Consider the following 72,089-nt stretch of genomic DNA (forward strand, 5'->3'; position numbering starts at 1 on the left):
ACTAAAATAAGTGAAAATAAAGCAAGGTATTTAGTGATTTATATTGAGCAAATTTAACCGATGATACTAGCCTTATATATGTTGAGTAATTAGCTAGTTAATTTTTTATTGAAGAATAATTAGTTAATTAGCTATTTAATCGATCATTTACACATATGTAGTGTAATTGTTTAAATTGATTTTATACCAATCAAGAAAGAGATTACTTATATGAATTGAAAGTTTCAAGCTAATTTCTATAAAAGAAGGTACATTATGGATTGGTCGTATCATTTTAATTTTGCAATATAATAAGTTAATGAAATAAAATTTTATAATCATACTTATAACAATGGTGTTAATTTTTAAGATATAAATGTATTTTGTGATATAATATCTTTATATTTCATCCTATGTCTTAGGGTCTGTTCTTTTCAGCTTATTTTCAAATCAATTCACTTCACCTTCAATAAGTTTAGTTCTTAATTTCCTTCAGTTATGTTAAAGAAGAATTATAATAGAAAATCAGTAAAAATAATTTCAGTTCAGCAACAATAATTTCAATTCAGTAAAATTAATTTAAGTTCAGTAAAAATAATTTAAATTCAGCAAATATAATTTTGTTTCAATAAAAATAATTTCAGTTCAGCAAAAATAAGATGAAGTGAACGACACCTATGCATAGAAATTCTATTTTAAAATGGTCAAACATCTACTGTAATAGATTTCAACAAGCTAAAATCTTTCTAAAAATCTCTTTACCATACAAAACTGTGGACAAAAAGTTAATTTTAGGCACCGTTCACTTCTTCTTATTTTAGCGGAACTTAAATTATTTTTGTTGAACTGAAATTAATTTTACTGAACTGAAATTATTTTTACTGACGTTCTATTATATTTCTTCTTTTAAGTTTATTGATTTTTACTAAATTCAAATTATTTTTACTGAATTTAAATTATTTTTGCTGAATTGAACTATTTTTACTGAATTGAAATTAATTAAAATGAAGAATTCATAGTGTTAATTAGAATTTTTATAAGTAGGGGTGAACATGGTCTGGTTTGGTGCGGTTTGAGTCTAAACCAAACCAAACTGCAAAATACGATTTGGTCAATTTTCCAAACCAAACCAAACCATATTAGTATTGAAACCAAACCGTAATAATGCGGTTTGGTGCGGTTTGGTTTGCGGTTTATGATGAGATGATATTTTTTCCTAAAAATTGTCAAATATTAATAAATTTATAATAAAGTTCAAATAATTAGCCCAAAGGGATTAAATTATACTACAAAGTTTTAATAAAAATAACAACCAACTAATCAAGTGCTAAGTGCTAACACATAATAAAAATAATACATAACAAATTAACAGTGGAAAAAAACATAATACATTTGTCCAAAAAAATAAAAAATTCATACTACATTATAGTTTTTAATAATTGGCAGCAACATGTGACAAGTTGACAATATCAGGGGCTACATTATGCGATAGTTTACTGACCGTATAGTCTTCTAATGATATTTGAGAATGAGTATAGTAGTATATTAACCGTATAGTCTTCTAATGATTTTTCATTTTTTTTATAATATATAATAACTATTTTAATTTATTAAAAAATATAAAAATATTAAAATGCGGTTTACTGGTTTACGATTTGGTTTGGTTTATAATTTTTGAAAAACCAAACCAAACCGCAAACCGTATTTCCCAAAAAATCGAAACCAAATCGTATTTTTCCAAATTGTAAACCAAACCAAACCGCTAAAATACAGTTTGGTCTGGTTTGGTTACGATCCAGACCAAACTGTGTACATCCCTATTTATAAGTATGTTAAAAGGGGAAATTAGTCGTAAAAGAAACGGGGAATTTTAGGTCATAAAAGCAAAACCACGTGAAATTAGCAAATACGGATCTAACAACGTTACGAACTGTTGAGAAAAAGCGTAAACACACAACTCTTCTCAACCAAAAAAAAAAGCGTAAATAAACTAAACACATAAAAAAAAAAGAAAAAAAAAAAGGAAAAAAGCACAAAAAAGTGGGAGCCGCAAATAGTATCCACGTGTAAGAAATATTATGGCAAGTATACTTGTCTATCTCACGCGCGCGAGTATAACTTCACACCCCACCAATTTTCTTCATAAAGAGCAAACTAAAAATATTAAATTAATTATTATTAAAATAAAAAATCTTATCCGTTAAAAAAAAAAAAAAAAAAAAAACGAAGGGAGTAGAAAAAAAGACAAAGGATTGCCACGTGTTAGAGACGAACTTTGAACGTGAGCCACAAGAATCCACAAAGTTCTGGAGAATTCTACCAAAATCTACCCTTAACAAATATCATAATTCCCATTTTATCCTCCAAAAAAATCCTCCCACATAAACCCCCCTTTCTTCCTCATTTTTCTTTCTCTTAACAATAAACTGTCTTCTCTTCTTCTTCTACTACTTTCTCTCTCTTACGTGGCAATCTCTCTCAAAAATTTATCTGCTGTTTCTCTTGTTAATCTCTTACTGTTAATTTGTTATTCAGTTGAATTTAGCTGAGTATTTCAAGTTCCTAGAAAAAATTAAGATCGAAGAAGATTGGATTTTGATTCGATGCTTTCGTCTTCCTCTAATATGGCTGCTCAAGTAAGTTTTCGTTTAGATTTGGAAATTGTTATGTGATTTTTTCTGGTGAGAAGATTTATGTTTTTGGATATTTTTGTAATTGAATTGATTAGATGTTGTATGACTTTCGATTGATGAATTAATGTATACTGTAGTTTGGAAAAAATAATCAATTTTAATTCAGGAGGATAAGATTAATTAGGTGAGTTTTATTAATTTGTTTGAAATTGTTAATTTGATGATAATTGATTGATTTCATATGATTACTTAGAATCTAAGAATTTTGTTTAGTTGATAGGAAGATGAATTACTAGGAAGATGAATTACTCAAGAGTTAATTAGCTTAGGAAAATGAAGTATGATTTTGGTGGATTAATTTTTGTTATTTTTTGTTAGATAATTTCGTTAATTTGAACAGTTATTTAGGTGTTGCTTGTGATATTTAGTGGTTAACCTACTTTTGTTGTGCATAATTATTAATTTAATTATAAATTCAATAGCTAATTTTGGTATTTTGTGAGTTGTTTTTGGATTTGATGCTGTATAAGTGTATAAATGTGTTTAATTATGTTGTGTATGGTTATTTTTGGTAAATTAGTCCAAAATATTCGATTTCGGTATGTTTGTGTTGTGTTTCTGTTTATATGATTGAGAATTTGATTAATTCTGAATCATATATACAGATTGACAAGTCTATCAACTGCAATTATGACCGGAGTTATTGTTGGATTGGGTAATTCAATGTTGCATTTTCAACTACATGATTCCGATTTCGTTTGTTTTGGTTCGATACGATTGTGACCGGAGTTGTTAGAGTTGGATACTGATATTGAACTTTGTTTAACTATATCAGGAGGAGACTAGTGCTGCTCAATCTAGTTCAGGCAATAAGAATTCGCCGGCTGCCGGAGGGCAGTCAGCAGTGGGAGAAGGCCAAGTTCCTAAGGTGTTGATCATTTCTTTGCCTATTAAGTGGCTCATCAATTGGAAATCATTGATTTCAAAACTGCGTTGTTCAGTGTACCTTACTCTTCTTCTGTCCTCTTTCTCCTTAATTAAAAACAGATTCGAAAGCCATATACTATAACAAAGCAAAGGGAAAGATGGACGGAAGAAGAGCATAATAGATTTCTTGAAGCTCTAAAACTGTATGGCCGAGCATGGCGAAAGATTGAGGGTAAGTTTTGAGAATTAACTTTGGTGATTTGGTGATTATACAAGGAATTAGAAAATTTAATCTGTCTGTGAAGATGCTAAATTACTTGTTATTGTGTTCAGAGCACGTTGGGTCTAAGACGGCTGTCCAAATCCGCAGTCATGCACAGAAATTCTTTTCAAAGGTCCTTTGCACACTTTTTACCTTTGTTTGATGCAAGTTGTACTGACCGTGACCTTGAAGGCGTTGTGAACGTTCTTTGAAAGGTCAAATTTAATTGCCTCGTGTTTCTGATCTGTGTCTGTGTTTTTATGTTCAGGTTGTTAGGGAAACAAGTAACAGCAATGCCAGCTCGGTTGAGCCAATTGAGATACCACCACCCCGTCCTAAGAGAAAGCCGTCACACCCATACCCTCGCAAACTTGTGCTTCCATCTAGAAAAGATATGCCTATGGAACAGGGAGCAAGATCTGTGTCTCCAAACTCCTCGCTCTCTGAGCAAGATAATCAGTCTCCTACTTCAGTTTTGTCTGCTGTGGCCTCAGATATGTTAGCATCTGCGGATTCCGCTGCCACCAAAAGCAACAGCCCATCCCCGGTATCTTCAGGCAATTTTGGCAATGAAGTTGCAAGGTTGCGGTCTGAAGTTAACGCTTCTCAAGGGGAAGTGCATGAGTCAAAATCAGGATCAGTTGCTCCAGCTTCAGTGGTACTTAATTAACTACTTTTTTGTATCGAAAACTTTGTTTTACTACTGTTTTGAAGTGTGCCATATTAACATAATTTATTTGGATGTGCAGAAATTGGAGCTTTTTTCAGATAAGGAGTCATCTGAAAAGGAAGAATCAGGTTCTACGAAGGTCCTTAAATTATTCGGAAAAGATGTAGTAGTCCCAGGAAACTCTGAATCATTTACTTGCTTGAGCAAGTCACCCTCATCAGATATGGGGGAAGGAGTCGTCCAGGCATATCAAGAAGATTGTAAGCCTGGTAATTCTATTAGAATCGTTGGAGAAGCACAGGACTGTGTGAATTTTAATTGTGAGAATAGTAATGCATACCAGGTAGAGAAACCGATTCCTCTTCCATGGTGGGTTTTCTTCAAAGGGATGTCGGTACCTCCCTTTAAAGATCCCCAAGAGAAGGAAAATCAGCGAGATGGATCTTCTGCAGATTCAGATAGCGGTTCAGTGAATGAAGGAGAGAATCCAGATAAGAATTGGGAAATGGAGACGGAGTCTGGCCAATGCGGTCCACAATCTGACAAAGAAAGCAAGTTTGAGGGTTCATGTACTCCGAAAGAACTCACTTTGATTGAGAAGAGATGTGTTGACAAGGGTAGAAAGGGCTTTGTTCCGTACAAAAGATGTCTCTCGGAGAGAGACATGCAATCATCGACGATACCTAATGAAGAAAGAGAGAGTCAAAGAATCCGACTTTGCTTGTAGTAATATATCCTAGTGAGGTTTCCTTATTTAGATAGCACATCATTTATAACTATCCAGACTGAAATATCCAGTTCAGTATTCACAAGATATCAGTACAGTCATACAAGTAGCAATTTTGGTCGCGATATGACTATATGTCTATATGTCTATATGTCTATATGTGAAGTCTGATCGTATTACTGCCCTCCAAGTTTAGAGGCAATATATGGTGGATGGGAGTTGATGGCGCGGCAAAATAAAGGCTCCTCAGAAAGTGATTGAGGGGGTGTTCTGCATCTGTCCTTTATATAGAAAAAATTTCAAACTTGCTGGATCTTTGACCTTTGTACTGTTTCTTCTAGCTTTCAGGTTTCCCTCAGTTTCTGATTTTTAATTTTTTTTTTCTTTGGGAGATTTGGTCTCTAGGTCTTGTATACTGGGGTCTCAGTACATTTTTTTTTTCTTTTTCCTTCCCCTTGTTTGGGGTTTATAATTTGTGAATTATTATGATTAGATGTTCAGATTTTTTTGTATGGAATTATGAATGTTACATAAGAGTTATGGTGGACGGATTTGTTGTATTGGGCCGTGCCTCATTTTGGCAAGAGTTTTTGTTAGTGCAAGGGAATCACAAAAAAGAGCTAATTAGTGAGTTATACAAGATTCTATACAAGGTTTGGGGAACTGCAAGTATACAACTTCTAATGCTGGATATGATATAGGCCTACGTGCTAGCATGCCTCGTGTTCAAGTAGACCGTGCTTGAAACAAGTTAAGCAATATCCGTTAGGAGTTGTGTCATGTCGGTCAACTTTTAAAAATGATATCAATAACCTACGAACTCTGAAAATTGTGGTGAGGTTTGTGGCAGATTCTCGCTATGTCAAACAATTTTTATGTCATACTTGATTGACCCTCAAGTCAGCCTGATTCGTGCCTAACTCTAACAAGTACCCCTCATTGTATATTGTTTGGTGTTACAGTTATAGGATGTGCCTCATTTAGGCACAGTGATTATGTGGATACGAAAGAGAGACAGAAAATCAGTTACCAGTAAAGGTCTGACAGAATGATCTGTCTACTTGTGACCTCCAGAAGCAGCAATCTATGGAATTTGACATTGGGTCATATTTGTGGCTCTAGTTTCTTAAACAACGCACAACCATGTGCTTATGCGTCTATATTTTGTTGGTGGGATTTCTTGCATTCCACTTTGTCACTTTGTGGGCCATACTGTTCATATATACAAGCTTGGCTAATTAACATTGCATTATTACCAATTTAGCATTGCCATCAAGTTTATTGCTACATGATTATGTTTCTCATTTTACAAATATATTACGTTGATGGGTAGATAAGTAGATTTGCTCTTTATAGGGTGCTCCTTTAGGACTTGTTCCCAATTATTTATGGCTTATTTTCTCATTTAGAGTTACCCAATGAGCAATTTAACATAAAGTTACTCTTAGTTGTAACATACAACCAGTTACATGTACAACTAAATTTATGCTACAATAAATTGTATAATAAAAACTATTTTCAATGGATCATACTAAAAAATTAGGGTTGATTTTAGTTGATTCTAGCTAGGATGGATAACAGATCAAGTTGAATCGGGTTTGTGTTTGAGTCGATAATAAAAATCTATAAATATAACTAAAGTAATTACCGCTGATGTCATTACTTTCCACGTGTCAACCTCTTATAAAAAAATTTTCCGCCAAAACTAATAATGATATCATTATTTTTTTTTCAACATAAATAAAAATTTGAAAATGATAAATTATTTATACATTTCTCTAACAGATTTTATATTTAAATTGACTAATTATGCAATTTCGATTGGAAATAAACATTATCTTTTTCTCCACTCCGTATATTTTATACAGATTATATGAATTGGGGCTTCCACTCTTTATTAATTTCTCGATTTATTAGATGTTGATTAAACTATTTGTACTACATACATTACACACAAATAAGCTAAATAATATTGTTAAAATCACAAAATAATATTTAAATCGTGCATCGCACGAGCCTAATCTAGTGTTGAAATTATTTTTGTAACCAAATCTAACAACCCATTTGTTAAAAGTGTTTTAAAATTCAATCCTAATCCAACCTATTTATTAAATTGAGCTATCATTTAACCTTTTTTTAATACTACAACGTTGATATTAACACTAATAATAATTTTTTTTGACAAATTAGATAAATAAATTTACCGCATATGTGTTTTTTTGATGCAATTCACCACACGTGTGTTATGCATGATTTAATTTTTTTTTTTAAGTAATTGTGTTTAGCCCTTAGACACATTTTTTCAATATCATTTTCTTGATATAAGTTTATGTTAATAATCTTATCAAGCTAAAAGGATAACTTTGAGTTGCAAATTCGTTATTTTCGGGTTAGATTATGCTAGGGTTATTGTTATTAAATTGAGTCAAGTATTCCAATATTTAGCACTAGCACATTGTTGTCCTTTTGTAGCTTTTATATGCTCTATCTGTATCAAATTGATTGCAACACTAGTTATTGCGCATATTTTAAGAAAAAAAAGATTGTGTACCGAATTGAGATTTTATAAGGACGCTAATATTGTCAAGACAGAAAAGTCTGGCTACTTCCAAGGCAAATTATCTACTGATGCCTGTAACATTTGAAAATCTAAATATGTCCAATTTATCAATTTAATAAAATACTTTATAATATTTTGTTGCCTATAATATTAGTATCCCTATATTCCAATTATTCTGGTCAAAATAAGAAATTAATTAAATTATTCACCATCATAAAAGAGATCCATCACAATTTGAAATAGTAGAAACACATTGAAATGTTCTAAGTATCAAGTGCCTATAAGTAGACCTAGCAATCCTGACCAGATCCGAATGACCCAATTCGTGACCCGAAAACTTAACCCTAAATTGACCTGAACACGAAACTGACCCGACCCGAAGTGGAGTTGACCCGATACTCAAATTGACCTGACCCGAAGTAGACCCGATACCCGAAATTGACTCGACTCGAAATTGACCCAATACCCGAAGTGACCCGACCCGAACTATACCCGAGATGACCTGACCCAAAATTAACAAATACTCAAAATGACTTAACTAATTTAGGGCTTCATTACTTTACTCGAATAAACGCATACTTATAGAAAATTAACACATACTGTTGAAATGTGCGTGTAATTTAGTACTCGTAATTCATAAAGAGTTTCACTTGATTAGGAACACTTGTTATAGTGATCATACATATGAAACAATATATTCTTGTGTATATAATAATGTTGGAATTGTCTAATGAATATATTATTAATATTCAATTGTTTACTTTATACTTATTGATGATTATAATATATTATTGGTCAAATTTCTACATCGACATAGACGAAGATTGACCCGACCCGAACTTGACCCGACAATTGGAACCGAAGACTTATTCGATCCGAATTGACCCGACCCGAACTCGATTCAAAGTGTTGACCCTAACCCGACCCGAATTACCATAAACCCGAAACCCGAGTTGACTCGACTCGATCCGAATATTGATTGACCCGACTCGTTCCCAACCTGACCAACCCATTTGCCAGGTCTAAGTGAAAGTGCAGTAAATTTGATTGATCTTAAATTCTTAATGCACCTGCTGTTTGGCTAGATTGATAGTTCTTCATTCCTCATCATGTAGGTGGTTTTAAAATTCTTTTTAGTTATTAAATTTAATAATATATATATATGGGATCACATGAGACCACATCCCTTATGTGAGAACCCTATTATATGTGAGGACTCATTATAACCGTTGGATCAATTACATCCAACGGCCACAATTAAATCTAGGTCAAACAAAACTTCTGCGTTTTTTCTCTCTCCTCCTTCCTCTTTCACGCGCTATTTTCTCTCTCCTCACTCAATTTCTCTGTTTTCTACTCTCTTTCTCTCTGCTATTCTCTCTGATTTTTCATCACTGCTTCTTCAATCTTCATCAATTCTTTGTCAAGGTGAGTTTATTGTTTACATTTTCGTGTTTTTCAATTAATTTTAGGTCACATTCAGTTACATTCATCGTTGATTTTCGTTTGATTTTCACTGATTTCAGCTCACATTGTTTATCAATTTGTGTCGATAATGTTTTACTTTGTTTTTTTCATTGATTTTAGTTTTATTTTCGTTTTTTTGAGTAGTTATCAAGTTGATTTTGCCTTATTTTCGTTATTGTCCAGTTTTTTCGTTTTTTTGAAACCTAGAAATCACTGATAATTTGTGCTGTTATGTTGATTTTAGCTTGATTTTAGGTATTTTAATTTGATTTTAGGTATTTTAATTTGATTTTCGGTTTACTTTAGTTCTCAATTATGTTTTATTTTCTGGTTTTATCTTATTTTTTGTTTGATTATAGCTTTATTTGAGTAATTATTAGTTGATTTTAGTTTTAATTTTGCTTCATTTGATTAATTATCTTACATTTTCTTTGTTTTTTTTTGGAAACCTAGAAGTAATTGCTATGGATTCTGCAAATGCAAATGTTCCTCAAGATAATACAGTGTATGTGTTTCTGCTCATTTTATTTTTATTATTTGAGTTATTATTATTTTTGTTGTTGTTGTAGATTAGTTGATGAGTTGTATTACTTGTATGGGAGTTCTTGTAGATTAGTTGATAACTTGTTCATTTTATGTTTTGTTGTTCATTTATGAAATATTAGCTTTTTAATTGACAGTTTACTATGTGCTTTAATGGTGATGGATCACATCATCTATTTTCATTGTGTATACATTGAAGGCGCATTTATATAGAGATAATATAAGATTCCTTTTCTTGATAAGATGTTTGTAGATGTTGGTTAATTGATTGCTGTTAATGCTGGTGTTTGCAGACATTTCTCAAAAGAGCACATTCACTTAGTTTATAACATGATAAGTGTGACAAAATACTTCTTATTTGGTGTATAGTGTGTTTATTAATTGATGTTTACCAGAAGGCATGGTCATTAGTTTATAACATAATAATTTAAAGTGTACCACTGTAAAGAATAACAATTTTATATAAGAGAAATTTCCATTAGCACAAGAATTCTTTGAAGTTTTGGCTCAAGAGAGTATTGGGAGAAGGTGCTACGACACTGTTTCAGGAAAATAGATTATTGAGTCTAATTTGTAAGAGTACCTCCGAAATTTCCACAACTTAGAAGCAATAAAAAGTTGTAGATTATGTTGGGAAGTAATTTTCAATACATCTAAAACTGCCATAGGTTAATACTTGTATGTGAAAGCAAATAGGAAAAAAACTGTTTAAGATGGGAGTACAGGGCTCTCATCTCTTTTGTTTGTCTTAGAAATTCTCACAATCAAAATTCCCTGTGCAATGTTATTACTATCGTCACCACAAAGCTACCAACTTCGCTGTGTACTTAGTTCGGCTTTTCACATCAGAAGCCAAGAAGCTGATAGTTTGAAGGCGTTTTACTGTTCGGCTTTTCACATCAGAAGCCTAGAAGTTAGTTCATCATGTTGCACATCAGGTCTTAAAGTAGATATCAGTGAGAAAGAATTTGAGTTTAAAAACAAGTTCTCTAATTTCTTCACAGCTTTGAAAGTAGTTGATAACTTGTTCATTTTATGTTTTGTTGTTCATTTTAACACTAAGTATTTGCTCATTTGACAAATGAGCATTTAACTATTTGCTCATTTGAGAAATGAGCATTTAAGTTTTTGTTCATTTTGTTTAAGTATTTGCTCATTTGACATCAAGGATATCTATTTTGTTGAGCAGGACATCTGTTGAGACAGATTCTGCTGTTAATGTTGGTGAGCAAGATGCAGCAGGGGCAGGACAGTTAGGAGTTATTGGTGGTGACCAAGATGCAGCAGGGGCAACACATTTAAAAGTTGGTGGTGACCAAGATAAAGCAGGGGCATCACAGTTAGGAGTTGTTGGTGGTGACGAAGATGCAGCAAGGGCAACCGTTGTTGGTGGTGACCAAGATGCAGCAGGGCCAGCACAATTAGGAGTTATTGGTGGTTCTACACAGCCACAATATAAAGGAAGGAGTTTCAAGACAGGATCTTCTAATGACAAAGGAAAAATGGTTTTAAAGGACACATTAAAGAAAGAAAAACAGATGATTAAGGTAGTGGAGATGAAATCCAGCAATGAATTGCAAGGTTTGAAGTCAGGCAATGAAGTGGAAGGTTTGAAGTCTCACATTCATGGGACATTGCATAGTCGGATGTCACCCTCATCCATTGTTCAAGTTATGGAATCAGTTTTACTTTCACAAAATCAGTTGAAAGCAGTTAGAGATATAGGATTTGGGTCGATGGAGTTTTTGAAGGTGACCCAACTGCCTTTGCAGTTGGGTTTATGGTTGGTGCAGCATTTTGATGCTAAGACGTGCTCATTAAATATTCCTGATTCTGATCCTTTCCGTATTACTGAAGACCATGTGCATGAAGTTCTTGGGTTGCCAATAGGGGGCATAGAGATTGATAAAAATAATTTTTCCAGAAATAAAAAAGTCATTCAGCAATGGAAAAAGCAATTCCAAAGCAACTCACTCTCTATTAAAATAAGGGAGCTTAAAGAGTTTTTGAAGGAGCATAAGTCAGCTGGTGCTATGTTCAAACGGAACTTTGTAGTTCTTTGTGTGTCTACACTGATGGATGGTAGTCTTCTTATTTTTATTATGCTCATATTACTTTCAATTTGCTCATTTTCAATTTAGTTTGCTCATTTCTATTTTATTTTGGTCATTTAAATTTCTATTTGCTCATTTCTCTTTTGTTTTGCTCATTTTTTTGTCAGGGAAACAAAACATGAATATTAATTCTGATATTCTTACATTTCTTTCTGATGTTGATAAAATCAAGGACTTGAATTGGTCAAAGTATATCCTTGATTCTCTTGTGAAGGGCAAGCTTTTCTGGGAAGAACGTCCAACTCGTTCTTTTCCTGGTTCTTTATTGTTTCTTATGGTATTACTATAATTTTTGTTTATTTTTAATGTAGTATTTCTTACTTATTTGTTGATTTTTAATTTACTAATTTTTCTTTTCTTACTTGTTTGTAGTTATTATATGTTGATCAATTTATACTTGAGGAAGTTCGAGCTGCACGTGAAATTCCAATCTTGAAAGGGTGGACAACAGCTATGTTGTCAACACGTGAGAAATTAGAACTCTTTAAAGGGAGGCTTGGAAATATTCGAGCTAAAAAGCTTGATGCTGGTTCTTCTAGCATGACACAGCCTAAAATGGTGTTTAACTATAATTTTCTGTTTTATTCTTTTCCTTTTTATCCTACATTTTTAACTTTTTTAATTTTTATTTAGGAAAAATTCATTCCTTCTGAAGTGGAAACTCAAGTAGTTGCCAATAAAGTAATCATATATACTGTAATATTCTTTGTTCTTTTTGGAAATGACCAACTAATTATTGCTCATTTGTCTAATGAGCAAGCAATTACTTGCTCATTTTTGAAATGAGCAAATAATTTTTTACTCATTTGACAGATGAGCAAATTATGCAATTGGTTATGTGTTATAAGTAAGCTTGGTTTATATTTGTTAGGATATTTGCTTTCAACTTGTTCTAACTTTCTTTTTCTTTTTTTTTGTTTTGTTTTTGTTTGATTTTAGGAACAATCTGATCCAATTCGTACAAAAAATGAAGAAAGTGAACAAGATCCAAAGAAGGTATTTATATGAGTTTTCTGGAAACCAATATTAATTCTTTGTTCATATGTGTGCTCTTGCATTACTCATATGCATCTCATGAATATAGAAAAAGTATATTATGTAAATGTTGGTCTTTGGTTACTGCAATCTTGTGAAACTCATTTATGATAAATATGTGGATATTTCTTGTGAGAAGGAGCATTATAGTTCTTAATTTTTTTGCTCATTTGTCAAATGAGCAATTAATTTTTTGCTCATTTGTCAAATGAGCAAAAACTTCAATGCTCATATAAAGTTCAATTTGCTCATTTTTATATGACTTTGCTCATTCCATATCCACTTTGCTCATTTCATATCCACTTTGCTCATTTCATATTTACTTTTCTCATTTATATTTATCTTATTTATGTATTTTTTTTTACAGAAATGCCTTATGGAGCTTGCAACAGCATCTACAAATCTAGTCTTGGCATACATGGATTTCAGTCAAAAACATGAAGCTGCCATCAAGTATTTTCCAAACAACGAGAAGATACAAAAGTTGAAGGAAGATGCCATGGGCATTTGTGATGAGCATAAGATGAGTTCCAAAACTTTAACTGAAGACAATACTCTTTCATTTAGCCAAGATGAAGAGTATTGGCAAGATCCGGCAGTAATTGAAGCTTGGGATAGGTTTTTCTGAGATTTCAAGCAACAAAAAACATGCTGAATCTTCAATCAATGCAATGGTTGTTCATCCATATGAATCGGAACCCATTGATGTTACTAAGATTGCTTCTGAAAGTGTTCAGATAGCAAGTTGTATTCCTGATGTTGGATGTTCAGATAGGGCTGCTAAAAATGTGTTCAAAAAACTTGGAGATTCAAGTTTCAAATCTGCTTCAGGACGTTCACTTGCCAAAGGATCTGGAACTCCTACATTCAGTTTAGGAGTCTTTTCTCAAGAAACTGATTCTCCCCCTAGCAATGCGCCTACTGAACCTGTAGTTGCTTCTGTCAGTGCACAAGTTGGTGCTTCTGTTGCTGATGCTTCTCAAGCTGTTGGTGATGCTCTGAATGCTAATCCTGAAGATCTCATTTCTGATGCTCAAGAAACTGTAATTGTGCATAAGAGAAAAGGTGATACTGAAAAGAAGAGTTCTATTCCAAAGAAACGCAAACCTCAGCCATCAGTGCTTCTTAGATCACCTTTTAAGTCCCGCATTATGATAATTTACAATCCATTATCACCAGTTCAGATGAGTGTCTTGAGAGCAATGTTTGCTGATGATAAAAATCGTTTGTAAGTATTTTTTTTTATCTATAGAATTTATTATCTTGTACATTAACTTCCATTTGTTTTAGTCATACTAACTTTATTTATTGTTTTTATGCAGTGAACCAGTATTTAATGGAGAGAATGGTCTTGAAATTTTGAAATTACATCTTGAGAAGCTTTATAATAAAAATAAAGTTGATACAGAGATCATTAATGCTTGGTGTAGCATTCTGAATTATAATGAGCAGTTTAGAGATCCAAATTCTCCTGCTCGTTTCTTTTTTGACCTTAGTGCTACCGTAAGTTCAAATTCTTTCATTTATTTTGTTTATTGAATTATTTTGTTTTTTTGTTGTAATTAATTTTTTTTTCTTTAACATGTAGGACTGTCTTATTCACTATGAGATATATTCTGTTTCCCATCGGAATAAGATGTTTTTTGAGGTTACTGAGAATTTGTACATGAAATCAGTTGTACCACACAAGGATATTCAGCTTTTTTTCTTCCCAGTTTATGAAGAAGATCATTACTATTTGGTATGTTTTAACACTACCACACTGAATGGTAATATCGAGCTTTTTGATTATAACGAAGATGCTGGAGATCATAAACAACTTTTAAAACATTTGGTATGGCTTAAAAGTTAATCTCTATTCACATTATGTTTGTTTCTTTTACTTGAATGATCAGATTTTATTATATTTGCTTATTTAACGTTTTTATTTTCAGAGAACTGTTTTTTCAAACTTTATTCAATGTGCAGGAAATGTACAAAGTTCTATTTTGGCAAATGATATCAAGCGGATGGAAATTTCTGTGATTAATGGTTCATGGAAGTCTTCGGATAAAAATCATTTGCATTGTGGAGTTGCGGTGATGAGACTCATGGAAACATACATGGGTTTTGCAAAGTGGGATCCTGGTTTGAAGAAAAATAATGTAAGTCTTTCAGATTAGTCTCATTAATAATAAGATGTTTTGGTCTATTTCCTTACTTGTTCATTTCATAAATAAACAAAGAAATGTTTGCTCATTTCACAAATGAGCAACTAATTCTTTGCTCATTTAAGAAATGAGCAATTAACTTTTTGATTATTTGCTAAATGAGCAAGAAATTACTTGCTCATTTATCAAATGAGCAAAGAAATGTTTGCTCATTTGACAAATGAGCAAGGATTTACTTATTTATTTCATAAATGAGCAAGGATTCCTATCAAATGTTTACTTTAATTTTGAGGTCTATGGTCCATTAATCTAGCAATACCTTAGGCCATTGCCTTACAAGTTACAACTGCAACTTGTGGTGTTACTTTTACTGGTCACTGAGAAACTTTTGATTAGGTTGTTGAACCTTACGCAATTACGCAACTTGATTGATTTTAAATACTTAACGGGTTCATATTTCTGCTACTGTATATGGTTTGGCTCATTAGAGAATGATGATTTACATCTGAATTATGGAAAACTTGATGCTTTATTGCTCGAGGGTGTTGTTTGTTAGTGACACTAATGGTTTGGGCATGCACTTTTGTAGAAAAACTTGAACTCCTTTGCACTGTATTTTCTGGAGAAGTTTTTCTTGCCCAGAAAACAGTTTTGCAATAGATTGCAAAACAGAACCTATTTTCATAGTTTTTGACTTCAGTGCCTTCAAATAACCAACAAAATCTTTGTACTCCGACTCATTAAGTTTCTGTTGGACCTGCAAGGTCAAGAGAAAGCATTTTTAGTGAGCATTTATTCCAATTTAGATCATAAACCAAATTGCTCTGAGCCCATTTGTTGTGTAGAGAAAACATGAGAATTCCTGGATATTACCAATGGTTAGCTTGGCCTGCAATAAAGCATGATAAACGATACAAAGCAAACAGGAAATCATCCTTTTCATTGCTGAACTTTCAAAATGCAAGCCTAAAAAAATACACTATTGCTCATTGTTGTGGGTTAATTGAAATTAGTTTGAGCTCTTAATCCTTTCAGTTACTGTCTTATAAAAGTTAATTGAAATAAATGTTTGCTCATGTTATTGAAATCTTCTTAATTGTTTAGGGTTTGATTATGTTATTTGTTTTGCAGCTGATAATCTTGGCTAAACTTCGTGAAAAGTACACCCTGGGAATAATTACAAGTGAAGTGAACACTATTCAATCTGTTAAAGAAATTCCTCAGAAGAAGAAAAAGCAAAGTAAAGTTTATGTTGCTGACAAAGAAGAAAATGCTGAAAAAGAAGAGCCTGAAGAAGAAAAAGTTCAAGGAAGAAAGAGCAAAAGACTGAAGAAAGCTGAATGTTAGGGAATTAAATAGTTAGTAGTGATGATTTGTTTTTTTTTGGTTTAGGGAATTGGGTAAATTAAGATTTTATCTACTTTTAAGTAGTCTTTGAATGATGTAAAACTCATTTATAAACAGATTTTACAAACAGAAGCCTACCCTTTTTTTATTATAGTGATGATTATATTTGAATTATAATTCAATCTTTTATTTGTTTTTACTTCACATACCTTGTTATATACAACCAGTGTTCATTTGAAATATTCGTTCATTTGTTAAATGAGCAAACAGATGTATGCTCATTAAATGATAGATCAATGAATTCTTTCTCATTTGATAAATGTTCAAAGAAATCTTTGCTCATTTCACAAATGAGCAACTATTTTTGCTCATTTAAGAAATGAGCATTTACCTTTTTGATTATTTGCTAAATGAGCAAGGAATTACTTGCTCATTTGATGATTGAGAAAAGATATGTTTGCTCATTTGACCTGAGTAGAGCTGATTTTGGACTGGGAGATGAAACAGGAGTGCAATTGTTCCAAGTTCATATAATAGCTAATTTGCTCACTTGCCAAATGAGCAAATAATTATTTGCTCATTTGACAAAATGAGTAGTTAAATATTTGCTCATTTGATAAATGAGCAAGGAATTATTGCTCATTTGAGAAATGAACAAATATTTAGTCACTCATTTGAATATGTTCTATTTTCAATTCAACAATATTTGCAAAGCATTAAACTATGATTAGTACAAAATTAATAATATATTATTAAATATAAAAATTCATCAAAATCTTATATGTATATAAAAGTACCATTACACTTTTTTTGGACAATTTCTGATATCATGATGACTCAATTCACCACAACCTCTACATAATCTCTTCTTTTTTTGGTTTTGTTCTACAACCTTTTCTTTTTCTCCCTCAAGCCTTTTTGCACTTCTACCTCTTGTTTCAACATTTGACACATCAATCTCAGTCGCTTTCTTTTTTGAAGTCTCTTCATTTGATACATGAACTCCAGTCCCTTTATTCTTTGAAACTTTTGGAGGTTTGACAATTATTTCAGTTGGCACACTAGCTCCAATCAATAGCTCAATGTCTTGCTCTTTGTTTTTTGCACTTCCAGCTATTGTTTCCTTATTTCTTGCAATCCTCTTTGCTTCCAAATCCTTTCTTATTCCTTGAAGATTTATCACAAGGTCTTGAATATCTTCATCTTTGCCTTCTGCCAAACTTACACAAGTGTGTATCTCTGACCATAAATCATTTAACAATTTTTTCTTGTCTATTATATTAGCACATTGCTCCAACAGGTTTCCTCCCAAGTCAAAAATTGGTTTCTTTAATGCCATAGTAGTCCACCTTTGTAGCATATACTGCTCAGGAATGGTTTCAAACCTTTTTGCTTTCCAAACCCAAATCACATGTCTACATGGAATTCCTTGCCTATAAAATAGCTTGCAAGAACATGTGGTGTCATAGTTAGTTGGATTAAACACAACATCAAATGTTCTAGTCCGATTTCCTTCACTTACTGTTGCAACTTCCAATTCATTTTCTTTCTTCAATTCATCAACACCACAAGAAAAACAAGCAATTTCAACCTCGTATTGAAATTCATAAAAGACAGAGTTAGTATATAAATGTGAGGCATGCTTTTCTATCCCTAGGGGTGTTTTGCACTCATGATATTTGTGCTTTGAATCATTATCATTCTAACCTTGAGTGTGTCTTTGGGCATCAATTGCAGCTTCATATCTCAAGTAAAACTCAACAAGTGACACATGAGGATTGAAAAAAGGAGCAGAAAAAGTTGTTTTCACTTTCGGATCTTGATGTTGTACGCATTATTCCTCCAAGGAACACATCTCTGAAATAGGCCGGAATCACTTGTCTCTTATCTTGTACATATAACCTAACCACTCATGTTGTTCCAAGTGGTATTCAATCATCACTTGTTCCACCTTTCTTCAAACTCAGCGGGTTCAATTTCAAGGTGCCAAACGTAAGCACATAATTTTTTTTAGGAAACCAGTTTCTTCTTGCATGATTGATTTCTCCACCTTATCTGGTAACTTTTTCATTATGTGCCACATTCAGAACCGATGTTCAGTCTTCTTAAACACACTTCTAACAACAATTTTCATTGCTGGATCCTGATCTGTGATCATACAACTTGGTTCATTCCCATCCATTGCCTTGAGGAATGATCTGAACAGCCATTCAAATGACACGATATCTTCCTTTGCTATGAAACCAGCAGCAAAATTAATGCAATTCTTATGATGGTCAACCCCTGTAAATGGAGTAAACACCATGTTGTACCTGTTTACACATACACAATAAAGTTTAAATGGGTAAATAATTTAATACTCATTTGAAAAATTATCAAATAATCGATTGCTCATTTGTCAAATGAGCAAATAACTCAATGCTTATTTGTGAAATAAGCAAACAATTCTTTGCTCTTTTGTCAAATGTGCAAATAATTGAATGCTCATTTGTCATATGAGCAAATAACTCAATGCTCATTTGTGAAATGAGCAAACAATTCAATGCTCATTTGTCAAATGAGCAAATAATTCAAAGCTCATTTGTCAAATGAACATGCAATTCAATGCCCATATATATACTCTTATCAAAGAATATTAGACTTATGGGGATATTCAATTTTCACATAGAAGTAATGAGCAATTAAACTAATTTTATTCAAAACAAAGTCATTAATTTAAGCCATAGCTAGTAATAACACATAAATGAATTACCTATTGGTTTGGTATGTGGTATCAAAGGATACCATATCACCAAATAGAGCATAACTCTTTTTACAAAGGGGGTCTGCCCACAATGCTCTACAAAGGCAATAATCTTCATCCATCTCAAAATCAAAGAAAAAAGCGCTCCACATTAGCTTTTTGTTGGTAAAGTTATCCACGAACATTTGAGCATCGCTTCCTTGAATGTATGCTTTTAAATCTCTATGAAAATTTTTGAAATCTTCCTTAGATGCACCAATGTTTTCATATCCTCCAACAATTTCCTTCATCATTCGAAAAGTTGTGACGGGACCAATATTCACCTATTTAAAGAACAAAACAGTTTGTCACGTGAGCAATTAATTCAATGCTCATTTTTAAAATGAGCAAACAATTCAATGCTCATTTGTGAAATGAGAAAAAAATTATTTGCCCATTTGTCAAATGAGCAAACAGCTTTTATTAGAACATACAGAGAATTCATGAGACTTAAGAGAATTTGAAACATAAGAGAATTCATGAAACAATTTAATGTTCATTTGGCAAATGAGCAAAAAATTATTTGCTCATTTGTCAAATGAGCAAACAACTTTTATTAGAATATACATAGAATTCATGAAACATAAGAGAATTTGAAAGTGTTACCTTAGAATTATTCACAATTATTTTTTTGTGTAAAATGTTCATTTTCCTTCCTTCTTTTTGGAATAGATTGCAGCTAGGTGTATAAAGTGCATGAGTATGTCCCTCATGAAATTGTGTCACTATGAATGTGTTATCATCACAATGCTTTAGGACAATATGTGCCTTGCACCCAATACGAGTAACGAGTCTCTTCCTTTTGATTGAAGCTTTTTCTTCATTGTTTTCCCCTTCCTTGTTATTTAAATCTTTTTCTACAGTAGTCTTTCTTTTCTCTTTGTATCCTTCCTTATTGCACAAGATATACTGATATTTCAATTCTTTGCTTCTTCTTTGTCTTTTAGTTGTAGACTTCCTTGTATTGAAACCAGAAGCAAATGCATATCCTTTATAAAATTCAAGGCCCTCTTCGAGATTATTAAACTTCATCCCTATAGCTGGTTTCAACTCATTGGGGCATATTGGATGCCATTCTTTTGTTCCTCCAGGTGTGATCAAAGGTGCTACTTTAGGAGAAACTACTATTGTAGGAGTAGTTGGCACATTTGTGATGGTACTTGATTGACTCTCAACTTGTTCGTTGTTGCTCATCATTTGTGAATATGCACCTCCTTAAACACACTTAAACACACACACACACACATACACTCTCAATAATTAGAAGTGAAATCAGATTCTTAAACAAACTGACACACACACAGACATAGATACACACTTACACACACACACAAACACACACACACACATACACACACACACACAATAATTTCAGAATCTATAATTAGAACTGAAATCAGAATTGCAAGCAGAAAGAGGAGGGGGCAGGGGGGATAAGTTTGCTCATTTGTCAAATGAACATGCAATTCAATGCCCACATACATAAACTCTTACACTCACTCACACTCACACTCACACACAGACACACTGTTACACTCACTCACACTCACACACACACTCACACACACACACACACACACACACACACACACATACATACACAATTCTGTATACTGAGTGTTTTTACCCGAAACACTGAGTACTTATAGATCCTTGAATTACTTATGAATGTCATTAATATTTGCTCATATTAATTGTAGTTACCTCATTTTAAATGTTCTATTATACATATTTAGGTTTGCTCATTTTAATTGTAGTTACCTCATTTTAAATGTTCTATTATACATATTTAGGTTTGCTCATTTTAATTGTAGTTACCTCATTTTAAATGTTCTATTATACATATTTAGGTTTGCTCATTTTAATTTATTTGCTCATTTTAAATTTGATTGAAAATAAGAACATAATAACAGCATTCAATTGAAAATAAAAACCTACTAACAACATAATAAGAGCATTTAATTGGAAATTTCAAAACATCTTTTATCATAAGTTTAATATGACGTCATTACAATCACTATCAAGTTTAATCTGATATTATTAAAATCTCTATCAAATTAATCAAACCTAAATAATTGATTCAATTCAATCAAATAATTGATGCAATTAAACATTCAATTCGATTGATGTAATTCGAAAATTAACATGTAATTCAATTCGAAAATTAATATGCAATTCCAAAATTTTCAGAGATGTAAAATCAAATTTTTTTTAACATTCAGATTAACATGCAATTCAAAATTAAAAGTACGAACAAACCTCAATGATGGATGAAATTGCAACCGTTGAAATTTGCAAAAAGAAACCGTTGAAATTTGCAGAAAGAAACCGTTGAAATTTGCCGAAAGAAGAGCATACTCAGTGAATCGCCATTGATAAGTAAATCGCCATTGATGAGCTTTGATTTGCAGACAGAATAGAGGAGAGAGATAAAGTAGAGGCTGAAGGTTAGTTTGTTAGGCAGGCTTATAATCTCAGCGGTTAGATTTCATCTAATCTAGCGGCTGAGATTTTTCCTCACATAAGGTGTGCGTTCTCACCGGATCCCGACCCTATATATATATATATATATATATATATCAAAAATAATAATATTATAAGCAGGCCGCAGGGGTTATACATATGAATCGTATGATGTAGAGCTCCCCGAACATACGCTATTGGAATATTGCATATCTTTACAAAAATATACTTCGTATACATATATTAACAAACCTAATAAGTATGAATACCCAAAAAAAAAAAAAATTGGGATACTATTAATATGGGCAATAAAATGTTGTAAAGTATGTTATTAAATTAATTAAGTTTGACATATTTAGATTCTCAAAAATTACAGGTATTGGGTAGATAATTTGTCTTAAAAGTTGCTTTTTTGCCTTGACAATATCAGCACCCAAATGTGTGTTACTAGAACAATACGAAGTATATATTTGCCTGAAAAGTAGGAGGGAGATTTTATAAAAGAGATGTAAATAATGTTATACATATCCCTTAGGGCTACCAATAAACATTTAATATCTTTCCTTTTTTGCTATAAGTTTAGGAATGCATGACAAAATCACGTGCAAATAGTTGTAATTAATGAATATATTTCATTAATACTATTCTCTTTTACCTTCTTATACATATCCCTTAGAACAACCTATAACATTTTTCATTAATTATATACGGAGTACAAAATAAAAACTAAAACTTCCTCGTACATATGCACGCATTTAGTAAAATACTCTGTAATTTCATTTCAACGAAAAAAGTTTTACTCCCTCTGTTTTTTTTATTTGCATCACTTTGACCGACACATTTACCGAGACGCAACTTTGACCATTAATATCTTTAACCGTCTATTTGTAAAAGGCCAATTAGCCAAATTGATATAAAAGTTAGCACCCTTGTGACATATTGGTATAAAAATTATCACTGACGACATATAGGTATAAAAGTTAGCAAGTTGTGACAGATTGGTATAAAAGTTAGTCACTGGCGACATATTAGTATAAAAGTTAACAAATTGTGACAAATTGGTATAAAAATTAACAAGTTGTGACATTTCACCCTACTTTTCTTGCCAAATGTGGTTTTTTTATTTAATTTTTTTTTTGTTGTTAATTCTCATTTTATGCTAAATATTTCTCTCCTCCATGCTCATTCACCTAAGATAATCGACAAATAATAACAAAAAAAAAAAAAAAAATTGTGAGTTCAAAAAAAATCTCAAAAAATGAATAATGGAAAGAGAAATTTTTATAAATTAATGTCTCAAAAGCAAAAACTGGCATGTAATAAGTTGTAATATTTTTAAGAAGTTGGGAGCATATATATTTATATAAAATTGAATATTGGAAAAAAAAAGCTCGATATAATCTTGAAAATATTTAATCAAAGAGTTTGATCTTGTAATTTTTCTTGATTAATTCTTCTGCATACTCTAACATATTTCTCTATATTTTCCTATTTTTCCCTTTTTTTTTTATTCTTTAACTATTTTTGGGGCTTTTAATAGTGTCCAAAAAATTTACAATAAATATTTGAAGAAAAAAAAAAAAATAGATTTAAGCTAAAAGAATAAGAATAATCAATTGTACAATATACACTTATTATTCTAACAAGAAAGAGGGTTAAATGTCATCACTAATAAACTTTTATACCAATATGTCATCACATGGTAACTTTTATACCAATATGTTGTCGGTGACTAACTTTTATACCAATTTGTCACAACTTGCTAACTTTTATACCAATATGTCGCTGGCGATTTTATACCAACATGTCACAAGGTTGCTAACTTTTATACCAATTTGGCTGACTATTTGTAAAAATTATAACAAAATTATATTATGAAACTAGATATTATGACTAATCTAATGACATATGTAGTATTATATAATAATATTTATTTATTTATTTTATAGAAGTGAAAAAATTAAGTCAATTATATAATATGTAAATAGTGCAAAATTCAAAGTAATGCATTAAAAAAAAAAAAACGAAGGGAGTGTGAATTGGATAATGTTAAGCGGGTTACACCATCAGCAACTTCCACAATCCACAGATGCCGGCGACCACCACTATCACCACCACCTTACATCCACTTTCTTAATCTCTCTCTTCTCTTACGCCATGAGAGCAATACTCTTCAAATATTTTCGAAAAAACCCAGTTTATTTACACCAATTACCTGAATCACCAATCCAATTTGGCCCATTTAATCACTTCATTCAAAAAAGATAGAAAAAACCCGCGAATACTGCTCAAACCTGGTTGGAAAATCGAACCCGGGACCTTAAACTTGATATACTGACATCCCAAACCAGGAAACTCAATATGGCACTCCACCTGTTCGACTTAATGTCTCAGAGAAGATGCCATTATGTTTCTGTTCAAATTATGTCTCGTTGGAATAATGTAGTTGGTCTTAATGTTAGTATGGGTGATTTTCTTGGAAACTACCCGCATGTTTTTGATGTTTTTACGCACCCTGTTAGGAAGAATGTGTGTTGTAGTGTTACAAGAAAGATGATGGCTTTGATTGAGGAAGAGAGGGTTGTGATGGAGGAGTGTGAATTGGATAATGTTAAGCGGGTTAAGAAGCTTTTGATGATGTCGAAAGAGGGTATGCTTCATTTACATGCCTTACGATTGGTGAGGCGAGAGTTGGGGTTGCCAGTGGATTTTAGAGAGTCGATACTAGGAAAGTATACCGATGATTTTAAGTTGGTTGATCTTGAGGTTGTGGCTTTAGTTGAGAGGGATGAAAGTTTGGGAGTTGGGGGTGTCGAAAAGTGGAGGGAAAAGGAGTTCAAGGAGAAATGGTTGAGTGAATTTGAGACTAAGTATGGATTCCCTATAAATTTTCCTACAGGTTATGTTATAGAGAAAGGTTTTAAAGACAAGCTAAAGAATTGGCAAAGATTGTCTTATGTGAAACCTTATGAAAAAGAGGTTAAACGGAGTCGTACTAAAGCTGGGATTGAGCATTTTGAGAAAAGAGTTGTGGGAATTTTACATGAGTTTCTGAGCTTGACTGTTGAGAAAATGATGGATGTTGAAAGATTTGTACATTTCCGGAAGGATTTGGGGATTGAAGTTAATTTTCGCAAACTCTTGTTAAAGCACCCTGGGATATTCTATATCTCTACTAAAGGTGACACTCAGACAGTTTATCTCAGAGAGGCATATAGCAAAGGTGATTTGATTGAATCTAACCCGTTCTATAATGTCCGAAGAAAAATGATGAACCTCATGTTGCTTGGTAGGCGCAATACTAATGAGTTAAAGGCTGACAAAGCAACTTATGAAGAGAAAAGATGTGCAGAAACTGATAAGATTGTAGAAGGAACAAAAGATGGAGACTATGTTATTCCGCTGTTAGAGAGAACTGATGATTGAAGCTGCTGAGAATGCTGGTGAGGATATGTGTGCATCTAGTGCATTTATATCATCTTATTGCTTAAGGTTACAACTTGAGATTTATTTATTCAAGAGTCATATTGTCAAGTTTCTGAGCAAAATCTTCATACTATCGTTTTGTGCAGAACTATTGAAAAGTTTAATTTAAAGCACAGTTTGCTTTGTAGTTGAATATAACACATTATTGAATGAAAATGTTACTAGAACTCAAGTGAAGAGTCATTATTTCTAAAGAATGAAGATCCCATTGATGTTTGTTGGTAAACTTGAGTGTCATCTTTACATTTCAGCTGTAGGTTTGAAGTTCTGATTTTTGCTGGTCATCCTTTCATTATATTACTATTCATATCAGAATGGTTTTGGAATAATCTGGAGCAATAATGTAGACAAGCTTTATTTAAGTCTATTGGTCAGTATATATCTATGGCTTGTGCAGAAAGAATATGTCAACTAAGTAGAACTATCTGAATGTGGGCAGATTGCAGGAGCTCAATCGGAGTTTGACCTTATCTTCAATAATGCATGTTAAAAGAAATACTAATATGGTAGTACTAATCTAAAATAATGTATGGCTCTTAAAGTTTTAATACCACTTGGTGAGGAATTTCTTTTATAATGTGGTAAGTAGAGCTTCTTTGTGTTACTGTAGGCACTATATGGGAGGCTGTAGTCCAGATGAGGCAACTATTGATGTTATCCTTTGCTTGGAAACCATTTCTGATCTTAATGTAAGAGAAACACATTGTTGCTTGTGGTTGCTAGATGACACACTTCTTTGATGACCTGAATTTTTTTGTTATGTGCATGCAGGAAGATGCAAAGGTTCATGGATGGATTTCTAACTTTGGTATTGGTACAATCTCTGAAGATTTTAGTAGCCTGCTTGGCTAGGTAACCTAACTGGCACAACAACTTTCATATTTAGAATGTAATTAATTTCCATATTTCTGTTTCCATGTTGTCTGATGCTGCCTGCTTTAATACTTTGTATTAGTTTAATGGGTGCTCAAATACCAATAGTCCGAATGTAACTTTGTAGAATCTTCAAATGATCATTTATCTTGTTACAAATATTTATCAATGAAATTTTGGCTTCAAGTTTGGGAATATGATGACAAGTATGAATATAAATGTTCTATGGTGGATATTTGACAAGAGCAAACATGCAATATAATGCTACAAAGTCTAGGATCATGATAACCAAAGTATCCCGGGGTTTCAAAAAGCTAATATTTCTCATGATGAAACATTTGGTAGTCAATGATGGTAAATAGTTCGTGTAGTATTGGAAGGAAAGTCACATGCCAAAGTTCATGTTAATGTAACTCCGTCTCAAATTGGTTTTGAAGATTTATAAAGAATATCACGTATTTTGGGGTGGAGTTGCATGTTGACAATGGTATGGGACCTTCCTCGCAAAATTTCACACAAATCCATTAGCTAATTCACTATTTGTCACTGTCCACCGATTTGTTGAAACAAGTTCCTATTAATCATTTATTGTGCCCAAAGTAAATACAAGGCTGTGCCTAGAATATCTATAAAGCTTTGATTAAGATAAAATATTTTACTACTGTTGGCTGCAAGTTTTATTTCCATGTATAATAGAGGAGTTAATTTCAAATAGATTTTCATCTTCAAGCAGTTATTGTTAAGTGTTTAATTTTCATAATTATGTCAAAATATTCAAGAACATAATCCAGCTGGTGTGAAAACTCTTCAACCTTGTAACTCAGTTTATATAAAATTTAATTCTGATTATAGCAATGTTTACAGCCTGAAGGTGAGTGGAAATGCTATGCTATGAAGTCTATCCCAAATTATTAAATTAAATTTTCCTAAATATTGATTAGCTTGTTAAGATCTCTTAAGAGTGGAGAATAGTTAGAAATTCTTTAACTTGCTTTAAAAGCTTACCAAATGCTTGCAGATCTAATTGTCAATTTACGAACAAGGTTGGTAGGAATAACTTAAACCAAGGCGATCCTGTATATGAATCATGCATTTAATTGGTGTTGACTTAATTAGTGCATAAGAGATTTGGGACGGAAATACCTCTTGTATGAGATTGCGTTTTAGTTCTCACGTTTCATTAATTATTCTACTCTTTATTAATGACAATTGTTGCATTTTAGAGTAGTTGTGATCTAACTTCCTTTATGCTCTAGACCATCCCACTCCTTCAAGCTATGAGTATGCTACTTTTAAATTTTTTTTTGGAAGTAACTGTGTACTTATCAATTTATCAAGAGGGGGGGGGGGGGGGGGTATTGATTTATTCACTCGTCTGTTTAAATGACAGGTGATTGTTTTCTATATTTTTATTTGTCTAGTTATATAAAACTATCGTATCTTCATGGTATTGGCATGAGGGTTCTTGTTCTGTGGATATATAGGATCAGGTTGATAAAGTAGCCTTTGGTATTTCTCCCTTAGACTTCAGTTTTCTTTGTGATAGTCATTTTAGCCACCTTACTTCTACCATAACTCCCCACCCTGCGAAATTTTCTTTCTTTTCCCTTTTTTGGCTTTGGGATGGGAGGGGAGTGGCCGAAAAGAAAATTAGATACAAAATAAAAGATGTACAGATTTTTCTAACATAAATATGAAGATAAAAGAGTATTTCATATTCCAATTTGTAGTTGAAGTATATCTCTATGATGTTTACATTTAGTTTCTTTAGTATACAACATGTATGCTTGATTCTGTAGTCGGGAAACATCCAATTCTTGAATATATGTTAAGATTAATTACAATAGCATTGAGGTAGCTTTATTCAGAAGGGCAATGCCTTTTGACTTTGGTAAGTTGAGAAATGAGTCCAACAAATTAGAAAGAGGAGCAGTAGGACAATGATAAAGAGCAGCTTCGAAATGACTTTGTATACAGCTGCATATGTGTTTCTTGGGGAAGTTTCAAACTGTGCCATGCACTGAGTTAAGCTCCGAACCACCTGAAAGTCATAAATAACACTGCATTATGTCAAGTATAAAATTGGAAAAACAGTATTTCAAGTCATTGATTTCTATGCCCCTGTTTACCTCTGTATCCGAGTTGTCGGCCGCCTGGTGCAGGAAATGAGAGATTGTGTTAGTCAATGGTAATTTTATTGGAAATAGAAATAGAAGAATTAGGACACACATTCCTGCTATCCTGTTTTGCTCTGAACGAGCCAAACACATTAAGTCTGGTTATATCTAGATTATTGGGAGGTTCTATGTCCGTAAGTTACAAATTTGGAATAATTTCAAGTTAGTTTTATGATAGCTTTTGTTAAGGAAAAACAGAGGGAAAAGTATAGTAATTACAGTAAAAACATGAGGTTTGTAAAAAATAGCATTCCATACTTAGTTTGATGAGAAAATTACTTTATTTCTAAAATTAGGCTTCCCATCATTATAATATAGGAACAATAAAGTTTTATTGCATGAAGGAAAGACTATATATGGAGAGAATAACAGCATGCCTTTTGGGTGGCTGCGGCCTTACTATTGGCTTTGGTGCTGGCTTTGGAACTTCATAGCTTGGGATAGGCACAGTTTTCACCTGCAACAGGTTTTTATTAGTAAAATAACCTTAATGAAGTGTATCTTATATGGAGCTGATATGACCTATTTTTAATGGAAATGAAACATACCAGATTCCTGTATTCAAGATTGTAGAACATTTGAATGTATCTTTGCTTGGCTTGCTTCTCTTGATTGTTCAGCATTCTCCAGAAGGTATACATGCATCCCATGTTTAGCAGTTTGTTCGCATATATCTTCCATGTGTAGCTGCACAAGAGTACAAGAAAAGGAAACAACAATAAATGCCCTGTCTCAAAGGATTACGGTGACCAACGACATACAAGTATGATTCATTTGACTAATAGCTCTGTTGGTTGGATTAAATTTTCTTTGAGATATTTATATTGCTATTACCATTCATATATTCTCTGTAAACTGGCTGCTGAGACCTTATTCCAGTATTCATCATCATGCATACATTTCTGGAAAAAGTCAGCAATTTTGTTGCTTGTCACATCTCCATTGTGGGGATCAATATGAAAGCCAGAGACACCATCAACGATAATCTCTGCTGGCCCCCCTTGATTTGTAGCAAAAGTGGGCAATCCACAATTCATTGCTTCAATGACTGTGAGACCAAAAGCTTCATATAAAGCAGGTTGCACAAAAGCACCTCGTGTATCAGCAATGAAACGGTACAGCTCCCCGTTTCTGTACTTATCAGTCTGGGCAGCAATCCATCTAAATTGGCCATTCAATTTGTAATTCACTATCAATGAGTGCATCTTCTTAATTTCAGCCATTTCTTCTCTATCTTTGGATTTTGAGGGATCAAAGAAACCTGCCACAACAACAAGGTTGACCAGACTCCTGAGTCTGTCATTCCTCGCATACCACTCAACCAGTCCAGTGATATTTTTCACTGTATCCAGCCTTGCCATGGAGAAAATGATGGGTTTCTTCTTGTCTTCTAGGAATCCCCTGTTCGAAAAAATATACTTAGTTGCTGAAAATTGGAAGAACGTTATCTTACTAGTATGATACTTTGATACAGGTTTTGTATCCTTTTGTACTTACATGTGTTCATCATTATCCTTATTATTGTACAGTAATTCTTGAATCGCTGGATGGAAGTGTGTGAATCGTCTCTGTGCTTCTGTGGAGGGAAAGTAGACAGTTTGGTCTGCTCCAGGTGCAGCAATATTGAATTTGGGGTCAAAGACATTGATGCCCGAAGCCACCCTGTATAGTCCTGGGAGAGTGTATGCTGCATGGCTTTCATACTGGCCAGGTCTTTCTTTGCTGCAAAAGATCAACTCCATATAGTATTTCTTGGTCAGAAAATTTTCAAATTTATTGTCCTAGGGCTAACAGTGTGATTAAATCTTATAAACAAAGCTTTAACTAGGATTGAAGATAGATTACTATCTATGTATAGATCTTATAAACTTGCTTTATGCTCCCGAAAATGCAAATAAATTCGTATTTTGGGAATTTCAAAACTTAAAGTAAGAAGTATAAAGTCTCCGTGTCTGACCTTCCTGCAATTTCTTGAAATGTGCTCGTGATGATGAAATCTGCTGAATTCATTGCTATTATATCTGCTGTGAATTGACATGAAAAGTGGTACTTGGAATCCTTTTTTCTCCAGCCAACATCTGAATCTTCATATTTCGTCTTTTCTAAGGCGTGTGCTATGGTGGCCTATTTTCAAGATAAATGATGAATAACAAAACAGAGATGATTCTTACTATGTATTATTTGATGCTATTTACCAGTGTTACTCCAAGCTTGTTTGCCATGAGAGACGCAACCAGGTTTCCATCAGTGTAATTTCCAATTATAAGGTCAGGCTTTCCTTCCATAAGCTCAAGGATTTTGGTTGTGGCATCCTGGTGTCATATGAAAGAGAAGTACTTAACAATCAGAGTGATTTATAATGATCTCAAGTGGTAAGTCAATATATAATTTAATGGCTACATGCCTGTGTAAACTTCTCTAGGTATGGATATATGTCAAAACGAGAAACCCATTGGCGGAGGATTCCATTCTCTGTCCTAAATGGGACGCGAAGAATGTTAGAGTACTTGGTGCCCTCAATTGATTCGAGTTCCTGATTGCACTTGGTTCCTTGAGAATCTGGTATTAGTCTGGTGACCTGTGTGACACATCACCAATCAGCTGTACTTTCGAGTTTCGTAATTTTCAATGAAATTATGATTTCATTTGAGATTGTACTCACCACTAGAATTTGAGGCTTCACAGTAAGCCCTTGATTCTTGATTCTGATGAGTAATTCCTCTTCTAGTGCTCTGACTTGATCCAAAATATAAACCACCTGCAAAGGCATTAACAATAATCTTAGTCATGTACTTTGTGCTTCTTTTGCAGGCTGTTTTAGCTACCAGACACATACCTGGCCCCCAGTATCTGGCAAGCCAAGAACATTTGCTTGACCAAAGTAACCATGTATTGAGAATATCACAACATTGAAAGTTGTTGGAAGCCTGCCGAAGAAATTCTCCACGTTCACTGGGTCTGGTGCCTGGAGCACCTCGGAGAGAAAACGCATAGTCTCTTTGACTCTTGCTGCAGTATCACCCCATCCTTTCTCAAAACCCCACTCCTTCAGTCTGTTAAAAATATTGGTATTAAGTCTTTTCTATTTTATTTTTGGAAAAACTGAAGTAATTCCTTTTCTGATGTGTAAAGTCATAATGGTGTACCTCAACTCGAAGGTCTGAAATGGTGTATCAGCAGGAAATGATGAAAGGAACACCTCAGCCACAACCAGTGCGGCCTGCAGCTTTGCTGGTGTGTTCAGTGTCTCATTGATCATTAGGTTCTGCCAAGATTAAATTCAATACATGAGCAATAATGTCTAAATATTTGCACGCAATTATGTTAGTTAGGGTTCTTACATCATCGTGGTGCTTCATTGACAGCAGGTGTTCCACAAGAGGCTTTGCAGCCTCCTTCTCTCCCCAGAGCTTTGAACTCAAGAACTTTGATATAAAATTCATTCCTTTTCCTATAGAAGAAGACAAAGCAAGGCGTGGGGTAGAATATTCGAGTGCCCCAAAGTCCACCTCTAGTGCATTATCATCCTTGGCCCTGTAATGTTCACACAAAACATTCTGTTGTAAGCACCATTTTTGAAGAAATGGAATTCTGTAAATATATCAATGATAAAACTACCATCTCTCATCATATATGGTCTCTTTGAATTTCAGATACTCAGTTGCATTGATGCCTTCGACTGTGAGATCATTGGCATTTACTTTAACGTATTCCCAATAGCCAGGATTTGGTCTAACTGCGAAGGCAACATGGGGAGGAACAACAGCCGCCTCCTGTGGATTTTCAAACAAAGAGAAACTTTTAGATAACAGTAAGTCACCTTTCACCCTCTTAAAAGGAAGAGAAAAATGAAGGGAAAAGATGTGTTTGGTTTGGTCATCGTATCATGTGTTTTTCCATTGTAATATACCTGAGTTGAGCACAAAATGTAGCCTAGTGTGCCTTCTAGTACTTGAGTTCTGTCAGCAGGGTCATCAATGGATTTCTCAAGCTCGTCCATAAGATGATGAAGCTTCATCAACCGTTTCCCCTGTTGTAAATACCTAGAAAAACACTTTTTCATTAGGTATCTTCTCTCCCTCAATGCTTCCGGCATGTTATCAGCTATTGAGTCGGATTTCATCAATGCTGGTGAAGCAGCCATAATGTCCAACTTCTGTAAACTATATTACTCGATTTTTTTCGAGTATCTTAGGGGATGGGGGAAATGAGTTTATTTATCTTTGGCTATGATTTATGAAGTTGTTGCCCGATGCCCGAGTATATATAGTATTACAAGGTGTTCGAAGACGAATACACAGTTGGACGAGAAACACAAATCCTTACAAATACGTCAAAGGTATTGGATAGGGCAAGAACATTATTCCTTAGTAAGAATCTACTGAAAAGATTGCATTGGAGAAGGGAGATACCTTGTTTATATGATATTTAGAATAACATTTTTTGCTTTACTTTTTCTACTTTCTTTCCTTCTTTTAGTCGTATTCTTTGCCTGTCCAAGCCATGCAAGTAATTTAATACTTTCGTAAGCAATTTATGAAGTTTTGATGAGTACTAAAGTACTATGATTCGAATGGGAAAATGTAAAGCATACGAAGTTATTATCTGTCTTTTTGACAAAAGATGGGAGAGCTGAAAAAAATACAATATAATTTGCTTGATAAACAAATTATATTTATCAAATGACAAAAATGTAAATAAATCAATAACTTTGTGTCAAATATGAGATCTATAGTTGTTGATTTAAAATTTTCATGCTCACCAGACAAAATTGTTAATTTATTTACGATTTAGCCATTCAATAAACAAAATTTGAAAAGATAAACTAGGCTTCTTCAGGAGAAGATGTAGATTTTGCATTTTACTGGGTTATTCATCAATTGCTACAAAAATATTGTAGCCAATACAATGAGGGAGCCCAAATTTATATCCAAGATAAACGGATTCATTTATCTTGGTGGAAAAATTATAAATTTTTTTTACATTTTAAATAATAAATAAAAAAAGGAAAAGAAGAATCATCATCTTCTTGCTCACTACTCACCTCCAAGGTCTCTTCCACCTTTGTTTATTTTCCACCCAGCTAATCACCTTCATCTTCTTCGTCTTCTTCTTAATGCTACTTCAACGGAGACCAACAAACCTTGACATCACTATTTTCGGCGGCAAAAGCCGCCAAATCTAATGAAAACCCTAAATAAAAAATATAGAATTTAGGGAATGGTTAACCCTAAAGTGAAGGTGATTGTTGTTTGGTTGTGTAATTTTCCTTCTCTATTGGAGTTTACCATTGACTGAGCTCGTGAAAAACACAAGCTGTCCGACTTTCATGGAAGCTGTTTTGGAGCTTTTCCATTTTCAACTTCTCACTAACGGAGTAAATTGTCCTAAGATACCAAAAAGACCCTTACTTATAATCTTAAATGACGTTTTTGCCCTTAGATAAATTTACCATGTTTTTCATAGATAGAAATTTGGATTTTCTCCAATATAATTGTTTGAAAAATTTGTCATAATTCACTTTTTAAAACGGGTTTTCCTGCTTCTAATTTGTTTTTGCAAAGTAGCACCTTATATGAGGCTTGGCTTGTATGGAGGTATTAAAATGAGGATAGAAAAAAATAAACAAATTATTATTTTACTTTTTTTTAAAAAAATAGATATACAAAAACAGTGAGATATATACACCATCCATTCCTAAATCATTTTTTTCTTTATCTTTGTTTTATCCTTAAAACAACTACCACTATTTTTAAATTTTCATTAGCCAATTTTTGATTTTTTTGTTGGTAAAACTTTCTATAAAATATTTTTCCCTTCCGAAAATATTTAGGAACTTTAAAAACATAAATTTTGAAAGAACAAATTATTTTTGAAAAAAAAAAAATTTTAAAAAAAGAAAAATCATTATTAAGAAGTTTGACTAACAAAATTAAATAAAAAGTCTACCAATGAAACTTAAGTGTAGTGGTAGTCATTTTAAGGACGATTAGTGTAGAATTGGGACTTTATACCCATCTTTCTTACTTTATTCTTCTTATATGCACTCATTTATTTTTCCATTATTAAAACTAAGAATCTACAACAAAGCCAGTAGAACTTTCAGGGATTGAATGAGTATATGGTTTGAAAGATTAATTAGACACATAAAGCAATGAAGAAGAAATAGTTTACTTAAATATCATTATTTGCGGATCAAACACTCCCTCGCAAGAAAGGGTTCCACTCCTTTAAAGAAAGACCGACCTCTGTTTTTCAACGCTGATCTCCGGTTCTATGGCCGATGATATCATATCCCAGTGCTCTTCGCTTAGTTTGGATGATGATGATGACGGAGTGGTGGATTTGTGAGGATCAGAAATTCCTAATTCGCAAGAAAACCTAGAACTATTACTAATTGGGCGTTTATGCACAGAACGCAATTACAATGTCGATGCTTTTAAAAGGACGATGCTGAAAGTCTGGGCATCGGCGCGTGATCTGATAATAAGAACTATTGGAACAAATCTTTATGCTTTCCAATTTTTCCATTGGAGGGATAAGGAGAAAGCTTTGAACAGACGACCGTGGTGTTGGGAGAATCATCTCCTGATCCTTAAGGAAATATTTGGGGATGAACAGCCGGAAAACATTACCCTCAATCACTCGCCATTCTAGATTAGGGTCTACAATTTACCGTTCAATTGCAAGTCCGATGTAAAAACCCTTACTGCTGGATTAGGAGAATTTATGGATATTGAAGTGAATAAATTTGGGCTCGATCGTTACCGGCGCATTCGAATAATGATTGATGTGCGCAAACCTTTGCGTAGGCATCAATTGATCAGGGATAAACAGGGGAAGGAAGTGAAGGTTGAATTTAAATACAAGAGACTACCTTATTTCTGTTTCGCGTGTGGTGTTATAGGCCACTCTGAGAAGGGCTGCACCACTGTGGCAGAGGAAGACAAAATGAAGAAGATGGGTTGGGGATTATATCTGAGAGCTTCTCCAAGGAAAGGGCTTGCTAAGGCCCTCAAGGAAGAGGAAAAGATCATATCAGGAAGGAAGCAACTATTTGTCACAAAAGAGTTTGAAAAGGATCAAGAGAGTAGTGTCCCAGTTATGAAAAAGCTTATAGGGGCCATTCTCGATTCACTTTCGACGGGGAGAAAGAAGCAGCTTGATATGGTGATAGTGGAGAATTTGCAGCAAAGAGGATCCTGGTGAGAACCAGATGTTGATTGATGATACTGGTGGTTTTGTGTTCACTTCTACTACTGAACAGGAAACTTCACTGGAGTTGGGAGTACCTGATGGGAAAGGGGGATGCAAGAAGAGCTAGAAGAAAATAGCAAGAGCCATTCCATAGGGCTCTAGCAGCAGCAGTGCCTATATTGGTTGCGAAAGGGGAGGGGATAGGGCTGAATTAGATGACGTGGGAGGTGGGGTTCCAGTGAAGTGTAGTAAATTGGAGGGAGGTAGTATGATGTCTTTGAATAATGAAGTAGCGGGAGTTGGCTAAGACCAACCCCGCGAACAACAATGAGTCTTCTATGCTGGAACTGTCGAGGGATGGGCAACCCTCGAGGAGTTAAAGCACTACGTCGGTGTTGTTCAAACTTTGCCCCTGATTTGGTTTTCCTGTCAGAAACCAAAATTAATAAATCTGAATTTGAAAAACTAAAAAATAAAATTGGCTTTGATTGTGCTTTTGGTGTTAGTAGTATTAGCCTTTCAGGGGCCTCTGCTTATTGTGGAAGGAGAATAATTTCTCTCTTTTTTTTGATCTCTTTCTCTAATAATCACATTTGTGGTGACTTGGTGATGAAGGATGGCGTTACTTGGCGTTTCGTGGGTGTGTATGGTTGGCTCGAAACAGGGAATAAAATTAAAACTTGGCAGCTAGTGAGAAATTTATGTAGCTCATATGATGGTCCCTTGCTTTTAGGTGGAGATTTTAATGAAATATTGTGCTATGAAGAAAAAGGGGGGGGGGGGGGGGGGGGGGGGGGGGGGGGCAGATTGTGAGAGAAGAGCTATTGCCGGTTTTCAAGAGGTTTTGGAGGAGTGCAACCTACAAGATCTTGGTTTCGAATAACCAAGGTTCACATGGGAAAGAGGATTGTCTGAAGCTATAATAGTAAGGGAGAGACTTGATAGATACTGCTGCAATGTTACATGGAAGAACTTGTTCCCTGCTGCTATGGTAGAAAATCTGGTAAGATATAAATCTGACCATGCTCCAATTTTGGTCAGGCTTGAGCGTCCAAGGAAGAAGGGAAAGAAGGGTAAACGACCTCTACGTTTTGAAACCGCATGGTTACTTGATGCTGAGTGTGAGAAGACTGTGAAAGAAACTTGGGAAGGTACCGAAGGCACTCGATCTTAGCTAGACTAAAGTCTACGCTATATGATTTGAAAGGGTGGAGTGGTAGGAAGTTCCACGACCTTGACAATCAGGTTGAAGATGCGGTAAAAGAACTCAAAGAGGCTCAAGGTCAGAGTATCTCACGGGATAGTTTGGAATTATGCTCGGCTCTTGAAAAGAAAATTGATGAGCTAAGTGAGAAGCAAGAAGCGTACTGGTATCTTCATTCGAGATCCTCGGAAATAAAAGATGGTGATCGAAATACGAAGTACTTCCACCACAAGGCCTTGTAGAGAAGAAGTAAGAATGAGATAAAGGGTTTGTTTGATAAAATGGGAATGACGTGTGGATGTTGAAGAGTTCGAAGGCATAGCACATGATTTTTATAATGATTTATTGCTTCTAGTGAGCTATCACTTGAGGATTGCAATGCAGTATTGGAGGATGTCACTCCGGCCATTTCAAGTAATGATAATAAATTTTTGTTGAGACCATTCGATAAAGCTGAGATTTAAGCGGCTATTTGTGACATACATCCCTGTAAAGCTCCAAGCTCGGATGGGTTACATGCCATTTTCTATCAAAAGTATTTGCATATCATAGGAGATGTAGTCTTTGCTTATGTTAGCAGTATTCTCCATGGAGACACTTCACCGACGCCGGTAAATTGTACTAACATTGCTCTCATTCCGAAAGTTCAATCCCCTACCACTTTGTCTCTATTTCGTCCAATTTCACTATGTAATGTACTTTATAATATTACATCGAAAGCTTTATTCATGAGACTCAAAACTATACTCCCTGATGTTATTTCCAAAAATCAGAATGCATTTGTTCCTGGTAGGCTGATTACAGATAATGCGCTCATTGCTATGGAAATTTTCCATACAATGAAAAAGAGGAGTAAGGGAAAAAAGGGGACTATTGCAATGAAATTGGAATGAGCAAAACGTATGACAGAGTCGAGCAATTTTTCTTGGAAAAATTATTGTTAAAAATGGGGTTTGCAGAACAATGGTTGAGGATTGTAATGGCTTGTGTGTCAACGGTCTCCTATTCCTTTATCATAAATCGTAGGGTTTGTGGTCTGGTGAAGCCGACTAGAGATCTTCGTCAAGGAGACCCCTTCTCCCCGTACCTTTTTATCATTATAGCTGATGCTTTCTCTGCCATGATTAAAAAGGCTACTAATCATAGACTTGCACTATAAGAAATCAGCTGATTTCCGACCGATACGTTCCGACATACACATAATTCCGTCGGAAAATATTTTTCGATGGATTTACATTCCGTTGGATATTTCCGACAAATTCATTAAATCCGTCGGAAATTTCCGACGGAACTTAAATCCGTCGGAAAATAGGTAATTTACGACGGATTTAAGTTCCGTCGTAAAATTTCGACGGATAAAATTAGCCGGAATTAATTAAATTTCGACGGAATTGAAATCTGTCGGAAAATTGGTGCTTTTCGACGGATTTTTCCTTCAGAACCATTAAAATATTATTAAAAAAAAAGAAACCTTAACCCTAGATGAGGCGCCGCTTTCTTTCTTTCTCTTTCCTCCTTTCTCACGTTGTTCTCTTTCTCTTTTTCTCTTTCCTCATTCTCCTTCGTCCTTCTCTTCCCTCATTCTCCTCTGTTCTTTCCCTCTTCTCCTTTGTCCTTCTCTTTCCTCCTTCTCCTTCGTCTTTCTATCTCCTCTTCTCCTTCCTTATCTTCTTTCTTTCTCGCGGTTTTCCCTCATCTCCTCTTTCAAAATTAACACCACACAAGAATATTGGTGGTTTTCATGGCCGAGTTAGTGGTTTTTGTCACAATATTCGCGAAATTTGGCTAAAACGAAGGTTTCAACCATGAAAACTCTAGATCTAGAGTTTTCATGGTTGAATTTGGCCGTTTTAAACCGAATTCGAGTTGAAAATCAAGGCCATTTTCAGTTTATAAGGTATGTTTTCTTGTTTTTATTTTTCTTTATTTTTTCTGGATTTTTTGTTAAGTTAATTGTTGTGTTGTGATTTTCGGGTGGTTGTGGTTTTTGGCTGGTTTTAGGTGGGTGGGCTCGGGTGGTTGTTAGGCCGGATTGTTTGGTTAAGGTTGCAGATCTAGGTTAGGTTGGATGGGTTAAGGTGGTCGTGGGTTTAGGGTTAGGATTGTAGATCTGGGGAATGGGGTCAAATCGTGGGTTAACGTGGGTTAAGGTGGTGGTGGGGGCTGGTAGCGGTGGTGGGGGTTGTGGGGAGTAACTAGTGGGTTTTTTTGTTGTGGTGGTGGCGATACTGGTGGTGAGGCGGCTTTTTTTTTTTTTTTTTATAATTTTATTTTATTGGTAGCGGTTTCCGTCGAGAAAGGCTGTTTTTCCTACCAACGCTTTTCCGACGAAATTTCTGATGGAATTCCGTCGGAACCACGATATCCAACGGAATTTTTTCTTCGGAAATCGCTTGTTTTCTAGTACTGTTGTCCGTTGTGCGTGGGCAAGCAGGAATGGTTCGAAGATATCTCACCTCGTTTTTGCAGATGACAGTTTTCTTTTTGCTAGAGCCAACCATGAGGAATGCTCAAAGATATTGAAATTCTCAAAGTATACGAAGGAACTTTCGGTTAGAAAATTAACTATGTGAAGTCGGAGGTCTCTTTTAGCAAAGGCGTTTGTTTGGCAAAGCAAGGGGAGTTAGTGGAGCTGTTGCAGATGCACACGATAAATATCTTGGTGTCCCAACGATGTTTGGGAGATCAAAGAGGATGATTTTTGCAGCTCTGAAGGATAGAATTTGGAAAAATCTACAGGGGTGGAAGGAAAAGCTTCTCTCTAGGGCTGGGAAAGAAATTCTTGTGAAATCGGTGATTTAAGCTATACCCACATACATTATGGGAGTTTACAAATTGTCGATGTCTGTGATTAATGAGATTAAATCTTTGACAGCTTGGTTCTTGTGGAACCACAAGGACAATGCTAGGAGGGTTCATTGGCGGAGTTGGGAATCAATGTGTGAACCTAAGTGCCTTGGTGGTTTGGGTTTTCGTGATATGGTCGTTTTTAATGAAGCTCTTTTAGGGAAGAAGGCATGGAGACTCATCACCCAATCGGATTCTCTGCTTAGCTGAGTGATGAAAGAGAAGTACTATCCTAATAGGGATTTACTTGAAGCGTCTTTGGGCTTAAATAAGAGCTATTCATGGCGAGGGATTTGGGGTGCGAAGGCTTTGGTTAAAGAAGGACTCATAGTAGGTAACGATGCCAAAATAGATGCATTCTTGGAACCTTGGGTAGCTGATGAACATGGGAAATTCTTGCAGACCCCACGAGTAGAGGGCATAAATTGGGTTAGTGACATGATAGACCCCGAGAAGAATGAGTGAAATTTTGATCTCATCAGCACGCACTTGAATGAAAAATTTGTTAACTGCATAATGGCAATCTCTCTTAGTTTCCGAGCTCCAAATGATTTTTTAACATGGGCATTCACAAAGGATGGGAATTGCTCGGTAAGAACAGCTTATATGCTAGGGAAATCCTGCAATTTTGAAGCCTTTCATCAAGCGTGGGTGGATATTTAGGGACTCGAGACTATCCCAAAGGTAAAGCACTTCCTGTGGTGTGCGTGTGCCAGCTCTCTCCCTACCTGTGAGCTGCTCTACAAAAGACATATGCTGACGTTCGATTGCTGCCCTTGGTGTCCTTTGACCACTAAATTGGTGAGTCACACGTTCTTTTCCTGTCTTGCAGTCTACGACTTATGGAGGGAATGTGATTGCACCGAGTTAATGCATAATGATCCTATCTCTGATTTTAAGGATGTGTTACTTAGCTGGAAGTCACATAGCCCCAAAAAATTGCTGAACGGGGTTGCACTGCTATGGTTTATATGGAGTCGTCGCAACGATAAATTTTTTAAGAACAATAAAGTTCTCCATTTAGTAGTTTGAGACAGAGTGATGAGGCTTGTTGAGGACTGTGGCCAGTATACTACAAGGATCTATGGTATAGCAAGCAAGAAGCACCCCAGAAGCCTGAATGTTTGGCATCCCTCTCTGGCTGATTTCGTCAAGGTAAATTGTGATGCAAGCTTAAATGTTGATGTCTGGGTGGGTTTAGGTGCTGTGATTAGAGACTCGAAGGGTGATGTACTGTGGGCGGGAACGAAAAGAATACGAGGAAGATGCCCCTTGAAATTGCAGAATGCAGAGCAATCCTCTTTAGGGTTAAACTGGCTGCTAGGCATGGCTTCGAAAGGATAATTGTTGAATCGGATAGCCAGATTGTCATAAATTGTCTCTCAAAGTGTGCTACGTACTTCACTGACTTAGATTCTATTCTCGATGATCTTTTATTTGTTAGTAAGAATTTTGAGTTTGTTTTTTGGTCCCATGTAAAAAAAGATGGTAATACTGTGGCTCATCATCTCTCTAGGATAGTGCCCTTTGGTGACGAACATGTGTGGGGAAATCATTGTCCCTCCGATGTATCCTCATAAGTTCTAATGGAAAAGTTGTCCATTGATTAATAGTATGCACTAGTTCAGTTTTCCACAAAAAAAAAATCATTATTTGCTTTTTAAATTTTGATGTGGATGTTGTTTTTACGATAGTGCTTATGTTTATCTAATTGAAAAGTATTGTGTAGAACAAACTCACCATAAATCCGTTCACACAATGGGTCGCGCGCGGATTCATTTAAAAGCACCTTCATGATCTACTTCTTATATATATATATATATATTCCTTTTATTTTTTAACCTTTCTTCTTACCCTTTTTTCTCACTCATGTTTTCCTCTACATTTTCGACTATACTTCTTGATAATTGACTTTTATGTCACTTTTAGGGGTGTTTTTAGAGTCCTTTTTCAGTTTATTTTCCAATAATTTTCCTTGTTTTAATCTTTATTTCGCTTATTTTCTTGTTCTCGTCTTTTACCCTTTAATTTGGTCATTTTTGCATTTTTATTAGTTATTAGCTTAATTTCGTAATTTTAGTTAATAATTTCTCATTTTCTTATTTTATTTTAGTTTAACCTTTTATTTTACTTTGTTTTATTTTATTATATCATGTTCTACCCTCGGTTTTGTTTGTGAGAGAAGAGCTATTGCCGGTTTTCAAGAGGTTTTGGAGGAGTGCAACCTACAAGATCTTGGTTTCGAATAACCAAGGTTCACATGGGAAAGAGGATTGTCTGAAGCTATAATAGTAAGGGAGAGACTTGATAGATACTGCTGCAATGTTACATGGAAGAACTTGTTCCCTGCTGCTATGGTAGAAAATCTGGTAAGATATAAATCTGACCATGCTCCAATTTTGGTCAGGCTTGAGCGTCCAAGGAAGAAGGGAAAGAAGGGTAAACGACCTCTACGTTTTGAAACCGCATGGTTACTTGATGCTGAGTGTGAGAAGACTGTGAAAGAAACTTGGGAAGGTACCGAAGGCACTCGATCTTAGCTAGACTAAAGTCTACGCTATATGATTTGAAAGGGTGGAGTGGTAGGAAGTTCCACGACCTTGACAATCAGGTTGAAGATGCGGTAAAAGAACTCAAAGAGGCTCAAGGTCAGAGTATCTCACGGGATAGTTTGGAATTATGCTCGGCTCTTGAAAAGAAAATTGATGAGCTAAGTGAGAAGCAAGAAGCGTACTGGTATCTTCATTCGAGATCCTCGGAAATAAAAGATGGTGATCGAAATACGAAGTACTTCCACCACAAGGCCTTGTAGAGAAGAAGTAAGAATGAGATAAAGGGTTTGTTTGATAAAATGGGAATGACGTGTGGATGTTGAAGAGTTCGAAGGCATAGCACATGATTTTTATAATGATTTATTGCTTCTAGTGAGCTATCACTTGAGGATTGCAATGCAGTATTGGAGGATGTCACTCCGGCCATTTCAAGTAATGATAATAAATTTTTGTTGAGACCATTCGATAAAGCTGAGATTTAAGCGGCTATTTGTGACATACATCCCTGTAAAGCTCCAAGCTCGGATGGGTTACATGCCATTTTCTATCAAAAGTATTTGCATATCATAGGAGATGTAGTCTTTGCTTATGTTAGCAGTATTCTCCATGGAGACACTTCACCGACGCCGGTAAATTGTACTAACATTGCTCTCATTCCGAAAGTTCAATCCCCTACCACTTTGTCTCTATTTCGTCCAATTTCACTATGTAATGTACTTTATAATATTACATCGAAAGCTTTATTCATGAGACTCAAAACTATACTCCCTGATGTTATTTCCAAAAATCAGAATGCATTTGTTCCTGGTAGGCTGATTACAGATAATGCGCTCATTGCTATGGAAATTTTCCATACAATGAAAAAGAGGAGTAAGGGAAAAAAGGGGACTATTGCAATGAAATTGGAATGAGCAAAACGTATGACAGAGTCGAGCAATTTTTCTTGGAAAAATTATTGTTAAAAATGGGGTTTGCAGAACAATGGTTGAGGATTGTAATGGCTTGTGTGTCAACGGTCTCCTATTCCTTTATCATAAATCGTAGGGTTTGTGGTCTGGTGAAGCCGACTAGAGATCTTCGTCAAGGAGACCCCTTCTCCCCGTACCTTTTTATCATTATAGCTGATGCTTTCTCTGCCATGATTAAAAAGGCTACTAATCATAGACTTGCACTATAAGAAATCAGCTGATTTCCGACCGATACGTTCCGACATACACATAATTCCGTCGGAAAATATTTTTCGATGGATTTACATTCCGTTGGATATTTCCGACAAATTCATTAAATCCGTCGGAAATTTCCGACGGAACTTAAATCCGTCGGAAAATAGGTAATTTACGACGGATTTAAGTTCCGTCGTAAAATTTCGACGGATAAAATTAGCCGGAATTAATTAAATTTCGACGGAATTGAAATCTGTCGGAAAATTGGTGCTTTTCGACGGATTTTTCCTTCAGAACCATTAAAATATTATTAAAAAAAAAGAAACCTTAACCCTAGATGAGGCGCCGCTTTCTTTCTTTCTCTTTCCTCCTTTCTCACGTTGTTCTCTTTCTCTTTTTCTCTTTCCTCATTCTCCTTCGTCCTTCTCTTCCCTCATTCTCCTCTGTTCTTTCCCTCTTCTCCTTTGTCCTTCTCTTTCCTCCTTCTCCTTCGTCTTTCTATCTCCTCTTCTCCTTCCTTATCTTCTTTCTTTCTCGCGGTTTTCCCTCATCTCCTCTTTCAAAATTAACACCACACAAGAATATTGGTGGTTTTCATGGCCGAGTTAGTGGTTTTTGTCACAATATTCGCGAAATTTGGCTAAAACGAAGGTTTCAACCATGAAAACTCTAGATCTAGAGTTTTCATGGTTGAATTTGGCCGTTTTAAACCGAATTCGAGTTGAAAATCAAGGCCATTTTCAGTTTATAAGGTATGTTTTCTTGTTTTTATTTTTCTTTATTTTTTCTGGATTTTTTGTTAAGTTAATTGTTGTGTTGTGATTTTCGGGTGGTTGTGGTTTTTGGCTGGTTTTAGGTGGGTGGGCTCGGGTGGTTGTTAGGCCGGATTGTTTGGTTAAGGTTGCAGATCTAGGTTAGGTTGGATGGGTTAAGGTGGTCGTGGGTTTAGGGTTAGGATTGTAGATCTGGGGAATGGGGTCAAATCGTGGGTTAACGTGGGTTAAGGTGGTGGTGGGGGCTGGTAGCGGTGGTGGGGGTTGTGGGGAGTAACTAGTGGGTTTTTTTGTTGTGGTGGTGGCGATACTGGTGGTGAGGCGGCTTTTTTTTTTTTTTTTTATAATTTTATTTTATTGGTAGCGGTTTCCGTCGAGAAAGGCTGTTTTTCCTACCAACGCTTTTCCGACGAAATTTCTGATGGAATTCCGTCGGAACCACGATATCCAACGGAATTTTTTCTTCGGAAATCGCTTGTTTTCTAGTACTGTTGTCCGTTGTGCGTGGGCAAGCAGGAATGGTTCGAAGATATCTCACCTCGTTTTTGCAGATGACAGTTTTCTTTTTGCTAGAGCCAACCATGAGGAATGCTCAAAGATATTGAAATTCTCAAAGTATACGAAGGAACTTTCGGTTAGAAAATTAACTATGTGAAGTCGGAGGTCTCTTTTAGCAAAGGCGTTTGTTTGGCAAAGCAAGGGGAGTTAGTGGAGCTGTTGCAGATGCACACGATAAATATCTTGGTGTCCCAACGATGTTTGGGAGATCAAAGAGGATGATTTTTGCAGCTCTGAAGGATAGAATTTGGAAAAATCTACAGGGGTGGAAGGAAAAGCTTCTCTCTAGGGCTGGGAAAGAAATTCTTGTGAAATCGGTGATTTAAGCTATACCCACATACATTATGGGAGTTTACAAATTGTCGATGTCTGTGATTAATGAGATTAAATCTTTGACAGCTTGGTTCTTGTGGAACCACAAGGACAATGCTAGGAGGGTTCATTGGCGGAGTTGGGAATCAATGTGTGAACCTAAGTGCCTTGGTGGTTTGGGTTTTCGTGATATGGTCGTTTTTAATGAAGCTCTTTTAGGGAAGAAGGCATGGAGACTCATCACCCAATCGGATTCTCTGCTTAGCTGAGTGATGAAAGAGAAGTACTATCCTAATAGGGATTTACTTGAAGCGTCTTTGGGCTTAAATAAGAGCTATTCATGGCGAGGGATTTGGGGTGCGAAGGCTTTGGTTAAAGAAGGACTCATAGTAGGTAACGATGCCAAAATAGATGCATTCTTGGAACCTTGGGTAGCTGATGAACATGGGAAATTCTTGCAGACCCCACGAGTAGAGGGCATAAATTGGGTTAGTGACATGATAGACCCCGAGAAGAATGAGTGAAATTTTGATCTCATCAGCACGCACTTGAATGAAAAATTTGTTAACTGCATAATGGCAATCTCTCTTAGTTTCCGAGCTCCAAATGATTTTTTAACATGGGCATTCACAAAGGATGGGAATTGCTCGGTAAGAACAGCTTATATGCTAGGGAAATCCTGCAATTTTGAAGCCTTTCATCAAGCGTGGGTGGATATTTAGGGACTCGAGACTATCCCAAAGGTAAAGCACTTCCTGTGGTGTGCGTGTGCCAGCTCTCTCCCTACCTGTGAGCTGCTCTACAAAAGACATATGCTGACGTTCGATTGCTGCCCTTGGTGTCCTTTGACCACTAAATTGGTGAGTCACACGTTCTTTTCCTGTCTTGCAGTCTACGACTTATGGAGGGAATGTGATTGCACCGAGTTAATGCATAATGATCCTATCTCTGATTTTAAGGATGTGTTACTTAGCTGGAAGTCACATAGCCCCAAAAAATTGCTGAACGGGGTTGCACTGCTATGGTTTATATGGAGTCGTCGCAACGATAAATTTTTTAAGAACAATAAAGTTCTCCATTTAGTAGTTTGAGACAGAGTGATGAGGCTTGTTGAGGACTGTGGCCAGTATACTACAAGGATCTATGGTATAGCAAGCAAGAAGCACCCCAGAAGCCTGAATGTTTGGCATCCCTCTCTGGCTGATTTCGTCAAGGTAAATTGTGATGCAAGCTTAAATGTTGATGTCTGGGTGGGTTTAGGTGCTGTGATTAGAGACTCGAAGGGTGATGTACTGTGGGCGGGAACGAAAAGAATACGAGGAAGATGCCCCTTGAAATTGCAGAATGCAGAGCAATCCTCTTTAGGGTTAAACTGGCTGCTAGGCATGGCTTCGAAAGGATAATTGTTGAATCGGATAGCCAGATTGTCATAAATTGTCTCTCAAAGTGTGCTACGTACTTCACTGACTTAGATTCTATTCTCGATGATCTTTTATTTGTTAGTAAGAATTTTGAGTTTGTTTTTTGGTCCCATGTAAAAAAAGATGGTAATACTGTGGCTCATCATCTCTCTAGGATAGTGCCCTTTGGTGACGAACATGTGTGGGGAAATCATTGTCCCTCCGATGTATCCTCATAAGTTCTAATGGAAAAGTTGTCCATTGATTAATAGTATGCACTAGTTCAGTTTTCCACAAAAAAAAAATCATTATTTGCTTTTTAAATTTTGATGTGGATGTTGTTTTTACGATAGTGCTTATGTTTATCTAATTGAAAAGTATTGTGTAGAACAAACTCACCATAAATCCGTTCACACAATGGGTCGCGCGCGGATTCATTTAAAAGCACCTTCATGATCTACTTCTTATATATATATATATATATTCCTTTTATTTTTTAACCTTTCTTCTTACCCTTTTTTCTCACTCATGTTTTCCTCTACATTTTCGACTATACTTCTTGATAATTGACTTTTATGTCACTTTTAGGGGTGTTTTTAGAGTCCTTTTTCAGTTTATTTTCCAATAATTTTCCTTGTTTTAATCTTTATTTCGCTTATTTTCTTGTTCTCGTCTTTTACCCTTTAATTTGGTCATTTTTGCATTTTTATTAGTTATTAGCTTAATTTCGTAATTTTAGTTAATAATTTCTCATTTTCTTATTTTATTTTAGTTTAACCTTTTATTTTACTTTGTTTTATTTTATTATATCATGTTCTACCCTCGGTTTTGTTTGGTTTTGTTTGTAGGAGTGTTCGGGTCAAGGCACTTATTTCAAGGTCAATTGACTTGGATTGAAATTTTGTCTTCGAATCAAGAAATTGCCAACAAAGAAGCTGCTTCTTTTGCTCAGCCACCCTAAACCTTCACCACACTCTTCACTATCCTACACCACCCCCAAGCAACACACAAACAATTCCCTTGCTTCCTGCTACACACTCCTCAATTACCAACCTCCAACTCCACCTCACAATCGACACCAAGACCACCTCCAATCACCACCGCAACCACGCATCCCCAGAATCAACCTCAATCACTTACAACACCTTCACCGCCACCATTGGATCGCCAAACCACGAGCTGCTCCCACAGGCCACAGCAGCCGCCATTGCGCCACTAGCCAAATTGCTCCTATTTTCACCCACTAATCAAACCCCTTGAATTGCAGCCGCGCAACAATATCAGCAACTTCCTGAACACCGTAATAACCGCACCAAATAACAGCAGCAACCTCCAATCAGAGAAGCCGCTTCATTTGATTGCCTAATTTAGCCCAATTCGCTAACCCTTCAGAGCGGTTGCTCCCTGATTAGCCGCGGTCGCTCTTCCACAAGTTCAATTTCATGTATTTGAGGCAGAATGTAAGAGGGGACGCTCCGATTAGACCTTGCAAATGGGTCATTCGGGTAGGGTCTAGGTCAGGTCACTTTCGGGTCAGCTAACATTCGGGTCGGGTATGGGTCGGGTCGGGTCGGGTCAATTCGGGTTTCGGGTTAACTTCAAGTCAGGAATCGGGTCTAGTCCGGGTCGGGTCAATTTCGGGCGAGTATGTTCGGGCCGGGTCAAGTATGTTTGGGTCATATTCGGGTCAAGTCAAAATTTGTTCGGGTTTTTTCATTTGTGAATCAAGCTCAAATCAATAATTTTATACGCTATATATATTTTGTTATTGTTATAACAACACTACCAATTCAGTTTATGGACTTATCTACGATTAAAGATGAACAATTTGTGTTATTTTTGGTACAAGACATTTTAAGTTCAATTATAAGGTAATTTTAGTTCAGGACATTTCGGGTATTAGGTTAGTTCAGGTCAATTTCGGGTATCGCGTCTGATCGGGTCAAACAATTCGGGTCAATTTCGGGTCGAGTCAACTTCGGGTCGGGTTAGTTTGGTTGTCGGGTCATGATCGGGTCAACTCCATTTTTGGGTCGGGTATAGGTCGGGTCGGGTCAATTTCGGGTTTCGGGTCAATGTTTTTGGGTCAATTTCGGGTCATGGGTCGGGTCATTCGGGTCGGGTCATCAGGTCAAGGTCAGGATTGCCAGGTCTAGCTCCGATTGGGTTGTTCGGCCGCTCCTCATTTTCATTAAAAATCACGTGACTTACTCGTGAATGCTTAAGCAATCTTCAATCAATGGCTGTGATTTGAGGTCGGCTGGAGGTGAACTTTGAGCCGTTTGATGGTGATGATGCGAAGTTGATGATGACTGAATTAGAGCAGCTACACGAAATAAAGAAGAAGGGGCCTGGTCTGATTGATTTTGGTGAGGAGCTTTTTATTTTATTTTCCTTTTGTTTTTCTTTTATTTCATTTATTTTTCTTTTTTCTATTTATTTATTTATTTATTTCATTTTATTTTCTTTTATTTAGATTATATATAAATACCCCTTTTGGGTTTAATACTCTCTTAACTTTTAATCAACATTAATTACCCAAAAATCAGATTAGTTTTAGCCTATTTCTAATTTTCTCTTTCTTAGGATTAGAATTAGGATTTTCTCTCTCTAGTTTAGGAGTAGTTTTAGAGAGAGAAAGCTTGGATTTCAATGGAGATTTGAGATATTGAAGAAGCAACTTTGTGGAATCTATTCTCATCTATTCAATGAGCTTTTCTAACTTTCTCTCATCTTTATTGCTTTCATTAATCCTTGTTTTTGCTTAATTGTTTGTTAATTTGAGTAGATATAATTAGTTTACTAGTTTTATTCTTGATTTAATTTTTGTTTTAGCTTGTTTTCCATGTTTTTGTTCATTATGTTTTCTTAGATTTTTCTCTAGGGATATGGATGAAGGGGATGTTGATGTTTTTAATTGATTAATTGTGTTTGAATTGTGATTGAGGCTTGATTTGAGAACATGGATGATGACTTTATAGCTAATTGCCCCTATGATTTTTATCGTGCTCTTAATTAATTGTGCGAGAGTGAGTTAATTGAGGGTTTAATTTCATCCATGTTTAGGCTAGTTAAATTGCACGGGAGTGAATTGATCTAGTCGAGTTAATTAGCATGTCTGATTCTGCGGAAGTGAATTAAATGTGTTAAATTTTCCTAATTAAGCCCTTGATAATTTGTGCACATTTGGTTAGTTAAATTCATTAATATGCCTCGATTCACCTATCCCTAGTGTTTTTATCGCTTGATTTTATTTGTCTTACTTGCATTCCTAAATCTTCTTTCCAAACTTCATTTCCGACCTAGTTCTTTAATTGACTAAAATCACCGACACTTAGTCTTCGTGGATCGACCCTTTACTTGCTACTAACTAGCTTGGTGTACGTTTAGGTTTATAAATTTCTAATTTGATTAGGGTAGTAGCCCAATGACCTACTTTCCCGTGATTGTAGACACAAAATTGTGTCTCCCCAAAAACCAAACCCAGTGATGAATATCTTTCACGTCATTAATTATCGAACGAGGTGAAATGTGAAAGAGTATCGTGATTTCTCTGTTTTTAATAAAAATAATTCATTTCTGTTTTCGAAAATCATTCATTTTGTATCCTATTTATGAAAGACGTTCAATCCAGTTTAGTTTGGTCCATAATACGGGTCCAATAATTGTGTAGTTGGAAAGGGTTTGAAAAGATCTTTTCAACGAGATATTATAAGCCCAATTCCGATGAATAATGAGGAAGTTATGGTCAAAATACTAAACCGAGTCTAAACGAGTTTTATGTGCGACCCAATGATCATGTGGAGGGTCCATTAATCTTAATTATATTCCTAAACCAATTAGGATTAAGTAGAATGTTCTATCAGTTTCTAAAAGATCTTAATTATCCTCTTTGAAAGGATAAGATAAAGAGTTTGAAATTGAATAGAACTCCTCCTTTTCAAAGTCCTAATTCTATTCGAAATGAAAGACGTTCAAAGATTATCAGATATTATATTTGTGCCTCATAATTTTTATGAAAATATTAGATGGTTGGATAGCCCTTGAAATAATATTTCCAATGATATATTATAATATTAATTCCGAGCTATAACGAAAAATATATGAAAGAAATACGAAACTCTATCTAAAATTGACACCCTTCCATTATTTCGGCTATATTTTTTTTATCTATAAATTATTTTAATCTGATTCTAATTGTGTTGGAAAATAGACTTCAAGAGCTTTCCAACGACATGTTATATGCTTTATTTGGACTTCTATATCAAAAGTTATGATAAACACAAAATCCACAAAAAATTATTTTTATCGCGCCGCGATGCTTTTTATCTTGTCGCGTCGAAAGGAATTTTAATCCGATTCAAATTCTAACTCTTTTCTAATCGTTTTCGGATATTTTTCTCCATAAATAGGGGCGTATTTTCCCGTTTTAATTCACCAACAATCATCTTTCTATTCTCTTTCTCTACAAGCTAGAAGCTTATTCTTTCTTCCTCTTTCTAAGCCTTCCCTTTTCAAAATACACCATACCTCATTCACGAGACTTAGACACACATAGCCAAGCTCGACGTTGCCTTCTCCCTAGAAGTGAAAGGTTGATAATTTCTGAGGGTTTGGTCCCAAATCTTATTTCAATTCTTTGATTAGATTTACTGTTTAATATTTTCCTTGAAGTTACTAACGTGTGTATTGTTTTGACAGATAGAGATACGAGGCAACAAAGTGAGTAACTTTATTGCTATATATCTTTAGAAAGCATGCTTAGATTTTATTTTAATTCCTAGTATCATTTTAGGATTTCTTTATGATTCCTAGTATTATGTTTAGGGTATTAACTAATATTTCTAATGTCATGTATGCTTTCTAGTATCATGTTTAGGTTGCTTCCTATTTTCTTCTATCATGTTAGTATCATGTTATGGATAAAGCTTTGATCTTTAATGTCTAGTAACATGCTAGGATTTGATATTAATCATGTTAGTATCATGCCTAGGATCTCGCTAATATTATTATGCTTTGATAAGATTGAGATTATTATGATGATGATGATTTGTTATATCAATAATGTTATGTTGCTTGATATTATTGTTATTGCTTGATCGCACCCTCTTTTGCAAGTTTAAAGAGAATTTGTACTTGAAATCACGCTTAATAAGATAATTAATAATTTTATTTAGGGTAATATGATTTTAATTCAGTGATCGCCAATAATAGATTTGTTTGTGCATTAATATTCAACCAACATAGATCAAACAGGTTTAGGGCTAATCTACTGATTGTATGTTAGTAAGAAAGCGCTCATGAATATGAGAAGAATAAAGTAGAGACCTATTTAGGGAAGGTTCAATCTCTTTTAGGTTGGATTCGTATCTTCATTCCCGAATATCCAGTCATGGTTCAGGGCCACTATGGAGTTAGTGATCTCATGGATCGTGAAGGGGTGTAACCTTCACCCTATGAACGGTTTACAAGTTCCTAAAACTTGTTGGCGACTCTTTTTCTCTAGCTTCCTTCCCTTTGGATGCCACCATGCTTAAGTGTATGATCACAGTGGGGCTTAAGTGTGGGATGCTTGAAATATTCCCTACAATACCACTTGAGGGTACTAATGTTTGCCAAAAGTTTCAGCCAAGGTACTCAAGTTTCAGAAGTTTCAAAGAGACTCAACCTTTAATTGTAGGCAAACTTCTTGTTAGAAACCTTCTCTAACTAGTTTCCCCTTATTATGCCTTTAAAAAAAAATAAAAAGGTGATGTGGAGCAATGGAAAACGAAAAGGCATCATAACCTTCTGATGTTTGTGGGAGAATCAGAAAGCTTATTGCCTTTTTATTCTTTCCTTCCCCCCCATTGGCTTGCATCAGTCATTTCTCTTTTACGAAAAATACAGAGTGCTTTCTCTTCCAAAAAAACCTTCATCTTTCCATTTGAAGCTACGCCATTAATGTGGGATTACTGTGAATCATAATTTAAGAGAGAAAAAGTACAACAACCGCAGTCTGCTGAAGGTATATTCTAATTTTTTGTCTTCATCTTCTTTATTACTTCGCCAATTCTGGGTACTGAATTATGGGTTTTTTTTTTCTTTTTTCGAATGTTTTTTTAAAAATGGTTTCTTTTTTTTTTGTTGTTACCATGCTCTGCTATTTTCTGTTCGATTTTGTGTTGTGGTGGGTGATTGTAAAACTTGGGTAGTTTTTGAGTAGATCTTCTGGAAAATTTCTAGGGTTTTAGTGTTGGTGAAATAGGGAGTATGTTAAAATGAAACAAACCTTGTCTAACTCCATTACTTGGCCTAGGTATGGATGCTCTTTGAGACGCTCACCCCATCTTCAGCAACCTAGACCTTCTAGTCCTCCATGTCTTCCCGAAGCTCGACTGGCTGAGTTGGGATACAGTGGAGAAGGTGTGTAAGAAGTGGAGGTTGTGGTGGAAGACCCGCCACTTAGCCAACCTTCAACCCTTTCACGGACCCAGGGCCTTGGTGAACGAGTGGGTTCTGCATGACCTCATCTACAATGATGGCTGGGACCTTCATGACTGGATGAACAAGGACATGACAACTTATTTGGATGGGTTTCCATTATTCTTCAAGGAGGAGCAGTAGGCAGTCATGCTAGGTTGGGGGGGCTATCTAGGTGTAGCTTGTTGGTTTTTGTTGTGAGAAGCTGCTAGTATAAAGCTTTTTTAGTTTATTCTCTACTGTAGCTGTTTATGTTAGGTTGAACTTGTTGATGGTAGAATTGCAATGTCATGGAAGGGTAGTTTTTTGTGTGTGACAAATCATTGATCATCTTTTGGAATTTGTCACTACCATGACATTGCCTAGTGATTAGGAATTGGCTTGGCTTGTATACACACACACACACACACACAGACACACACACACACACACACACACACACACACACACACACACACACACACACACACACACACACACACACACACACACACACACACACACACATATATATATATATATATATATATATATATATATATATATATATATATATATATATATATATATATATATATATATATATATATGAAGCCAGTTCTTTTGAACATCTCATTGTTGTTAATTGTTATTATGCTTTATTTTTTGAAGTGTCAAATGCTATGCTTATAATCAATCTCATTGTTTGTTTTTAACTGAAGAAAATCACATAATGATATTACCTTTACTAAGCTAAACTGTTTACAAATTGGTAGAGAATATGAATCTAAGGCCTTGTTTAGTTGTACACCATGGTGGGATATGGGTAGATAAAGAAGGCATGTACTATAGGGGTGGTAAGAACAATGTGTTTGATGATATCCCTAAAACAGTTGATAGCTTATATGTCAATCAACTAATAGACTCTTTGAGATACACTGATATTGTCAAGCTTCACTTCTTGGATCCTAGGAAAACAATGCAAGATGCATGGTATGAGGTTTTTAGCCTTTGACAGTATGACCTTTGACCCATTTCTTTCCCTATTGCTTGAGTTCAGAGTGATACATGTGTACTCAGAACATGAATTAGGCATGCCAACTCACTTCAATGTTGGCAATGCTGGCTAAGGGTCTTTTATGGCTCTTTTGAGTGGTGTTGGTGCTGGTTGTTCTGCACCTAAGATTAATAAAGAAGCTCAATATGATTATGACACTGAAGGGACTGATGAGGATGATGTTGAGTTTGTTAGTGCTAGGGATAAACTAACTCAAGAAAAGAAAGATGAAGTAGAGTATGAAGATGAGCTAGTTATGCTGCAGAAGATTGCAGATTCTAAAGGAAAACAAATGAACATGTTTGAGGATGATTGGGAAGGTGTTAGTGATGAAGATAGTCCTAGTGAATCTGAGGATGAAGAGGACTTTGGTTACCTCATTGCACCTAAAACAGGGAAAAGGACGAGAGAACTAAGGGCATGTAAGAGCACTCAATCTGAATTCTGTTTGGGAAAACAATATGAGAATGCTGTGATGTTCATAAAACCTTTGACGGCTATAGCATTGAGATTGGGAGGAACATCAAGTTTTATAGAAATGATCCAAACAGGGTGGGTGCTAAGTGTAAACTGCATGATAAAGGTTGCCTTTGGAAAATATAGGCTTCTTGGGAGAAAGACAAAAGAAATTTTACTATGAAGTCTCACATAGGAGAGCACACTTGTGGCAGGGCGGAAAAGGTGTCCTTGATGATTTCTAAATGGATTGCTAGAAATTATGCAAATTGGTTTAAAGTTAACCCCTATATGAAATTACAAGATATTAGGGAGTCAATATTGCTGAAAAAGGGATTAGGGTGAGCAAGTTAGTGGCTTATAGGGCAAGAAAGTAGGGTCAGACTTCAATTATTGGTGAGTAACATGATCAATATGCTTTACTTCCTAGGTATGCTGCAGAAATATTAAAGAGCAACAGAGGGAATACAGTGAAGATGCAAATGAGTGCTAATGTTTTCCTAAGAATTTATCTGTGTTTTGAAGCCTTGAGAAAAGGGTTTAGGGAAGGTTGTAGGCCCTTAATCTCCCTAGATGGGTGCTTCCTAAAAGGTCCTTTTGGGAAGCAACTACTTGTTGCTGTTGGGAGGGATGGAAATTAAAGAACCAACTGTTTCCCTTGGCTAGGGCTATTGTTGAAGTAGTGAGCACTGACACATGGATATGGTTCTTGTCACTTCTTGGTGATGATTTAAAGACAACTACAGGGGTTGGTTACACATTCATGTCTGATCAGCAGAAGGGGTTGCTAGCAGATTTGTGGTTTGGTGTGTTCCTAGAGGCTGAAACAAGGGTGTGTACTAGGCATGTCTACTGCAACTTCAGAAGGGTTTTTGGTGGGGGTCTGGAATTCAGAAAACAATTTTGGATGATAGAAAAAAGTAACACTGAGAATGAATTTGTCTAAAACATTGAAGTGATGGGAGCCATATCTGTAGATGCTGCTGAAGATTTGATGCAAAGGAATTATAAGAAATGGTGCAAAGCTTTCTATAGTCCAATGTCATGTTGTGATAATATTGATAACAATATGAATGAGGTTTTTAATGCCTATATTCTTAGTTCTAGGCATAAGCCAATCATTACAATGCTTGAGGATATTAGGGAGGGGTTGATGGAGAGACTACACAAAAAAAGAGATGAGATTGGCAAGAAAACAATCATGCTTTGCCCAAGGATACAACAGAGATTGGAAAAGGTCAAAATATGGGCTAGGGGATGGAATGCTTTCTGGGATAAGGTCTTCTGCTGTGGGGTGAGAAAGGGTGCCATATAGGACAAATTTGTTGTTAACTTGGAGGACAGAACTTGCAGCTGCAATGCTTGGCAAGTTAGTGACATTCCTTGCAAGCATGATGTGGTTGCTATTTGGAATAAGGTGGACCAACCTGAAGACTATGTCAATCAGTTTTTCACTAAGGAAAAGTACATGAAAGCATATGACTTCTTGCTTGAGCCTTCAAATGGTCCTTAAGAATGGCCACATGCTGATACCTTTGTGATCCCACCTAAATTGAAAAAGTTGAGGGGCAGACCTAAGGCTAAGAGGAGATATCAGGCTGGGGAGACCACAACTACTGGTAAGTTGAGGAAAACAAAGGATCCTCAGACATGCAGATTATGTGGCTTGAAGGGACATAACAAAAAGAGATCCAAGAATGCTCCAAGAGAAAGAGAAGGAAGTCAGCACACATACACACCTGAGGTGCCTCAAACCCCTGCAGATGCACCTAACACATCTTTCCCCATGCATATGATAGGGTTTGGGGTCTACACATAATGGCTATCAAAGAGTTGCATCAGTAAGTATCTCTTAGTTATTCATTTACATTTGCTATTTTCTGAAGTTCATTTGACAGTACTAACTTCATTTACTTTTTTTTAAAGGAGGTCCCAAACTATCAAAGACCCTCTTAACAACAACCACAAAGGGCCTTCTACACTGACATTGAAGGAGAGCAAACTATGTACTCCTTCAGTCAAGACCAGTACCCTATGTCAAGCCAACAACAAAGCCAGAACAACACCATTTCAAGTCAAGCATTGCAGGTATAAATAAGACTTCAATCACATAAAAAAATATTTATTTTTTCATTAATAGATAAATTCATACACTAATTGCATTTGTTATTATAGGATTTAGCAAAGAAGAAGAGAAACAACAAGAAGTAGATGCATAAGGTAGAAACTAATACTTATTTTAGGCTTCACTTGTTCATTACTTCAATGCATACCAAATTCATACAACAACAAGCACAATAACAACCTTCCACAAGTCACAATTAATGCCCAAGTTCATCCTAGTAGCCCATTTAATATTCAGCATAACATAATCACTTTGAATCTTCCTATCATACTGGTTTGCTTGCTTCAATTCCTTCCTCATAGACATAACTTCATTCTTGAGTTCCCGCTTCTCTTGCATAAGCCCTAATATAACCTTAGTCTGCCAAGCATTGGGGTCTTCCATGTCCACCCACTTAAAATAATTGCAGCCCCTCCTTTCAGTCTCTGCATCATAGTTAGGGTAAGCAAGAAACCTTCTACCAGGGTTATCTTTTATCCAAGCCCTACTCTTAGACATTAACAATCCACAGTGACATTCGCTTCTCGAATTTCTCATCCTTGACATGTTAGAATTTTAAAAAATAAAATTTACAAGAACACAGTTCAAAAAATAAAATTTATTAAGTCAATCTGGTAGGGGCAGATTATTTGACATGTTTAACTATTTAAGAGGGTGCATATTCACTTGTTACTATTTTGTGGTATTGTTCATAACTTCTTATTTCTATTATGTTTAATGATAGAAATGATGAGCAACAACGAACAAGTTGAGAGTCATTCTAGTGCCATCACAAATGTGCCAACTACTCCTACAATGGTAGTTTCTCCTAAAGTAGCACCTTTGATCACTCTTGGAGGAACAAAAGAATGGCTTCCAATATTCCCTAATGAGTTGAAACCAGCTATAGGGATAGGTTTAATAATCTTGAAGAGGGCCTTGAAATTTATAAAGGCTATGCATTTGCTGCTAGATTCCACACAGGAAGTCTACAACTAAAAGACAAAGAAGAAGCAAAGAATTGAAATCACAATATATCTTATGCAATAAGGAAGGACACAAAGAGAAAAGAAAGGCTACTGTAGAAAAAGATTTAAATAACAAGGAAGGGGAAAACAATGAAGAAAAAGCTTCAATCAAAAGGAAAAGACTCTTTACTCGTGTTGGGTGCAAGGAAAATATTGTCCTAAAGCATTGTGATGATAACAAATTCATAGTGACACAATTTCACGAGGGAAATACTCATGCACTTTATACACCTAGTTGGGATCTATTCCGAAAAGAAGGAAGGAAAATGAACATTTTGCACAAAAAAATAATTGTGAATAATTCTAAGGTAACACTTTCTGTAGACACTTGATTTCACCAAAAACCAAACCCAGTGATGAATATATTTCATGTTATTAATTATCGAACAAGGTGAAATGTGAAAAGTCTTGTGATGCGGTCGTTTTGATAAAAATACTTCTTTCTGTTTTCGAAAATATTTTTTTTCGTACTCTATTTATGGAAAATGTCCAGTCCAGTTTAGTTTTGTCCATGATAAGGGTCCAATAATGGTGTAGTTGGATGGGGCTTGAAAAGAGCTTTCCAACGATATATTATAAGCCCAATTCCGATGAATAATGAGGAAGTTATGGCCAAAATACTAAATTGGGCCCGAAATGAGTTTTATATACGGCCCAATGATCAAGTTGAGGGCCCATTAGTTATTATTCTTGAAATCATTAGGATTAATTTTAATCTACTAGAATAGTCTAGAAGGTTCTTTTAAATTCTAGTGGAATTAGGATTAATAATTATATTTTTTAGAAAATAAAGAATTTTATTTGGAATAAAACAAGTGTTTTAAAAGATTAAATATGGTTTTAATTATGATAAATACGGAGTCCAATTACTTAATTATATTAGGAAAAAGACTCCGTACAACATTTTTATCTTTTCAGCACCATCGCCAAACGACAGCTTCATCGCACCACGATGGAGCCATCGCGGCGCGATGGAAATTGTCGCGCCACGATGGAAGTAGTTTTACTCCGAATCGAATTCGATCTTTTCTGATCGTTTCGGGACTATTTTCTCTATAAATAGGGTCGATATTCCCTGTTTTAATCATCAACAACCAAGAACTCTCATCTCTTATCTCTCTTAAGCAATAGCTTATTCTTTCTCCCTCATGCTTTCTAGCCTAGCCTTTTTACAAACACAACAACGCATTCACAAGTTCTAGACATACCTAGCCGAGTTTTGAAGTTGCCTTCGCCCTAGACGTGAAAGGTTGATAATTTCTTAGGGTTTGGTCCTAAATCCCTATTTTAATTATTTAAATTAATTGTATGATGTAATATTTTCATTGAAGTTACTAACATGTGTATTGTTTTGATAGAAAGAGATACGCGGCAACAAAGTATGTAGTTTTATTGCTCTATTTCTTTAGAAAGCATGCTTTGATTATTTTAATTCCTAGTATCATGTTGGGATGTCTTTATAATTCCTAGTATCATGTTAGGATGTTATTTATTGCTTTCTAGTATCATGTTTAGGTTGTTTCCTATTTCTTCTATCATGTTAGTGTCATGTTAGGGGTAAAGCTTTGATATTTATTGTTTAGTGACATACTAGGATTAAATATATTTTGTTTGTGCATTAATGTTCAACCAACATAGATTAAATAGGTTTAGGATTAAATATATTGATTGTATGTTAGTCAGAAAGCGCACATGAATATGAGAAGAATAAAGTAGAGGCCTATTTTTAGGGCAGGTTCAATCTCTTTTAGGTTGGATTTGTACCTTCATCCTCGAATATCCAATCACGGTTCCAGACCACTATGGAGTTAGCGATCTCATGGATCATAAAGGGGTGTAACCTTCACCCTGTGAACGGTTTACAAGTTCCTAAAACTTGTTGGCGACTCTTTTGCTCTAGTTTCCTTCCCTTTGGACGCCTGTAGACACCCAAATGTGTCTCCCCAAAACCAAACCCAGAGATGAATACCTTTTGCGTCATTTGATTATCGAACGAGGTGAAAGTGTGAAAAGCCTAGTGATGTGGATATTTTTATTAAAATGTCTCTCTTTCTATTTTTAAAAACATTTCTTTTCTTACTCTATTTATGAAAATAGCCAGTCCAATTTAGGTTGGTACATGATAAGGGTCCAATAATAGTGTAGTTGGGTTGGGATCGAAAAGAGCTTTCCAACGATATATTATAAGCCCAATTCCGATGAATAATGAGGAAGTTATGGCCAAAATACTAAATTGGGCTCGAAATGAATTTTATATGCGGCCCAATGATTTAGAGGAAGGCCTATTAATTATTATTCCTAAGGTTATTATGATTGATTTTAATCTTCTAGAATATTTATAAGGTTCTTTTTAATTCTAATAGTATTAGGATTGATAGTTATATTTTAAAGAGTTTTATTTAGAATAAAATAAGTGTTTTATCACAAAACCCGATTTTAATTTGATAAACACGGAATTTGCTGCTTAATCATATTAAGAAGAGGATTCCGTACAAAAGCGAGTTTCATCCTTTAATTAGCGCCAAACGACAGGTTTGTCGCCTGGCGCTAACATCTGTCGCCTGACGCTAATCTTGTCGCCTGGCGCTGATGTCTGTCACCTGGTGACAGATGCCAGTTTTATTCCGAATAGGACTTCATTTGTTTCCGGACTATTTTTCTATAAATAGGGTCTTAGAACTACGTTACATGCATCAACATTCGTCAACAATTCACAACCATCATCTCTCTTTATTCTCTCTCTAAAAGCTAGAAGCTTTCTTTCTCTCTATTCTTTTTCTAAACCTTCCCTCTCTCAAAATTCCTCATACATTATTTCTAGACACACCTAGACAAGTTCAAAGTTTCCTTCGCCCTAGACGTGAAAGGTTTAATATTTCTGAGGGTTTGGTCCCAAATCCCTATTTCAATTATTTAAATTAATTGTTTTATTTATTAATTTCCTTGAAGAAACTAACGTGTGTATTTTGTTATTAGAAAGAGATACGAGGCATCGAAGTATGTACTTTAATTGTTGTTATTTTGATATAGAAATCATGCTTTGATTATTATTGTTTCCTAGTGTCATGTTAGGGCTAATTGATCTTTAATGTTTAGTGACATGCTAGGGTTTGTTATTAATCTTGTTAGTATCATGCCTAGGATCTTGCTAATATTATTATGCTTTGAGATTGAGAATATTATTATTATGATGACGATTGTTATTATGTTGCTTGATATTATATTTATTATTATTGTTATTGCTTGATCACGCTTTTTATGCATGTTTAAAGGGAATTTGTAATTGTAATCACGCTTAATAAGATAATTAATAATCTTATTTAGGTTAATATGATTATAATTCAAGTGATCGCCAATAATAGGTTTGCTTGTGCATTAATATTCAACCAACATAGATTAAACAGGTTTAGTGTTAACCTAATGATTGTAAGTTAGTCAGAAAGCGCACATGAATACAAGAAGAATAAAGTAGAGGCCTATTTGGGGCAAGTTCAATCTCTTTTAGGTTGGATTCGTACCTTCATCCCCAAAATTCCAGTCATGGTTCCAGACCTATTGGAGTTAACGATCTCCTGGATCGTTAAGGGGTGTAACCTTCACCCTGTGAACGGTTTATAAGTTCCTAAAATTTGTTGGCAACTCTTTTACTCTAGCTTCCTTCCCTTTGGACGCCACTATGCTTAATTGTATGATCATAGTGGGGCTCAAGTGTGGGATGCTTGAAAATATTCCCTACAACGCCACCATACTTAAGTGTATGATCACAGTGGGGCTCAGGTGTGGGATGCTTGAAATATTCCCTACACTTTCAAAGTCTCTTATGTTTCATGAATTCTCTTTATGTTCTAATAAAAGTTGTTTGCTCATTTGACAAATGAGCAAATAATTTTTTGCTCATTTGACAAATGAGCATTGAATTATTTGCTCATTTGAAAAATGAGCATTGAATTGTTTCCTCATTTTAAAAATGAGTATTGAATTATTTCCTCATTTGACAAACTGTTTTGTTCTTTAAATAGGTGAATATTGGTCCCATTACAAATTTTCGAATGATGAAGGAAATTGTTGGAGAATATGATAACATTGGTGCATCTAAGGAAGATTTCAAAATTTTTCATAGAGATTTAAAAGCATACTTTCAAGGAAGCGATACTCAATTGTTCGCGGATAACTTTACCAACAAAAAGCTAATGTGGAGTACTTTTTTCTTCGATTTTGAGATGGATGAAGATTATTGCCTTTGTAGAGCATTGTAGGCAAACCCCCTTTGTAAAAAGAGTTATGCTCTATTTGGTTATATTGTACCCTTTGATACCGCATACCAAACCAATAGGTAATTCATTTCTTTGTTATAACTATGGATTAAATTAATGACTTCGTTTTAAATAAACTTAGTATAATTGCTCATTACTTCAATGTGAAAAGTGAATGTCCCCATAAGTCTAATATTCTTTGATAAGAGTATGTATGTGGGCATTGAATTGCATGTTCATTTGACAAATGAGCATTGAACTATTTATTCATTTGACAAATGAGCAAAGAATTGTTTGCTTTCTTTTACAAATGAGCATTGAGTTATTTACTCATTTGACAAATGAGCATTCAATTATTTCCACATTTGACAAAAGAGCAAAGAGTTGTTTGCTTATTTCACAATTGAGCATTGCGTAATTTGCTCATTTGACAAATGAGCAATCAATTATTTGATCATTTTTCAAATGAGCATTGAATTATTTGTTCATTTAAAATTTAATCTATATGTGATAGAGTTGATCACAATGAGCCCAGACCGCTAGCCTAACCCGATTTTGGACGGGTTTTGGGCATAATTTTTTAGCTAGAAATTGGGTCGAGCCCGGCCCGATTTTAAATAAAAGTTTGGGCGGGTTTGGGAAATGGATTTTATGCATTTTAGTTGTTTATTCGGCCCGGCTCGAAATTGGCCCGAAAAGCCCACACGGCCCGACTAGTTTGGGCGGGTTTCGACACACATTTTTTGGCTCGACCCGGCCTGGCCCAAGAAATGGGCAAATTTTTTTGACCTTGGCCTGGCCTGAACCCAGCTTGCCCCGCCCATTGATCACCTCTAGTATGTGTAACACAGGTAAAACATGGTGTTTACTCCATTTCAGGGGTTGACCATCATAAGAGTTGCATTACTTTTGCTGCTGGTTTCATAGCAAAGGACGATATCGTGTCATTTGAGTGGCTGTTCATATCATTTCTTAAGGCAATGGGTGGGAATGAACCTAATTGTATGATCACCGATCAGGATCTAGCAATGAAAATTGCTGTTTGAAGTGTGTTAAGAAGACTGAACATCAGTTCTATATGTGGAACATAATGAAAAAGTTACCAGATAAGGTGAAGAAATCAATCATGCAAGAAGAAACTGGTTTCCTAAAAAAATTATGTGCTTGCGTTTGACATCTTGAAATTGAACCCGCTAAGTTTGAAGAAAGGTGGAACAAGGTGATGGTTGAATACCACTTGGAACAACATGAGTGGTTAGGTTATATGTACAAGATAAGGGACATGTGGATTCCGGTGTATTTCAGAGATGTATTCCTTGGAGGAATAATGTGTACAACATCAAGATCCAAAAGTGAAAACAACTTTTTCTGCTCTATCAATCCTCATGTGTCACTTGTTGAGTTTTACTTGAGATATGAAACTGCAATTGATGCCCAGAGACACACTCATGTCTAGAATGATAATGATTCAAAGCAAAAATATCCTGAGTGCAAAACACCACTAGGGATAGAAAAGCTTGCCTCACATTTATATACTAACTCTGTCTTTTATGAATTTCAATATGAGGTTGAAATTGCTTGTTTTTCTTGTGGTGTTCATAAATTGAAGAAAGAAAATGGATTGGAAGTTGCAAAAGTAAGTGAAGGAAATCGGACTAGAACATTTGATGTTGTGTTTAATCCAACTAACTATGACACCACATGTTCTTGCAAGTTGTTTTATAGGCAAGGAATTCCATGTAGACATATGATTTTGGTTTGGAAAGCAAAAAGGTTTGAAACCATTCCTAAGCAGTATATGCTACACAGATGGACTACTATGGCACCGAAGAAACCAATTTTTGACTTGGGAGGAAACTTGTTAGAGCAATGCGCTAGTATAATTGACAAGAAAAAATTGTTAAATGATTTATGGTCAAAGATACACACTTGTGTAAGTTTGGCCGAAGGCAATGATGAAGATATTCAAGACCTTGTGATAAATCTTCAAGGAATAAGAAAGGATTTGGAGGTTAAGAGGATTGTAAGAAATAATGAAACAATAGCTGGAAGTGCAAAAACCAAAGAACAAGACACTGAGCTATGATTGGAGCTAGTGTACCAACTGAAATAATTGTCAAACCTCAAAAAATTTCAAAGAATAAAGGGACTGGAGTTCATATATCAAATGAAGAGACTTCAAAAAAGAAAGGGATTGAGATTGATGTGTCAAATGTGGAAACAAGAGGTAGAAGTGCAAAAAGGCTTAAGGAAGAAAAAGAAAAGGCTGTAGAACAAAACCAAAAAAAGAAGAGATTATGCAGAGGTTGTGGTGAATTGAGTCATCATGATATTAGAAATTGTCCAAAAAAAAGTGTAATGATACTTTTATATACATATAAGATTTTGTTGAATTTTATATTTAATAATATATTATTAATTTTGTACTAATCATAATTTAATGCTTTGCAAATATTGTTGAATTGAAAATAGAACATATTCAAATGAGTGACTAAATATATTTCCTTACCAATCCTAACAGGACTTTGAGAGAATGTAGTGTTCTATGATTTATGTTTCTCAGTTGTATAAGTCATAGAATTAGAAAATTAAACAAAATAAATCTCTAATAGATAAGACCCATGAACTAGTCATTAAAGATAGGAAAGGGCTTCATGTGATTATTTTGGTTTCCATCTTACCCAAAAAAATAAAATAAAAAAGTGAATCATTAAAACATATTGCTGCATGTTTAATAATGATGTTCAACCTATTTCACAAGATAAGTGTATTAGAAATTAGATGCATGATTAACATGATCAAATTTAGGCCAACAAAATTTATGTTTTGGCACCTACTTCTAAGTATCATATCATGAGTTAGAATTAACGGTTATTTCACCATATACCCCTGAGTTTTTTGTTTATTCCCATATACCTATGAAAATTTTCAAATACACTATATACTCCTAAGTTATTACAAAAATTCACCATATACGCCTAATGAAAATAAGATGAGTGGAATTTGGTTAATTATACATCGAAACCACCTTAGATATCTCCCCCTTATCCCCAAAACCCTTCTTCTCCTTTCTCCAACCCCCGAAACCACTCCAAATCTCCATAACCATATCCGTATGATTGATTTTGAGGATCAAAAAATGAAATTTAGGGTGGTTTTGGTGCTGGGAAAAAGGAATGTGGATGGTTATAGGGATAGGGGAATATATTTAGGGTGGTTTCGGTTCATAATTAACCTAATAATTGACGAAAAATTAACAATCATCAGTCATTAAGGGTATATGGTGTATTTTTGTGAAAGCTTGAGGGCATATGATGAATTTAAAAAAGTTAAGGGGTATATGGTGAATAAACAAAAAACTCAGGGGCATATGGTGAAAAACCCATAGAAATTAATAAAAACAGAAATAGAAGTGTTGGACATAAATTACCTCAATACATGGTCAAAGTGAATGTGAGTGTCTTGTAACCTTATATTATTAATTGTATGTCCTTGTTTGACCAACTTATTTTTGCATTCAAACGGACACACATCCATACCCTCTGTTCCCAATCATGGTGATCTTATCGAATAAAGTTTTGTAACGAGATACATCCTTACTCATCATACACAAACTTGTTTTTATATTATTTTCTACGTCATCAGACAAACAATTTCTGAATTCTTAGCTCCATATCTTTGTCATCTGTTTCAAATATTATAAATAAATCGGTGATTAAGATTTATCTTTAATTATTTATGAATATTCCTTTCAAATCAAGAAATGAATTGCTAACATAAAAATATGATACAAAAAATTACATCATAAAACAGCTATGGATATAAGAATACTTTACAAAATATAAAAGTTATCATTAAACATGTATATAGTGTCACGTAATTTGTTAATGTATTGATTTAATGTGATTTATTTCATATAACTTAAAATGTTTCATATCCTATTGGCTAAATTTATAATTACTCGTGTAATACCTTTTGTAAGTTATTACTAAATGTATCTATATGTTTTTAATAATTTATAATAATCAATCTATACTCATTTGATTAAATGTTAGTATTTATTGCTTTATTTAAATGGTTTTAGTGATTATTATTATTATTATTATTATTATTATTATTATTATTGTTATTATTATTATGAAATGAGGGGAAAAGGATAATATTAGAGGGAGATGTAGATGGTAAATCCTTGTTCTTATCATCCATTTCATTAGACCATCTATACATATACATGATCTGAACAATGTAACCTATATGGACAATAAAGAGTCCATTTAGGGGGGTTATAATGTGAACTAATGGCATATGGGGGTTACAAGGAAGTTACAAAGATAGCCATATTATTAAGGGTGTTACAAGCTATAATGGGCATACATTATTATTTTGTAACACTCTCCCTTGGATGCCCATTATCTAAGAGAGATTTAATGCGATTATATACTACCTAATTAAAAACCTTTCCTGGAAAACCCTGTGGGAAAAAACCACGGAGAAGGGAAAAAGAGTGCGGCGTGCAATTACTCCCCCTCATTATTATATCATTGAAGATCTTTAAAACTACGCGATCCAATATGATAAACTAGCTTTTTTAATGTTGCAGTTTAAAGAGCCTTAGTGAATAAGTTTGCTAAATTCGCACTTGAACGAATCTGCAAAACATTTATATCCATTCTTCTGAAGATCATGAGTGAAGAAAAATTTGGGTGAGATGTGTTTTATTCTATCACCTTTGATGTATCCTTCCTTAAGTTGAGCAATACAAGCTGCATTATCCTTATATAGAGTTGTCGGTGCCTCTTTCTCGGATGATAAACCACAAACTTCTTTTATACTTCCTCCGTGTTTTATTAGTTGATACGTTTCATTTTAGCGCGTTTATTAAGGAAGGAAGTAATATATATATGTAAAATACTTAATTGCCCTTCACTTTACTATCTCACAGTCCCACCTACTGACCCACCACTCTTCTTACAGAGACCTAGCGCACCTAGACCAAATTTGGTCTTTATCTTCATTGATTATTGTAATTTCTTAATCTCTCTTCCTCTTTTTACAAGAACACTCATTGCATCTACTCCTAATTTCAGAAATCGTATAGATTAAATATTCAAAATTATTAAGAAATCTCAATCAATTAATTTAACCTTTAAACTTCTCAATTATAACATCAATCAAACATTCAAACATTGATTTGAAGTTAATTGTTAAAATGTAACCCTATTTACATAGGAGAGAGAAAAAAAAGATTATAAAGAAGCTCAAGACTCAACAAGACAACAATGGAGAAACTATTATTCAAGCAATTCCTTCGATTTTTTTTCCTCAAATATTTGTACTCAGTATAATATTTCAATTGTTAATACTTGTATGAAAATCGAAACCTTTTTTTATTATTGATTTTTGGCTTTTTTAAACTTCAAGAATGGTCGCTTTATATAATGAGTGGCATAGGTGGAGATCGAGATGGAAATGTAGGAATAATGAGAATTTTTTTCCATAAATTTGCAAATAATTGAGGCGATGATGTTTTATACGGAGTAAATTTCATATATAGTTGTTTGATAATATTAGAGAGACAGTGAGCATGGAGGAGAGAGATGGGGACTATTTATATCATTTGGTACAGAGGAGAGAGATGGGTACAGAGGAGAGAGGAAAGATAAAGAAGGAGGGCATAATTTTCATTAAGTAATATAAAACTTAATTAAAAAGGAAATGTGTCAACTAAAAAAAAAAAACGTCCCAAAAAGGAATACGTGTCAACTAATAAAAAACGGAGGTAGTATGTTGAATTACTGACCTTAACCATACATATTCACGATAAGCCTTGTGAATCTCTAAAATCTCAGAATGATTGGAAGAAGTAGCTACAATGGTTTATTTCATGAAACGCCAAGAAATGACATTACCACCATATGTGAACACACATCCAGTTTGTGATCGAGCATTATTGTGGATCAGATAAATAACCTGCATCTGCAAAACCAACCAAATTTTCATTGGACATCTTAGGAAGATATAAAACCATATCCTTTGTACCTTGAAGATAATGAAGTATATGTTTAATCCCATTCTAATGCCTTCGGTTGGACATGAACTAAACCTTGCTTATAAATTAACTGAAAATGATATGTCGGGCCGTGTATGACTTGCAAGGTACATTATGCTCCAATTTCACTTAAGTATGGTACTTCAGGATCAAGAATTTCTTCATCATTTTCCCGAGGTTGGAAATGATCCTTCCCTACATCAAGTGATCTTACAATCATAGGGCTGCTCAATGGATGTGATGTATCCATAGAACATCTTTTAAGGACTTTTTCTATGTATTTTGATTGATGCACAAGGATAATTCCATTCTCTAGGTGCTCTATTTGTAACCTCAAGCAAAAAATTTTCTTTCCAAAATCTTTCATTTCAAACTCGTTCTTTAAACAGTCGACAGTCACCGAAATCTATTAAGGAGTTCTAATTATATTCAAGTCATCAACATACACTGCAATTATAACAAATCCTAATCCAAATTTCTTTATAAAAATACATGGGCCGATAGGATCATTCTTATAACCTTTAAACAAATACTCACTTAGACGGTTTTACCACATACGCCCAGAATGTTTCAATCCATAAAGAGATTTGTTCAATTTAATACAAAAATGTTCTCGAGAACTAGACTTTGATGCTTCTGACAGCTTAAAACCTTCTGGGAGCTTCATATAAAAGTCATTATCCAGTGGGCCGTATAAATAAGCTGTGACTACATCCATCAAACGTAAGTCAAGTCCTTCTCTTATTACCAGACTAATAAGAAATCTAAAAGTAGTTGCATCCACAACAGGAGAGTATGTCTCCTCATAATCAATACCGGGTCTCTATGAGAATTCTTGTGCAACTAACCGTGCCTTATATTTTACAACCTCACCAAATCCAAAAATTTCTCTTTCGCACAAAGACCCATTTATTATATCCCACTGGCTTTACACCTTCATGTGTATAGACTACAGGTTTGAATACTTCTCTTTTTCCAAGAGATTTTAATTTGCTTCAATTGCTTCTTTCCATTTTGGCCAATCATTTCTTTGTCTGCATTCTTCAATGGATTTGGTTCATGATCCTCATTATTAACCATAACATCTAATGCTACATTGCATGCAAAAACATCATCGATGTCGATTTGATTTCGGTTCCATGTAATTCCAGAAATGATATAATTTGTTGAAATTTTGTCATTATCAGGTACCTGAATTTTTTCTTGTATCATGTCTAAAGTCTCTTTTGGAGATCCTTCGGAATTTTTTTCTTCAATTTGACAATCACCAATCATTGCTCCTTTTCTTTTCCGAGGATTCTTATCTTAGGAACCTATTGGTCTTCCACATTTTTGACGTGGTTTAGACTTAATAGCAAATTTATTTTGTTCTTCCGGGACATCTATTTTAAATGGAGCATTTACAGCTGGAATATGTGATTTAGTCACTCTTTTGGGGTCAGCAAATGAGTTTGGCAATTGATTTGCTACACTTTGTAAATGAATTATCTTTTGAACTTCTAGTTCACATTGTTTAGTTTGAGGATTAAGATATAATAATCATGATTCATTCTATTTAATTTCTTTTTCCAGCTCTCTTTTTTATCCTCCTAATGTTGGGAAAAGTGACTCATTAAAATTAATGACAATCTGCACAACGAGTCGTAAATAAATCCCCTGTTGTAGGCTCAAGATATTTAATTATTGATGGGGATTCAAATCCAACATATATTCCCAACCTCCTTTGATGACCCATCTTAGAGCGTTGTGGTGGAGCTATTGGGACATAAATCGCACATCCAAAAATTCTTAGATGGGAAGTATTTGGTTCCTAACCATAAACCAAACTTGTGATAACTTGTTGCTCTGATGCGAATTAGTGCTGCTGCATGTAATATAGCATGTCCCCATGTAGAAATTGGGAGATTTGATCTCATAAGTAATGGTCTAGCAATTAACTAAAGACGTTTAATTAATGACTCTGTCAGGCCGTTTTGTGTATGAACATGTGCTACAGGATGTTCAACATTTATCCCAATGGACATGCAATAATCATTGCAAGCTTGAGAAGTAAATTCACCAGCATTATCAAGACAAATAGTCTTAATAGGAGTATTTGGAAAATGTGCCCATCATAAGGCATAAAAATATTGATGATAAAATAATACATCAATAAAAACACCCAAAGAATTCATAAATTCATAAAGCATATAAAGTCCTTATTAAAACCATGGAAAATAACTTAAGTAAATCACTACATTAAGATTAAAACTTAATACTGACACAAATTAATAGAAATTTAATTATTCGCTTCCGGGGTAGTGAAGAAATCAATAACTTCTAAATAAGTTATATTGCCAAAATCAAAATTATTCCCTTCAGGAGAAGTAAGGAAATTAGCAACTTCGAAATGATTTGCATTGCCAAAATCAAAATCACCTTCACCATCTTCAAGAACAAGGTTTGCCTCAACTTTCTTTCCTTTCTTCAATGATTCTTGGTAAAGTTCAATAAGATGCTTTGGAGTTTTACAAATCCGAGACTAATAACCTTTCACTCCACAATGGTAACATATATTGGTCTCACTTTTCTCTTTCTCAACTTTATCACCCCTACATTCTCAATTCTGGTGGGAATATGGGTTTGTGAAATGACCTCCACGACCTCTACCATATCCACTAAATCCATGCCCACGTCCGCGACCTTTACCTCGACCACTACTGCTGGAATGGTCTCTATTTCTAGTTTCTTTCTCGTTATGGGTTGTCACATTCACTTCAAGGAATGGAGTAGAGCCAGTAGGATGTGATTCAAGATTTGTCATTAATAGCTCGTTATTTTGCTTATCCACAAGAAGACAAGATAGTAATTCAGAATATTTGTGAAATCCTTTTTCTCTATATTGTGTTTGCAAGACAATATTATTTGCATGGAAAGTGGAGTATGTCTTTTCAAGCAATTCTGCATCAGTAATATTTTCTCCACATAATTTCAATTGAGAAGTTTTTTTAACACAGTTGAGTTATATTCACTAACAGATTTAAAATCTTGCAATCTCAAATTCAACAAATCATAACGAGCTCTAAAGAGTATCATTGTTTTTTGGTGGTCATACCTTTCCTTTAGATTAATCCAAAGGATTTGTGGGTCTTTCACAGTTAAATATTCATTTTTAAGCCCTTCATGGAGGTGCTGGCGAAAAAAATCATGGCTTTAGCCTTATCTTTGATTGTTTCACCAAGCCTTTTAGCATCTAGGTGTATTTTAACATCTAACACCTATGATAAATTATTCTTCCCAGTAAAATCAAGGGCCAGGAAATTCAAGTTTGGCAAGATTTGATATTTTCACTATACTAGTCGTTGGAGCACGCGTGTTACGCATGCCCCCCCCCCCGACGGCAAGATAAGTACAATTCGTGGTTGTGTTCAGTTTTTGTGATATTCGTGGTTTTGTTTGGGTTTTGTAATAGCAAGGATACATGAATTTAATGGTGAGTCAAGAAGAAGTACATGAGCTTAAGAAGCAAATGGATAGTGTTACTGAGGTGTTGAAGGCTTTAACCCTCTAAATCAATGACCCTGTGAAACAACAACAAATGGAACTCATGCAAGAGAGTTTGAGCAAAATATCCAATGACTACATATTCCAGGGCATTAGCTCGCAAGGGGTCTCGGTGGACAAGGAGCTTCTTCCGCAGAAGTTCAATGCCAACGACATCCCAAAGTTCAAGGCAACAGACAACCCTTATTTCCACTTAAGAGCTTTCGAGACAATAATGAATATTAAAGGGATTGATAGGAAGGTTTTTCATTCCTTGTTTTCATTATTTCTTAAAACCGTTTGTCAACAATGGTTCTTTTCCCTTGACAAAGAGAAAACCTCTACTTGGGAATCTATTGTAAACGCTTTCATTGATAGGTATAAATGTAATATTCAAGTTGAAACTGATCATAGAGAACTTGAAATACTTAAGCAAAAAGAGAATGAAGGTTTCACTTCTTTCTTTAATAAGTGGAGGGAAACTTCTGCTAAGATGATTGAGGTATCGAGTGAAAAGGAATCTGTGAGGATGTTCAATAAGAAACTCCAAGAAAAGTACTCTAAACATCTTAAATATCAAAACAACTTGCATACCTTCAAGGCCGTCTATGACATTGGAATTAACATTGAAGACGACCTTGCTAAACAAAAAGCTGCTAATAATAATAACTCTAACAGTGGATGAAAAGGTAAGAAGAACGAAAATCCTTCTTCTTCCAAAACCACCCACTCAAACAATGTTAGCACTTTTAATTTGAGTGAAGTCCTTGCCATGAACAATCAAGGACAAAAGAAACCATTTAGGAGGAACTTTACTCCTATTGGTATGAGTTATGACACCGCATTTGATCGGTTACATGCAAAAGGTCTTATAACTCCCATTGGACCGTTCGGGGATCCACCTGTCGAAAAGAGGACGGCTAACTGGAATCCCAACGCACATTGCAAGTATCACCAAGGCAGGGGCCATCTCACTTA

The 72,089-nt window shown here is 34.9% G+C and overlaps 3 protein-coding genes and 1 long non-coding RNA gene across 6 annotated transcripts; 3 read left to right on the plus strand and 1 right to left on the minus strand.

Moving 5' to 3' along the window:
- The first annotated feature begins 2,376 nt into the window (after positions 1-2,376).
- Positions 2,377-5,822, plus strand: LOC145574652 (protein REVEILLE 7-like). Its single transcript, XM_081632490.1, has 6 exons — positions 2,377-2,615; positions 3,448-3,540; positions 3,660-3,771; positions 3,873-3,934; positions 4,070-4,459; positions 4,551-5,822. Exons 1-6 carry the CDS (start codon positions 2,583-2,585, stop codon positions 5,196-5,198), a joined length of 1,338 nt encoding a protein of 445 aa, XP_081488616.1. The 5' UTR covers positions 2,377-2,582; the 3' UTR covers positions 5,199-5,822.
- A 17,985-nt stretch (positions 5,823-23,807) lies between these two features.
- LOC145576416 (protein ROOT PRIMORDIUM DEFECTIVE 1-like) lies at positions 23,808-25,250 on the plus strand. The gene has a single exon (XM_081634183.1). It carries the CDS (start codon positions 24,021-24,023, stop codon positions 25,083-25,085), a length of 1,065 nt encoding a protein of 354 aa, XP_081490309.1. The 5' UTR covers positions 23,808-24,020; the 3' UTR covers positions 25,086-25,250.
- Positions 25,251-27,712: 2,462 nt separating this feature from the next.
- Positions 27,713-33,712, minus strand: LOC145574653 (sucrose synthase 7-like). Of its 3 annotated transcripts, XM_081632492.1 has the most exons (16): positions 33,240-33,712; positions 32,106-32,238; positions 31,814-31,968; positions 31,537-31,729; positions 31,342-31,460; positions 31,032-31,248; positions 30,858-30,953; positions 30,600-30,773; positions 30,391-30,507; positions 30,153-30,319; positions 29,693-29,917; positions 29,030-29,596; positions 28,744-28,882; positions 28,596-28,652; positions 28,148-28,171; positions 27,713-28,059 (listed from the first exon to the last, which is right to left on the minus strand). In XM_081632492.1, the coding sequence occupies exons 1-16, from the start codon at positions 33,290-33,292 to the stop codon at positions 27,883-27,885; spliced, it is 2,613 nt and encodes an 870-aa protein (XP_081488618.1). In that variant the 5' UTR covers positions 33,293-33,712; the 3' UTR covers positions 27,713-27,882. The 3 variants fall into 3 exon arrangements, with proteins under 3 accessions (XP_081488618.1, XP_081488617.1, XP_081488619.1); XM_081632491.1 differs by lacking the exon at positions 33,240-33,712 and having other exon boundaries at positions 32,106-32,412; XM_081632493.1 differs by lacking the exon at positions 33,240-33,712 and having other exon boundaries at positions 27,896-28,059; positions 28,573-28,652; positions 32,106-32,412.
- On the plus strand, positions 28,180-28,871 carry LOC145574654 (uncharacterized). Its single transcript, XR_014098119.1, has 3 exons — positions 28,180-28,206; positions 28,514-28,639; positions 28,747-28,871. It is a non-coding gene; the product is annotated as an uncharacterized LOC145574654 (long non-coding RNA).
- Positions 33,713-72,089: the final 38,377 nt, after the last annotated feature.

This window comes from Chenopodium album, chromosome 13 (assembly GCF_948465745.1).
Source record: "Chenopodium album chromosome 13, dcCheAlbu1.1, whole genome shotgun sequence".
Classification (NCBI taxonomy): Eukaryota; Viridiplantae; Streptophyta; class Magnoliopsida; order Caryophyllales; family Amaranthaceae; genus Chenopodium; species Chenopodium album.

Bases quoted from the DNA above. Each gene is read 5' to 3' on its own strand.
- LOC145574652 (XM_081632490.1), top strand. From the start codon at position 2,583: ATGCTTTCGTCTTCCTCTAATATGGCTGCTCAA. The intron at 3,772-3,872 runs GTAAGTTTTGAG...TATTGTGTTCAG, and splicing joins AGCATGGCGAAAGATTGAGG to AGCACGTTGGGTCTAAGACG. The intron at 4,460-4,550 runs GTACTTAATTAA...TTGGATGTGCAG, and splicing joins CAGTTGCTCCAGCTTCAGTG to AAATTGGAGCTTTTTTCAGA.
- LOC145576416 (XM_081634183.1), top strand. From the start codon at position 24,021: ATGGCACTCCACCTGTTCGACTTAATGTCTCAGAGAAGATGCCATTAT.
- LOC145574653 (XM_081632491.1), bottom strand. From the start codon at position 32,339: ATGGCTGCTTCACCAGCATTGATGAAATCCGACTCAATAGCTGATAAC. The intron at 30,774-30,857 runs GTGAGTACAATC...TGTGTCACACAG, and splicing joins TGAAGCCTCAAATTCTAGTG to GTCACCAGACTAATACCAGA. The intron at 28,060-28,147 runs GTAAACAGGGGC...TATGACTTTCAG, and splicing joins CCGACAACTCGGATACAGAG to GTGGTTCGGAGCTTAACTCA.